The following is a 64,202-nucleotide window of genomic DNA, read 5'->3' as shown; positions in this document are numbered from 1 at the left end:
TGGTGAAGTTATCTCCGAGGTTCACCGTTCAGCCTGGGAGTGGACAGCCGTGTAAAAGCAAATGAGACTAACGAAGTACAGGAGTCCAGTGACAAGGGCCAGAAGGCAGAAGGGGACAAGGAAGCTGATGATAGGGAACCCAAGGTTGAGTAAGGATATTGTTGATGTGTTGTGAGATTGTTAACCATTGTGATAGGGCAACAATTGTAGTAACTTTTAAATGAGAAACTATTTTGTTCTGTAAGCCTTCATCTTAAGTGAGAATAACAGCACAATTGGAAGATGGTAGTAATGTCACTGAACTGTGCATGCAGAAATTTTTGAAATGGTGTATTTGGCTATGTGTATTTTCACCAAAAAAAAAAGGTTGAGAAGGGAGAGGGTTGACATGTTGTGTGGTTATTAACCAATGTCATAAAACAATATGTGTGCTACTTTTTCATAGAAACTATTTGTTCTGTAAGCCTTCACCTGAAGTACAATTAAAAAATAATAATAATAAATTAAGTAATAACTTAAAAAAAACAGTTGTATTCCTATACACCAACAAGGAGAACTTCAAAAAGAAAATGAGGAAAACAATACCATTTATAATAGCCCCTACAAAGATAAAATACTTAGAAATAAATGTAACCAGGGTCGTAAAAGACCTATACAAAGAAAACTACAAAACACTATTGCAGGAAACTAAAAAAGACCTGTGTAAATGGAAAACTATACCATGCTCATGGATAGGAAGACTCAACATTCTGAAAATGTCAATTCTACCCAAAGCGATCTACAGATATAATGCAATCCCAATGTAAATACCAATGGCATTCATAAACAACATGGAAAAACTATTCACCTACTTTATATGAAAAAGAAAGAGACCCCAGATAAGCAAAGCATTATTGAAGAAAGAGAACAAAGTAGGAGACCTCACACTACCTGATCTCAGAACTTAACTATAGAGCCACGGTCATCAAAACATCCTGGTACTGGTAGCAAGACAGGCACATAGACTAATGAAACAGAATTGAGAAACCAGATGTAAATCCACCCACCTATGGTCAGCTGATCTTTGACAAAAGACCAAATTCCAATAAATTGGAAAAAGACAGTCTTTTTAACAAATAGTACCGGCAAAACTGTATGTCCATCTGTAAAAAAAAAAAAAAAAGAAACAGGACCCATACCTTACACCATACGCAAAACCCTAACTCAAAATGATCAAAGACCTGAATATAAAACCTAAAACAATAAAAATCATGGAAGAAAAAGTAGAGACAATGCTAGAGGCCCTAATAGATGGCATGAATGCAAAGGAAACTATAAATAATAGTGTACAAACACCAGAAGATAAACTAGGTAACTGGGAGCTTAGTTCCTAAAAATTAAACACTTATGCTTATCAAAAGACTTCATCAAAACAGTAAAAAGAGAACCTAGAGACTGGGAAATATCCCACAAGAGTGTAATCTCTGGAATCTATAGAATACTTCAGCACTTCAGCAACAGAAAGACAACCCAATTAAAAATCGGGGAAAGGATATGAACAGACACTTCAATAAAGATCATATTCAGGTGGCTAACATGAAGAAATGCTCGCCAATCATTAGCCATTAGAGAAATGCAAATCAGAACTACAATGCATTACCATCTCACCCCAACATTACTGGCACTAATCAAAAAAAACAGAGAATAACAAATGTTGGACAGGTTGCAGAGAGGTTGGAACTCTGATACACTGCTGGTGGTAATGTAAAATTGTACAACCGCTATGGAAAACGATATGGTGCCTCCTTAAAAAGCTAGAAATAGAAATACCATACAATCCAGCAATTCCACTCCTAGGAATATATCCTAGAGAAATAAGAGCTGTCACAAGAATATACATATGCACACCTATGTTCATTGCAGCATTATTCACAATAGCAGCAAGCTGGAAAAAAGTGCCCATCAACAGATAAATGGATAAACTGTTACCTACACACAGTGGAATACTACACAATGACAAAGAACAGTGGTGAATCTGCAAAACATCTCACAACATAGGTGAATCTGGAGAGCATTATGCTGAGTGAAATAAGTCAATCACAAAAGTACAATTATTGTATGAGACCACTATTATAAAAACCCAAGAAAAGATTTACACAAAGTAAAAAATAATCTTAGATGGTTAACAGAGAAGAGATGGGTGGGGAGGGGAAATCACTAACTAGATAGTAGAAAGTTAACTTTGGTGAAGTGAAAGAGAACACACAGCACAATTTGACCAAGGCAAAGTCATAGAAGCTTCCTAGACACATCCAAACACGTTGAAGGACTGAGTTGGGGGGCCAAGAGCTGGGGACCATGGTCTCGGGGGACACCTAGCTCAGTTGGCATAACTTAGTTCATCAAGAAAATGTTTTATGTCCTTATTTTGGTGAGTATCTCATCTGAGGTCTTAAAAGCTTGCGAATGGCCATCTAAGATACATCTACTGGTCCCATCACATTCGGAGCAAAGGAGAATAAAGAAAACCAAAGACACAAGGAAGATATTAGTCCCAAGGACTAATGGACCACATGAACCACAGCCTTCAGCAGCCTAAGCCCAGAAGAACTAGATGGTGTCAGCTACCACCACCAACTGCTATGACATGGGTTCACAATAGTGGGTCCTGGACAAAGCAGGAGAAAAATGTAGAATAAAATTCAAATTAACAAAAAAAGACCAGACTTACTAGTCTGACGGAGACTAGAGGACCTCTCGAGACTATGTTCCCTGAACACCCTGCTAACTCAGACCTGAAGCCACTTCTGAAGTCCACCTTTCAGCCAAAGATTAGACAGACGTATAAAACCAACAATAAATAACACATGTGAGTAACATGCATCTTAGTTCAGTCACGTATACAAGACCAAATGGGCAGCATCTGTCGGAAAACAAAGATGATAAGGCAATAAGGGACAAGAAAACTGTATACAAATGGACACGGAGAACCCAGGGTGGAAAGGGAAATGGGGAGCCTGCTGACACATTGTAGGGATTTCAAACAATGTCACAAAACAATTTATGTATAAATTTTTTGATGACAAACTGATTAACATTGTAAACTTTCACCTAAAACAATATATACATAGAATTCTCAAGGAGATGCAACAAAAGTGTTAAAACAGATTTTTAGAACTGCAAAATCATGTCAGAATTGGAAAACTAAGCAAGAGAGCTAACAAAGAAAAGGAATTAAAGGAACAGATAAAGAAGGGATGATAGAGCAGAACTTGTCATTGTTGGGTGCCCTAGAGTCGGTTCCAACTCATAGCGACCCTGTGTACAACAGAACAAAACACTGCCCTGTCCTGCGCCATCCTCACAATCTTTGCTTTCTTTGAGCCCATTGTTGCAGCCGCTTTGTCAGTCCATCTCTCTGAGGGTCTTCCTCTTGTTTGCTGACCCTCTACTTTACCAAGCATAATGTCCTTCTCTAGGGACCGATCTGATAACATGTCCAAAGTAGGTAAGACCAAGTCTCACTATCCTTGCTTCTAGGGAGCATTCTGGCTGGACTTCTTCCAAGACAGATTTGTTTGTTCTTCTGACAGTCCATGGTACAGTCAATATTATTCACCAACACCATACATAATTCAAAGGGATCAATTTTTCTTCGATCTTCCTTATTCATCATCCAGTTTTCGCATGCATATGAGGCAATTGAAAATACCATGGCTTGGGTCAGGTGCACCTTCATCCTCAAGATCACACCTTCGTATTTTAACACGTTAAAGAAGTCTTTTGCAGCAGATTTACCCAGTGCAATACGTCTTGATTTCTTGACTGCTGCTTCCATGGTGTTGATTGTGGATCCAAGTAAAATGAAATCCTTGACAACTTCAATCTTTTCTCCATTTGTCGTGATGGTGCTTATTGATCCAGTTGTAAGGATTTTTGTTTTCTTTATGTTAAGGTGTAATCCATGCTGAAGGCTGTTTTTGATCTTCATCAGTAAATGGTTTAAGTCCTTCACTTTCAGCAAGCAAGGTTGTATCATCTGCATATCATAGGTTGTTAATGGGTTTTCCTCCAATCCTGATGCTGCTTTCTTCATAAAGTCCAACTTTTCAGATTATTTGCATAACATACAGATTGAATACGTATGGTGAAAGGATACAATCCTGACTCACACCTTTTCTGATTTTGAACCATGCAATATCCCTTTGTTCTGTTCAAACAACTGCCTGCTCATCTATGTACAGGTTCCACATGTGCACAACTAAGTGTTTTGGAATTTCCATCTTCACAATGTTATGATCCACACAGCTGAATGCCTTTGCATAGTCAGTAAAACACAGGTAAAAATCTTTCTGATATTCTCTGCTTTCAGCCAAGAGCCATCTGACATCAGAAATGATAATCGCTCGTTCCACCTCCTCTTCTGGCGTTTTTGAATTACCATGTTTTTATGCAGATAACACATGCCTTCTGTGTTTGTTTGCCAGCTACACTCCCCTCGCCCAGTAAGTACTTTCAGAAGCACGCTATGCTTTTTTTTCCCACAACAACATGTAAAAAAAAAATTCCCACCGCCACTTATGAAAATACACCATGGGGGAGGACACAATTGGCAAACAAACATACAAGTCACAGATTATTAGGGTAAAAATACAGTATCTTTGGCATAATTTTACTTACATGTGACATTAATGATAGTGTTTGATAATTTCTGCATTCTGTTGGATCACCTTTCTTTGGAATGGGCACAAGTATAGATTTCTTCCAGTTGTTTGGCCAGGTAGCTGTCTTGCTAGTTTTTTTGCATAGACGAGTGCTTCCAGCCTTGCATCCATTTGTTGAAACATCTCAATTGGTATTCTGTCAATTCCTGGATCCTTGTTTTTCAGCTTGAGCATGGGCTTCTTCCTTCAGTATCATCCGTTCTTGATCATATGCTACCTCCTGAAATGGTTGAACATCAACCATTTCTTTTTGGTACAGTGACTGTGTATTCCTTCCATCTTCTTTTGATGATTCCTGCATCATTCAGTTTTTTGCCCGTAAAATCCTTCAGTATTGCAACCCAAGCCTTCAAGTTTTTCTTCAGTTCTTTCTGCTTGAGGAAAGCTGACTGTGTTCTTCCTTTTGGTTTTCTAACTCCAGGTCCTTGCACATGTCATTTTAATACTTTGTCTTCTTGAGCTGCCCTTTAAAATCCTCTTTTACTTCATCATTTCTTCCTTTTGCTTTAGCTACTCTACATTCACGCACAAGTTTCAGAGTCTCTTGAGATATCCATTATGGTCTTTTTTTTTTTTTTTTTCTCTGTCTTTTAATGATGTTTTGCTTTCTTCACGAATGATCCTTGATGTCATTCCACAAGTCATCTGGTCTTCGGTCATTAGTGTTCAGTGCATCAAATCTATTCTTGAGATGGTCTCTAAATTCAGGTGGGATATACTCAAGGTTGTACTTTGGCTCTCACGGACTTGTTTTAATTTTCTTCAGCTTCAACTTGTACTTGCATATGAGCATTGATGGTCTGTTCTGCAGTCGGCCCCTGGCCTCGTTCTGACTGATGATGTTGAGCTTCTCCATCGTCTCTTTCCACAGATGTAGTAGATTAGATTTCTGTATATTTCATCTGATGAGGTCCACGTGTGTAGTCTTCCTTTACGTTGTTGAGAAAAGGTATTTGGAATGAAGAAGTCATTGGTCTTGCAAAATTCTATCATGCGATCTCCAGCATTGTTTCTATCACCAAGGCTTTATTTTCCAGCTACCAATCCTTCTTTGTTTCTCACTTTCACATTCCAGGCACCAGTAATTATCAATGTACCTTGATTGCAGTTTGATCAATTTCAGACTGCAGAAATTGGTAAAAATCTTCAGTTTCTTCGTCTTTGACATTAGTGTTTGGTGCATAAATTTGAATAATAGTCATATTAACTGGCTTTCCTTGTAGGAGTGTGGATATTATCCTATCACTGATAGCGTTGTATTTCAGGATAAATCTTGAAATGTTCTTTTTGACAATGAATGTGACACCATTCCTCTTCAATTTGTCGTTCCCACCATGTAGACCATATGATTGTCTGACTCAGAATGGCTAATATCAGTCCATTTTAGCTCACTAATGCCTAGGATATCAATCTTCAGGTGTTCCATTTCATTTTTGACAACTTCCAATTTTCCTTGATTCATACTTTGTATATTCCATATTCCGATTATTAATGGATATTTGCAGCTGTTTCTTCTCATTTTCAGTCATGCCACATCAGCAAATGAAGGTCCCAAAAGCTTTACTTCATCCATGTCATTAACATCAACTCTACTTTGAGGAGGTAGCTCTTCCCCAGTTGTATTTTAAGTGTCTTCTACCCTGAGGGGCTCATTTTCCGGTGCTATATCAGGCAGTGTTGCACTGCTGTCCATAAGGTTTTCACTGGCCACTTTTTTTCAGAAGTAGATCTCCAGATCCTTCTTCCTAGTCTGTCTTAGTCTGGAAGCTCTGCTGAAACCTGCCCATCATGGGTCATTCTGCTAGTATTTGAAATACCAGTGGCATAGCTTCCCGCATCGCAGCAACACACAGGCCACCACAGTACGACAAATTGACAGACAAGTGGTGGACCAGAACTTAACCAGAACTGAATTAAAACCTGAAACTTCAAATTAAAAAGTTGACACTGTGTCCCAGACATGGTTGATGAAAAAGACACACACATATCCTGATAAGTTTTCTTAAGTGTAAAGGGGGGGTGGGGGGGCAAACAAACCCAGGTCTCTGGAACTCCAAAGCCTATTCTGTTTTTGGCTATATATACTAGAAATCTATTTAAGAGGCGTCAGATAAACAAAGATCTTACAAAGTATAATTTTCCTTTGGCTCGTGTTTTAAATACTACTTAACTGTGCACATGAACCTTTACCATTTTTAGGGTTTAAACATTTTTGATTGTTGATAGAACCTACCTAGACTTAGATTTCCTGAACTCTTCAAGTTTATGAATGTGATTAGTTTCATCATAACCCTGCACTAATGTTTGAAACCCTAAAGTATGGAATTTTTGTTTTACAGGCCTGTGGGCTTTCTCCTAGAGATGTTACCACCATTAAGCTACTCAATGAAACTAGAGACATGTTGGAAAGGTACGTATACTGCATACTGCATGTAACAGGAAAAAATGTGTTTCTCCTTTGAATGTGCTTATGTTCATTTTTTAATTTTTTATGAACAACATATTCAGCATAATATTATGTTAAAATTAAATTTTTAATCTATTCCCCTGCTGTTAGGTATGATTTTTATACCTAAACTATTGGTTCCCTTATTATGGTAGTGGAAGAAGTCTTGTTGACCCACTTTTCCAACCTGGAGATTCTGATACGCTGTTTGAGGGGCTGGACGGTAGTTAGCATTTGTATTTTAATAAAAGCTCTCCAGAGGAATTCTGGTATACCCAGTGTATGCTGGTAAATGTTTAACAGCTGGCTGAGAGAGGGGGCAGCCATAAAATTCTTGCCAATTTCTGTGGTGTTAAAACTCCCACACAGCAGAATTCAGGTTACCACCTTGAAGTCACTGAATGCAGAGTGGGGAGGAGATGTGCACAGTCAGCTCTTGAAAGACAGCTCCAGCTAATCCTCACACATACACACACACTCCATCCGGAGAACTACTCCCCTATAATGTTTCTAAAAACTTTGAGTGATAGAAGTTCCACATCTTCTCTAAAAGAAGTATTTCTCTTTTAAATCACCCAAAAGAGAGCTGAGCTGTTGTAATGGAGAAAGCACCAGCTTATGTACCCGAAGACCTAGATTCAATGTTGGCTCTCCTGTTTATAAGCTGTTAAAACTTTGTTGAGCTTTTTAAACTCTTTGAGGTAGTTTTATCATTGTAAAGTATGAGTAGTAATATTTGTCCTACCCACTTTTATCATAAGTGATAAAAATATCAAAGTCCCTTTTAAATTAAAAGTACTGTATATCTCCTTGGGATAATTTAAGTCTATTTTCTCAAGTTCCCATATCTGAGATAATTATATACCCTCAATAATTTTTTCATGATCTTGAATAAAATCAGCAAATATTTAGGTTAATTCAGCTACTGAATCCACTGTCTGAATTCATCAAGTCTTCTTCAACTTCAAAATTCAACTTCAAAATCCTGATTTTCTAGACTAGCGATCTCCACTTTTTTTCTTATTCATTCAGATTTCCACTAGTCCACTCCTTGAAGCTCTAGAAAAGGTCATCAGTGATCTTTTGCCAAGTCCAGTGAACCCGTATGTTCACCTTGCTTGTCCTTTCTCTGATATTTGACACTGTTGACCAAGCCTTTCTTAAATTCAATTCTCCAATGGCTTCCATGACAATGTAATCTCCTATTTTTTCTCCTAACTCTCAGATTATTTCGTTTTAGGTTCTTCAATCTCTATCTTTCTTTAAACATTAGTGCTTCCCAGGTATTTATTCTTTTTTATCCTCATACTGCTCTAAGCAATTTTGTATACTCACATTGCTTTTACTACTGTTGGTATGTTAATAACTTCCAAATTTATAGCCTTAGCCCTGTCCACTCCTATGAGCTGGTCTGGATTGAAATTTCTTCATGTCAAAGATAAAACTAATTTGTTCATTTACTTATTTATCTTACTCAGTTTTTTATCCATCAAATACTTATTGACCATTTATGGTATATTAGTCACTGTTCTAGATGCTAGAAAATGTCAAGTAAGTTTAATTTCATTGATGAAAAATAAAGCAGGTTAAGGAGCTAGAGCGTGAACAGGATGCTGTTTTTGAGAAGGTGGTCAGAAGTGGCCTCTCCAAGATATTATTTGAACAGAGACATGAATGTTCTGTGGGTATGAACCATACAATCAGGGAGAAGATGGTTCTAGGCACGACAGGTGCAGAGATGCTAATGCTTGGCTTGTTCAGTGAACAGCAAGGAATCCAATATGCTGGAGCACAGTTAGCCGTGAAGAGTGATAGGGAAATGAGATTGGAGAGGCAGCAGGGGACTAGATGATGTTGGGTCTTATAGACCATAAGGAATTTGTTTGTTTTTTTTTATTCTGAATTTTATGGGAAGCCGTTGGAAAGTTTTGAGTGGAATAATGACATGGTCTGTGTTTATAAAGGATCTCTCTCTCTCTCTTACTGCTCTATGGTAAATTAGCTATAAAGAGACAAGAATGCCATCAGGGAGCCAATTTTAAGAATTGCAGTAGTCTGAGCAAGAGATAACTGTAGCTTGGACTGGGTGGTAACAGTGGCGGTAATTACAAGTGATCAAATTATGGATTTATTTTGAAAGTTGAACCAAGAGTATTTATTTAATTTGATATGGGTTATAAAAGAGGAGGCATTGGGGCTGGGTATTGGGAGTTGCCATGTTTTGACCATGTTAAGTTTGAGGTGTTTATGATGTATTCAAGTGGATATGTCTATTCACAATTGAATAAGCAAGTCTGGAACACAAGGAAGATTTCAAGGATAAAGATAAATATTTGGGAGTCATCAGCTTATAGATGGTATTAGGAAAAGATAGAGACTAGAAGAGGACTGAGTCAGCATTTAGAGTTTGGGAAGGGGAGAAAGAGCCAGCAAAGGAGACTGAACAGTGGTGGCCAGTGAGATAGAAAAAAACAGCAGAAGAGGGAGGTGTTCTGTAAGATGATTGAAGAAAATGTTTCAAGAAGAAGAGTATAATTAGTTGGGTCAAATGCTAATGAAAGGTCAAGTAAGATAAGGTGTGAGAAATGACCATCAGATGTGTCAAGATGGAGGTCGTTTGGTGATCTTGTTAAGAAGTTTCAGTGGAGCAATGGAGATGAAAACTTGATTGAAAAGAACAAGAGTTGAGAAGTATAGACAATGAGTATGTACAACTGTTTTAAGAAGTTTTGCTTTGAGAGTTACAGAGAATCGGGTAGTATTTGGAATTGAATGTGGGATCCAGAAAGTTTTGTTTTTGTTTTTGTTTTTTAAGCATTTTTAAACAGCATTTTACTAGGCTGTAAACTCTATGAGATCATGAATTTTTGTCTGTTTAGTTCATCGAAGTATTGTCAGTTCCTAGAACAGCATGTAGTGAATGCTCAGTAAGTACGTACTGCATTGAACTGATAGGAGAGGGAGAATTGACATAGGAAAGCAGAATAGTTATGAAACCAAGGACCTTTAGTAGGAGAGAGGCATGGAATTCAATACACAGTAGAAAGGTCAGCTCTAGGAGTCTCAGGAGAGATGGCTGAGGGTAGGTACAGATACGTGTAAGTAGGTAGATGTGGTGGGGCAAGTGTGTGAAAGTTTTCTTCTAATTGCTTATATTTTATTGTATGTATGAAAGAGGAAGCAAGATCACTTAATTCAAAAAACCACCTTTGTTTCTTTCAGTGGTCTAATTGAATCCAATTTAATAAGAAGAATAAAAATTGACATTTTCTGAGAGCTTATTAAAAGAGGCTCTGGTAGCGCAGTAGTTAAAGCACTCAGATGCTAACCAAAAGGTTGGTGGTTCGAACCTACCAGCCGCTTTGCGGGAGAAAGATGTGGCAGTCTACTTCCATAAAGATTTACAGCCTTGGAAACCCTATGGGACAGTTCTATTCTGTCCTGTAGGGTTGCTATGAGTCACAATCAACTTGATGGCACTGAGTTTTTTGTTGTTGTTTTTGAGAGCTTATTTTGCTCCAAGCACTTTCTGTACTGCTTTACATATCTTAACTCATTTAATCCTTACAATAACCCTAAGAGGTAAGTATTATGATGATCTTTTCTTCAGTTTCTATCCCTGTATCATTCCCACCACCCCCTTGGGCCCTACCATATTTCATTTAAAAGAGAACCAAAGGTGTTAAACATAAATTTACCAAATGACCCAGCAGTTTCACTCCTAGGTATATACCCAAGAGAAATGAAGACGTACGTCCACACAAAACTTATTCACAAATGTTCATAGCAACATTATTCACAATAGCCAAAAAGTGAAAATAATTCCACATGTTTGTCAATTGGTGAATGGATAAACAATAGAACCCTCTTCAGCAATAAAAAAGGAATGAGCCATTGATACGTGCTACAGCATAGGTGAACCTCAAAATCGTTATGTTAAGTGAAAGAAGCCACACACAAAAGACCACGTATTACATGATTCTGTTTATATGAAATATCCAGAAAATCTATAGTGACAGAAAGTAGATTAGTGGTTGCCTAGGTGTGGAGGTAGGATGGAAATTGACTGCAAATGGTAACGAGGAATCTTTTGGGGGGTGATGAAGTATTCTAAAATTGAATTGTGGTGATGGTTGCACAAGTATGTAAATTTACTAAAAATTACTGATTTGTACACTTAAAAGAGGTGAATTTTATGACATAAATTCTACCTCAATAAAGCTGTTTAAAAAGAAAACTAAAGAAAAAAGGCAGATTGACAGGGACACATACTAATTGACTAAGGAAGCTGAACATAGCTAGGCATTTTCTATCTTTCATAATACTCTTATATGCTATTCTTTCTATCAAAGAGCTTTTATAAGGTATTAACATGGTGTAATAAAAGCCTGAACTTTAAGATCAAAAAGGTCTGGTTTCAAATTCTAGCCCCTCACTACCTAATTACAGACTTTTGGGCAGTTTCTCTCAAATCTTTAGTTCCCCATCTGTATACGATAATACATGTGAGAGTTGAAACTCAGTGGAACTGCCTTGTTTTTCCAGGTCTCACAAGTTTTCCACCTTTGACAGGGTGCAGTCTTACCATTTTTCTGTCGCTGGTTTTATCGGAAAATATTTTAGTTTTCCCTCTCTAACAGGTCTCTGCCTTACAGTGTCCGGCTTTCGCAGGTTTTACTGTAATGTTTTCTACCTCCTTGGAATATTATGGTAGAGTGTGCAAAGCAAACCAGTAATCTGACAGTGACTATAAGAGGATTCAAGAGTGCCTCAAGAAAAGTAATACTATTAATATTTTTAAAAATACATTGTACAAAGTGCTAATATAAGAAAATCTAGAAAAATGGATGAATATTGTCTTTGTGTTGTGCTTCTTTGTGAATTCTTTTTTGTGTTAATTTTTTAATTGACTACTTGATGTATTTATATAATGTTTTAGAGTTTAAAAACTAGATTTTGACTAGAAATGTTGGTGGCTGTCAAAGGCAGCCACATAGTTATTGAACTTTTTCTCTTCCTTTAAGAATCTAAAAACTAATTTATGCTTCTTATTTTACATAGTCCAGATTTTAGTACAGTTTTGAATACCTGTTTAAACCGAGGTTTTAGTAGACTTCTTGATAACATGGCTGAGTTCTTTCGACCTACTGAGCAAGACCTGCAACATGGTAACTCCATGAATAGGTAAGATAACATATAAAAATGATAATCTGATGAACGCTCTGAAAAAAAGATGCTTTGGATATGTTTCATTTATGTTGCAAGTAATAAAATATCTTAGGGGATAAATTTGTGTGTCTCATTTTTCAACAAATTAAACTCTGTTAAGCCAATAACTTATTTATTAGTAGAAGCTTCTTCTAGATTCAATATTAAAACTTGCATTTTTTCCACTTTGTTATAAAGCTACCTTCCTATAAATCCTGTTATAAACCTACCTTCCTATAAATCAAATTCCAGGTTTTTTTTTTTATTCTTTAGAATACAAAACCGACAATGTACTAACATTTTAATGTATTCTCTAATATTATTCCAATACTGCATGCCATAATGAACACACATAATTCAATACTTTGGTCATTGCAATAATTAGGCCTTCTTGTTATAGATTCTCATTTTATGAATTATCTTTCTTCTATAAATACATAAATTTATTCATTTTCAGCCCTTATTATATAGGGTTGGAGATATTTAGTACAATTGTTAGTAATTTTAATCATAACCATTATTACTAAGTCATGGACTCATGCTGCCAAAATGTATCTTAGTGTTTTATTATATCTTTATCATCTCAATGTGAGCATCCTTGAACTCAAATTAGAATTTACATACTTCAGGAACTCTGTTTTCAGTTTTTATATTAAACTCAGAAAGTAATAGGCATTAAATCAGTGTTGACTGGCTATAAATTATTAAATCTTAAAATTAGGGAAACAATAACTGATATGCAATCTGTATGTGCAGTACCCAGTTTAATTCTTAAATACATAGAGCAAGACATTGTTTGTCCAACTATATGGGGCCCTTCTTTATTGTATAGGAAAGAATAATTTAAAATTAACATTGAGCATTTGGAATGGTTAGAGCCTTAAAAGTTATTTTCTGAAGCAATTTAAATATTACCCTAAAATCTTCTTTAGTGATTTATAGAAAAATTAATTTCAGCCCAAGACCAGTCTTATATACTCTCTACATCAAGGTGCTCCCAATTAGCAAGATTTCACTCTAATCCGTACCTAGCAAGTTATTTGTTATTATTAGTAGTTCCAATCTGTATCTAACAATTTATCACCCAAGAAGTGATAAATAATTGTAATAGTCGTTTTAACATGAAAAAATATTTGGTGTTTTACACTGTGGAATTATAAAAGTTGCCCTACAATTGTATCAGCTGTTAATAGTCTTCCTTTTCTAAACTCCATTTTCTATACCTTCATGTAGAACCTACATGTGCTACATTAAATTGTAGTTTTATTGCTCAGTTACATTTTAGGTCTCCTGTGAAAATTAAAGACTATCTTACGCCCTTTTATATCTCTATACACAAAGTAAGCACTCAGTAAATATTTTCTAAGTTTATTTCATACCTATAACCAACTTCATGCTCGATGATCAAAGAGGCAAAAATATCATTATTTATACATGCTTTGTCAATTCTGAACCCTCAAGAGGATCAACCAAAAAATTATTCAAACTAATAAAAACTCAAATAATGCATATTGTTGTTGTTTGGTACCGTCGAGTCCATTCCAGCTTATAGCGACCCTATGTGCAACAGAACAAAACACTGCCTGGTCCTGTGCCATCCTCACAATCATTGCTGTGTTTGAGCCCATTGTTGCAGCCACTGTGTCAGTCCATCTCACTGAGGGTCTTCCTCTTTTTCGCTGACCCTCTACTTTACCAAGTATGATGTCCTTCTCCAGGGACTGGTCCCGCCTGATAACACGTCCAAATATGCTTCTAATGAGCGTTCTGACTGTACTTCTTCCAAGACAGATTTGTTCATTCTTCTGGCAGTGCCTGGTATGTTCAGTACTCTTCACAACACCGTAATTCAAAGGCATCAGTTCTTTTTCGGTCTTCGTCATTGTCCAGCTTTCACATGCGTATAAGGCAATTGAAAACCCTATGGCTTGGGTCAGGCACACCTTAGTCCTTAAAGTGACATCTTTGCTTTTTAACACTTTAAAGAGATCTTTTGCAGCATATTTGCCCAATGCATATTACATATACGTACAATATAACGTGTGTATATTCATCTATTTTTTTAAAGAAAACCCTTTCAGTTGAGTCAATTCCGACTCATAGCAACGCTATAGGACAGAGTAGAACTGCCCCATAGGATTTCCAAGGAGCGGCTGGTGGATTCGAACTGCTGACCTTTTAGTTAGCAGCTGAGCTCCTTAACCACTGCGCCACCAGAGCTTCTATTAATCTATACATAATGAATATTTAAAAATCAACAGCTCCCAGTAATAACCCAATAGAAAATATAATGGATGAAGATCTCACCTGTAAGGAGAGTGATACAAATCTAAAGTATGAATATAGATATAAAAATCCAAAATAAAATACTAGCAAATGAAATCCAGAAATATACAACAATAAATGCAGTATTTGTTTTTTTATTATACAAGTATGATGATAGATATTTTTCAGAACACTACCGCATTGAATTCTTAAAATAACCCTAGGAAATAAGTACTAGTATTTTCCTCATTTTACATATGAGGAAACAGACACAGAAATTAAGTAACTTCAGGTCAGCTGACTAGCAAGGAGTAAAGCCAGATGTTAAATCATTTCTGTCTGACATTAGAGCCCACAATTTTTAATCATTATACTGTGGCACATGACCAATTAGGGTTTATTTTAAGAAGGTAAGGAGGGTTAAAACATTAAGAAACTATTATGTTAATCCATAACATTAATAAGTTAATAGGAAAAAAAAAATCTTCAATGCTGCTGAAAAGACATTCAATAGAACTGAATTATCTATTATTGATAAAATATTTTACTCAAAAACATACTTTGTATCATAAAGGAAGATTTTAAATTTAAAGTAAATATCATACTTACTGATAAAACACTAGAAAGGTTTCCATTAAATTCAAAAACAATATGAAGATGGTCACTGTTGACATATTTATTCAGCATTGTTCTATAGTTCTTACCAACACAGTAAGGTTAGAAGACCAGTTTTGAGAACCAAAGCAGAAGGCCACTGGTTTTTGTATTTTTATCTTGCAGATAGACAACTTACCAAACATCCGTACTACTTCTGATCTTCTACGTTAAATTCATCTCATATTCAAAAATTGATACCATTTTTGGAAAGAGAAAAAATAATTATTGTTATATGAAGATGTCACGATTGTATACTTAGAAACTGTAGATCAAAACAAGCTTTGTAATCAATATTGATGCAAATGGCATATTGTTTGCAATATATATGTCATACAAAGAGATTAATTATATATACAAAACTTTACACATCAATCAAGGAATGAAATACCCAGAGAAATAAATGGTCCAAGGACACGAACAGATAATCCACAAAAGAGAAGATAAAAATGGCCAGTTTGTTCGCTCATCTAACATCTGTGTATCACACACCTGCTATGTATCAGGCCAAGTACTAGGTCTCTGTCCTCATGGATCTTACAGTTTAGTAGGGGAAATAGACTGTAAACATGAGTCAGAATTGACGGCAACAGGTTGTTTTATAGTGAGTTTTGTAAAGGAACATTAAACATACAATGGAGACCTAGAACAAATGTGGAAAATCAAGCAAAGTTTCTCTGAGGAAATAACATTTGAACTGAGAACTAAAAGATGGTTAGCTATTAGGTGAGGCCTTGAAGTAGAGTGAAGCAATTGACATCCTAGGTAGAAACCACAGCATGGGCAAAGCCTTTGCAGACTGGAAGAAGAATGGTGTGGTGGTGGAATAATAGATGGAACCAAGGAAAAAGTAGTGTCAGCTAAAGCTGGAGAATTTGACAGGTTACAAATTCTGGTTATGCTGAAGACGCTGGGAAACCACAGAAGGGTTTTGAGCAGGAAAGTGACATGATGGAATTAATGTAGAATCACACTGATACTTTATGGGGAAAGAATTGTGAAAATGGGGTTTGGGGTAGAGCATAGGATTAGATGAATGAAGACTCTTATTGACTCGACAAGTATGTATTGAACACTCACTATGCACCTGATACTTTAATGAGTAATACAGTGAGTAAGATAGACATGGTACCTAACTTCATGATCTTCTGTGATAGAGGGCTAGAGAGACAGCAAACAAGTAAACAAAATAATGACATTTTGAAAAGTGCTATAAAGTTACCATTTTTCATGTTTTTTAAAGGAAATTTCTAGTGTAATTCCAAATTTAAATGAAATTTCTAGTGTAACTCCGAGTCTGTCTTGATTTTTTAATGTAATAAGACTGAGTCTGCAACCCACCCACAAAAATTAGTTGTCATTTAACAGTTATATATCATACACAGTCACACATATATTTACTTATTTATTAATCCAACAAATGTTTTTGAACACTTGCAAGTTAGAAGGCCTGCTGTAGTTCAGGGAAGAGATAATGGTTAGCTTGGACTAGGTTTGGTGATCAGGAGAAGTAGGTATGTTTAAGAAATATTTAGCATTTGTGGAGGAATTCATTATAGGCAGGAGAAGGAAGAGGCAAGGATAACTCCCAGGTTTCCAGCTTATCCAGCTTAATAGATAATAGTACGGTTCACTGGGGTAGAAGGGGAAAAAAAAACTTTGCTAGTAGAGAAATACAGACTAAAACTGTGAGATACCATTTTCACCTCTCAGACTTCAAGGATTAAAGGAAAAGAATGCTCAGCATAGAAAGAAGGCACGATGGAGCAGGTATCATCACACACTGCTAAAGCAGCAGAAAACATTTGGTGATACACCTTATAAGTCTTAAAAACATCCATACCTTTTGACGCAGTAGTTCCATGTCTATTTACATAAAGAGTTATTTGTACTGAGGGAAATTAGGCAAAAACTTAAGTGTCCAACTCGGGGGAATTGATGATATATAGTCACAGCTAGAGGGTGAATTACTATATAACCTTGAAAAATAATCAGAAAAAAAACTGAAAGAATTTTTAATAAGATGTAAAAATGTTCATATTAAAGACTCCAAACAGTGTATTTAGGGGGAAAGCAGTAGTTTTTTGGTTAAAAGATACAGCAAAAAGCATATATGTTATGGGTATATAGTATGCATCTTAGGAGCCCTGGTGGCACAGTGGTTAAGCATTCAGCTGCTAACCAAAAGGTTGGCAGTTCAAACCAACCAGCGGCTCCGAGGGAGAAAAGACCTGGTGATGTGCTCCTGTAAAGATTACAGCCTAGGAAACCCTGTAGGGCAGTTCTTCTCTGTCATATAGGGTCCCTATGAGTCTGAGTCGACTAAATGGCATGCAACAATGACCTGTGTGTGTATGTAATTACAGAGAGGATTAACCGTGATGTCAATTATAGGTCTTATTTCTAGGTGATAGGATTATATGTGAGTTTTATTTTTAGTTCATTTCTGTGCATAATGATTCTGTATAACTTTTATAATTAAAATGTTAAATTTCTATAAGGTAATTTCAGAAAATAATTATTACTGTGATGATTTTCCAGTCTTTCCAGTGTCAGCTTGCCTTTAGCTAAGATAATCCCAATAATAAATGGACAGATCCATTCAGTGTGCAGTGAAACACCTAGTCATTTTGTTCAGGTAAGAAGAAAGCCCTGGGGTATTGTATTTTTGGTTGTCTCCATGTTTGTCTAAAATAAAATTACGTTTCTCTCCTGTGTTGTTTCTTCTATTAAAAAAAAAAAAAAACGAGTAATAATGTATCATGGCAAATTTATGAGGTTGGGAGTACCTTCCCCCGTATTATAGCCCAACACCTGTTAGACTGCATTTGAGTCCAGATACATTCTAGTAGTCAGTTGAATTTAGGTAGTGTTAATGTTTTACAGTAAACTGTGCTAATAAGAAGATTGCACTTTGAAGCAGGTCAATGATCCAGTTCCTCAAATTTTGAGGAAAACAAAAACGTGGAGAAATAAAGCATTTAGTAACGAATAAAATATTTACGATTAATAGCACATCAATAATATGCTCACAGACATTTTCATACTGCATGATAGTTGTGGAAGTTATTAGAACTGCCATTCATCTTGTTAATGAATGAATAAAGACGTAATATTGCTATATCATAAATTTGATCTTAAGAATTTTATATACCATTTTCAAATGAAAATGCGATTTCGCTTGGTGGTAAAGTGAAATCCTGCTAATGCTATTGCAGTTACCTACATTAATAATTGAAGAAAATGCTAGATTTCAGTTAGAGGTTAGTGAAAATAAAGGTGTAATATTTTTCCTTATCTTTACATTCACAGCCCTCTTGGGGGATTAAGAACCCTTGCTGGAAAGTGTATTTTATGTGTTGTTTGTATATGTATGTATATATAATATATGCACGTACTACATATACATATAAGATCATTTCGAAAATAATATACCTCGACCATGTCAGCTTCCAGCAAAAGTACTTTCAGTCTTCTACCTTTAGTATTTTACTTGTTTATTCAGCAAATACTTTTGTAGCATTTGACACACATAAAAATTCATTTGTAGACTTTTATTTTCTTCTTAAAGTCACACCTGAATTCTTAAACGATACCCACCATTCCTCGTGTAAGAACCTGGACAATAAATATCTCCTAGAACTTACCCTAAGGAAAAATATTTCTCTCATTAAGTGATGTACTTTTTGCCTTTAATGAACTTCCACAAAACTTGGAGCTAAATTCATTGCTTGATTGCAGACATGAATTCAGTGTATCTACACTTTTTATAAACTATAATATATTCTCTTCTTTGCTAGGATCTGTTGATGATGGAACAAGTGAAAGATTTTGCTGCTAATGTGTATGAAGCTTTTAGTACCCCTCAACAACTGGAGAAATAATTTTTCCTTCAAGAAAAACTACAGTGACATTCATTTACTTTTAAAAAAATACACTGAATAAATCAGCTACAGAGTAACAGTTTGTTACTGAAATGCCTAATAAAACCATCTTCTTAATCAAAGTCTTCATTTCATAATGAAATAGATTTATTTGGCATCTTAATATATATTTTTAAAGTCACCAACGGACCAGTTTTTGTGGGCATATCTGAGTATACATACAATGCAAATATCAGATTGGTAACAGTCTGTTACACCATGGATATTACTTCCAAACTGACTAAAAGCAACTGTATATACTTTTTTATATAATAAGGAGTGTCGTATACTTTGACAGTAATACTGAGGAAAAATCTGTTTGGGAAATGGGCCTAGGATGTATGAAGTTTGGGGAATATGCTATTTAATCGATCATAAACTTTACTAGACTGCAGTAAGTAGGAGTGAGTCAGACTTCTCCAATTACCTTTCAAGGGAATAAATTATTTGTCTCAAATATGTCTTGATGGAGGACTTTTCTTTTTATAAAAATCAGTGAATTTTAACAACCATGATCTGCTTTATTTTTCCTTTGCTGTTTAACAAACCTTAGAAAATTACGTATTGATTTAGAGGCTAAAATTGTGTTGATGCTATTTACTCACCATTGTTATTAACTACATAGTTTCATTCATTTGTATGTAAATAATTTTAGTAGTTTACTTTGTAGTAACTTTCAGCACAGTGAATATCTTATTGCAATAAAATATTTTAGTAAAATATGTTTTTGTTGAGTTAATACTTTTCAACCATTAATTTATTTGTCCCATAGCATTTTTGCTGTTATTTTGGAGAAGAGAATTCAGTAGTTTTCAAGCTTCGTTTTAACTGGTAATATATTTGTTGCTTTCTGTTAACTTGTTTGTTTAGAAAAAAGTAACATTACCTTCCAAAAAAATAGTAATTCCATTTTCTCTAAGAAGTCTATAGCTCTGCTATTTATAACAGTAATTATGATTAGGGCAGAAATAAATGAATCATTATGTATCATCAGATTATTAGATATATTTTCTGTAATAGCAGCCGACATAACCTATAGCTAAATAGGAGAAGGTAGAAAATGAACTGTGAAGTTCTCTTCAAAAGCCAGGCTAGGCCCAAAGCAGACTGCTAGGGAGTCTGTATCTAGAATGTTAAAAACAGGTGTGTGTAAAGGTGCAGAGGAGGGCAAGTGCTTCTTTCAAAATCTGACAGAATATAATGATACCGTTTCTAATAGGGTAAAAGAAAAGTTGCATTTTGGAAAATTAGTGATTGATTGTATGATAGGGAGTAGGAAGTACATCCCTCCCAGCAGCAGGAGCCCAGAATTTAATACAAGGAAAACTTAGACAACTGAAGTGACTGTGGAAGGACAGAAAGATGGTCAGATGAAAGGTATCACCTGGAATCATCTGCTTCTGGACAGTTGTGGCAGTTGAAGAGATGGCAGGGTTAAAAGCTCATGTGTTAGTAGTTAATCGGCCTTCGACATTATAGATTTGCCTTCTAATAGTGCAGTAGGAGCCCTCTTGTTTGGGACCCTTAGCTTTTGGGTTAATCCAAAAAGAAGAGTGTCATAAAAGTATAACACGCCCTTAGACATTTTAACTAAGATGTAAATATTGGTTTATTTGCCAGTTATTTAATGTAGGACCTTTCCTGCTTGTCGAGTATGGGTCACGTGATAAGTGTTTTCTAGTTGTACAAATCACATCCATTACATAGTTGTGAACCAGGGTGCAGAATTCTATAATTTTTTATATATTTTTCCTCAATCTGTTAGAACTGTTTTGCCCACACTTAATCAATAGCTTAAAAAAAAAAAAGACAACACACTTTTATCTAGTTTTTCTAAAGCATTCAACTTTCACAGAAACTCATGTCATCAGTTTACCTAATCATGATAAAAAATCCAACTGGCATAATCAGTTTGGTAACAAACGCAACTAACTCTTGGTAACTGTACAGTGCAGCGGGTGGGAATCCACGTGGAGAGTGTACCAGTCTAACTGAAAGCCTGCAGCTGCCCCAGGCATCAATCAGTAAGCTTTCCCAAGGGCATAGAGAACAGCCCCTAATCTAGTAAATTAGTTAAATGGAGATTAGTTGAAACAGCTGTCTTAATCATCTAGCACTCCTACAACAGAAATACCACAAGTGGATGGTTTTAATGAAGAGAAGTTTATTTCCTCACAGTCAAAGTAAGCTAAAAGTCCAAATTCAGGGCATCAGCTCCAGGGAAGGCTTTTTCTCTCTGTCGGCGTTCTTCTGTTCGGTGTTCCCCTGGACTAGGAGCTTCTCTGCGCAGGGACCCTGGTCCAAAGGATGCGCTCTGCTCCCGGCACTGCTTTCTTGATGGTATGAGGTCCCCCTGTCTCACTGCTCACTTCTGCCCTTTATATCTCAAGAGATAGCCTCAGGACACAAATCCAGTCTTGTAGATCAGGTCCTGCCTTACTAACACAACTGCCACCCTTCCTCGCTCATTAACATCATAGAGGCAGGTTTACGACATACGGGAAAATCACACAGTACCAGGAATCATGGCCTAGCCAAGTTGATACACACATTTTTGGGGAGACATAATTCAGACCATGACAACAGCTTTTACTTTTTCAAACTTTGTGTTTACTACTATGTGTGTATAAAAAGCATGCATTTAAATTTGATACAAGCATTTATTTGTTTGGAAGTTAGCCAGGAAGATTTTGATCTAACCAGATCTTTTACTCATAAAAACAAAATGAACAGAAGGCAAAATACCTGCTATGCTTTCTGTTGTCCGAATTCATATTTATTTGAATAGCCTGACCTTATAGAGCAATTGTGTTGCTTCAGTATGGCACTCATACGAAAATGAGAATTTTATTAAAGTGATGTCCGTATTTAAAATGGTAAAATCAACACCTATTCAGCTAGCCATATAGTTGGTTTATCTTGAATATTTCTCTAAATGCAAATCAAGTTACTGAAATTCAAACACGGCTATTTTGTTCCTATTATTTAATTGGAGAGATTAAAACTGCTAGCTTAAAGTAGGTAATAAGATGCCTGATTTTTAATTACCCTTCTTATCCTCCATTGGATTGACACAGTGGCTGCAACGATGGGCTCAAGCATAGCAAAGATTGTGAGCATGGCGCAGGACTGGGCAGTGTTTCGTTCTGTTGTACATGGGGTCACTATGAGTCAGAACCAACTCGGCAGCACCTAACAACATCCTCCATACCACAAATAATTCTAAGAATTTGATGAAGTGTTTTAAAATCCTTGTTATAAGACATGTGTAGAGCATTTCACACTTAAGCACAGATGTACCTTAAATAAATTTTAGAGTCTCATACTTGAGGTTTTCAGATACAATGTCTAGTTTGGGCTAAGTATTTTATCAGTGTTTCTCTGGATGCTGAGCTGTATTTGTCTGTCATTTAGTTATAGCTACTTATTAACTAAACCCTGTATCTAAATGGACTTTACCTAAATATTTCCATTTTGCCCTTTTATTCTCAATTTTGAAAAGGTAAAGATAGGGTAGGAATTTAGGCAATTGACAGATTTTAGTCTAGAAAATACTTTCTTTAAACAAAAAGATCTTTTGTGTTAAGATTCCTGTAATGTTTTGTTTCCTTTTGTTTGTTTTTGTTTTTTCTTCGTCTAGTTTTTGGGATCATGTAAATATATGCACATTGGATCGCTAATAAAATGTTAATTGGAATTTAGAACTATTAATGTATCCATGTAAATACCTTGGCATGGTTTCAAAAATTTGACAGTTGTAGAAACTTAAAAGAATGAGTAGGGGTTTTTTTAGTTTTTAAATTTTAGCATGATTTTAGGACATAAATATAATGAACTGTTTTATTTTACACTCTATTTGAAGCATTTGGAGAACAAAAATTTTTGTCTGCATTTGATTAATGTGACCAAATGGAAACTGTAGCACTTCAAATAGTAAGGATAAAGCCAAACTGATCACCTTTTGTTGGGGGGAGTGAAGGCTTTAATCTGTTTTTCTTTAAATTTATATCAAAATTAGTACCACTTTTGCTTTGTTCTTAGGGAAGATCTGAATAGACTTCCTAATTTTCCACTAGATTTTCTACTTCAATTTGATTGAAAACAAATACCATAAGCAAATTTATAAATTTCAATTGAACTTCAAATTAGCCCATCTACAAAAATAGACCTACAACTTCAATCCCTTCTCCCTACCAAGAAGAAACTAAGAATATATACTAAAATACTAACGGTAGTGATCTGAGTGGTGCATTTACCAGAAATTTCTCTGTTTTTCTTGGAGCATTTCTGTATGTTCCAAAATTTCTACAGTGAACATAATCAGTTTTATAATCAAAAGGAAAGAATTTTTTTTTTTTAAACAAAAAGACGATTACCGGAACCAATGGAAATATATATTAGGCCAAATTTATTATATACCATTAATTCCTAGCTACTGAAAAACAAAAAATTTCCACCTCTGAATCACACACAGAAACAAATTCATTGTGGAAAGACTTTAATGGCAAAGTGCACTGAAGAATTAAAACAGTTACATGTGCAATTTAGAAAAGAATTTAGGGAGAAAAGGGAAAAGAGAGTTGAATTGCCTAAATAATTACTTGAGTTTTCTTGGCCAATTTTACATTTGTTTTCTCCGTGTGCAACAATCATAGAAACCTACCGTTTTCTAGTCTTAGACATACATGCAGCATGGGGCATTCTGCTGCACATTAGATCACATTGGTCAGTGCTAGAGTCCAGCCCCATTTACAGGGAAACTGACTAATGGTTAGCTGTGGCAGTTTTACCACAATGCCATTTGGTTCCAAGGAAGTCCATTTAAGTGGCTGTCCATATCCCAGTAGTTTTACCTGAAATTAAAAATACACACACAAATGTCACCAAATGCATCACTTCCATTCACCCACTTTTTATTGGGAAGGAGTGGATGGCATTTTTAAAAAAACATTACAGACAGGGAATTCCTTTTACTTTTTTTTACACTTTTAACCCTTGATTCAACTGAGTACATACATATGTCTTGCTCCTATGTTACTCTCGAGTGCACGGTAGTTGAGGAAGAAGAATTCTAGAGGCTGAATGAGGTGTCAGAGTGGGAGGAATGCTGAATAGAGGACCGGGGATAGAAAAGTAACTCTGGAACCCATCTGCCCAACTAGGGCCTGCCCACTTTTTACACAGAATGTTTGGAGAAAGGCTGCCTTCCCATATCCAGCCACTGTTCCTCCCCAGATTCCCCAGTAATCTCCACTAGTCAACAATACATAAACTTTATCAGTTATTACTGTGATTGTTGTATATCCTTAGTCTTAATTTATATTAAGTGAATTCAAATAAGTAGATTTATACATGTTCCGGGGTTATTTTAAGCCAGAAAATTTTGCTTATCAGGTGGAGCAACACAAAAAACAAAACACCCATGAACTTTGAAATGATAGATTTAATTGGTGTCAACAAGAACTTAGATAAAAAAGATAATCAGTGTCATATCCAGGCTACTTAAGCTATAACTAAATACTAGATTTGAGCTCCATCTTCTTTCTGCCTGACCAACCACAAGGGTTAGGCATAAATATGGAAAGGTGTTGCATATAGACAATTCACCTCCAATGGGGTCATCAATTTCTTAATAAGCTATAAAATATATCAAAATGAACCCAGTGCCAGGCATGGTGATTACAACTGTTAGATTAATCTTAAATTTTCCCTAAAGTTTTTTTGTAAATTTAAAAAGTAGGGCCCTCATATCTTTTATGGAGGTATGTTCTGGGGTAGAGTGTCAGGGGAAGCATCTGAATTCCAGTTTTATGAAAAGAATCATTTTGGATGCATGCAGTTCAACTTGAACAACACAGAATTACTGTGAAGACTAATATCTACTTTGCATTGCTATGCATGGAGATAATGTAGCTCTTTTTTTAAGTTTGGTTTTCTGGATATGAAAGAATAAAAATTTCAAAGGTTTTGGCCAAATATTGCTATTGATGAAGCTCATTTTAATGTTACTCTTACAAGGTATAAAAGAAGCGCACATAAGGCTCTTCTTAAAGTTAAAATGAGTTATGTTTTCATAGGCTATCCTAGGCAGCAATTTAAAGGAATAATACAGATGACAAAATTTCCTCTTACCATTGTTGAATTCCAAATAGCTTTGGGCTGGCCAAGAAGCAGCTGTCCTAATGTGGGCCATTTAAGAAAAATGGCATAGACCAAATTTTCTTTAGGTTTGGTTGTGTACCTGGTTAAAATAAACAACAACAAAAACAGTAATAACAAAGATCCATCCCATGTTTCTCATTATTTATGGGTTAAATCGAATTATTTTACAGAGACAAATTTTTTACCAATATCTTCATTAAAAGGAAGGAAAAATAGCCCCGTGGTGGCCTAAAAAACATCTCCCTTCCCCACCTACCTGATATTAAAAGGAAGTTCTTGGAAGAGAAAAGAGATTTTCATCAGACTGTTCTCCTGGAGCTGGAAATAGGGGACTGGGGGTGGGGGAGTGAATCAAGGAACTAGGCTGCAAGAGCTAGATGGCTTTTAACCCACTAATTCAAATTTTTGTAGCCATTCATTGAGTAGGTATGTATCTGTCAACACTGTGCCAGATACTGTGCTCGGTGTGAGGGATATGACAGAAAACAAAACACACAGAGTTCTTGTTCTCCTGGAGCTTAGACTAGAGTGGGGAAGACAGACATTAAATAACCACAAATAAGCCTCTATAAGACCTGGCTCTGAGCTTGGAAGACACTGGAGGACTTTGAGTATGGGAGTGACATAATCTGACTTATTTAAAAGATCGCTGTGGCTGCTTTGGGGAGGAAAGACTAAAGAGGCAAGAGTGGAAATAGAGACCAGTCAGAGGCTACTGAAATAATCCAGGAGAGTTAATGGAAAACAAAAGGATAAGGGTTGACACTGAGAGGTAATATGAGAAGGTCAGAATCTCGATATATTTCAAAGATAAAGATGATGGTATTTGTTGATGGATTGGCTGTGGGAAAGAATGGGAAGTTAGGGACCAAGATTTTATGCCTTTACAATGGACTAAAAGGATGAAACTGCCATTAACTGAGATGAAGACGACTGGGTGGAGCTAGTTAAGGGCAAAAAAAACAAAAAATCAGAATTTCGGTTTGGGATATCACAGGTTATACATTCAAGTGGAGATGTTGAGTAGGAAGTTGAACATATGAGTCTGAAAACATACATGTGGAGGTCATCGATATGGTATTTAAAGCCAAGAAACTGGATGACATCGTGTGCAGAATTAAGAAAAATACAGAAGACTAGAAGTCCAAGGACTAAGCCCTGGGCCCTTCAAGATTTAGAGGCTGGGAATATGAAGTGGAACCAGCAAAGGAGACTAAGAAGGGGCAGTGAACAGGTACTATGAAAACCAGCAGAGAGTAATCACCTGAGACAAATGCTGCTGATAAGATCAGAAAATGAAGACTGAGAACTGACCATGGACTTGGCAAGGTAGAGGTAATTGCTAACTTGGTAACAGCAGTTTTGTGGAATGCGGGGCAGGAGCCTGACCAGAGTGGGTGTGCTGGGTTGAATAATGTCCCCCCAAAATTCATGTCCACCCAGAACCTCAGAATATAAGAAGAAAGACACAAAGACTCAGAGGGAAGACATAGGCAGAGATTGGAGAGATGGTGCCACAAACCAAGGAATGCCAAGGATGGCTGGCAACCACCAGGAGCTGGAAGAGACAAGGGCATTGCCCTGCCAACATCCTGATTTCAGACTTCTAGCCTCCAGAACTGTGAGAGAATAAATGTTGTTTTAAGTCACCTGGTTTGTGGTAATTCGTTACGGCAGCCCTAGGAAACTAATACAGAATTTGATATTGGGTGTAGGGATGCTATAATAAATACTTAAAAATGTGAAAGTGTTTTGGAATTGGGTAACAGGTAGCAGCTGGAAGCATTTTGAGGTGCATTCTAGGAAAAGCCTAGACTGCCTTGAAGAGATTGTTGATAGAAATATATATGGACATTAAAGGAGATTCTGTTGAGCCCAGAAAAAAAGTGAGGAGGGCTGTAAAGAAAGCTTCTGTTGTCTTAGAGAATACATATATAGTCACTAACAGAATGTTGCTAGAAATATGAACATTAAAGGGGCTTCTGGTGAGGTCTCAGATGGAAATGAAGAACATGTTACTGGAAACTGGAGGAAAGGTGGCAGAAAACTGGGCTCAATTGTGTTCTGCTGTTGGACGGGAAGTAGAACTTGTAAGTGATGAACCTGGATATTTAGCTGAGATTGCCAAGCAAAGTGTGGTTTAGATATTATTAGAATAGTATGAACACATAACAAGTTTTTTTAAAAAAAAATCAATTAAAATAACAATATTATTTTGGTTTCTTTTTAATCTAATATTTTTCTCTGCCCTTGGGTACCTCTTGCTTGCTAATTTGATGCCAGGTAGCATCTGTAATGATAGAATTTACTTAACTGACTAAACTGAAGTCTCTGTTTCAGATTAACCATCAACATTTTCATTTATCTTTAGGGTTTACAACTTTTGTAAGAGCTGACTACTTTTAACTAGAATTTGTCCATCACTAGGAGGTGTCTAGGAGCCCTGGTGGTGCAATGGTTAATGGCAAAAGATCGGTGTTCGAACCCCCCAGTGGCTCTTCAGGAGAAAAGACTTGGCTCCATAAAGATTACAGTCTAAGAAACTCTATTGGGCAGTTCTACTTTGTCCTATAGGGTTGCTATGAGTTAGAATCAACTTGACAGCACACAACAACAGGTGTCTAGAGATGATAAACAACAAGAACTCAAAAACATGCTAATTTCTTCCTTTCTTTTATATTAGAGTAAGTAAAGTTTGGAAAGCACTTTGTGTAGGTAGGCACTCATCCAATGTCTCTTTTTATCCTTCTCTTTATATCTCTGAGAAATTTTAAATGTCTTCCTCTATCAAATAGTACTGGTTACAAGAATGACTTACCACACATCTGGGGTGACAGTGTCATTTGCGGATCTCCAAGTGTGGGTTCCATAAATGGCTTCTCCATTGACACTTAGCCAGGCCCCCATTTGCCTTAATCTCTCCTCAAAAATTGGGGAAATTGTGCCATCTTGTGTGGGCCCAATATTCATCAAAAGATTTCCTCCACATGAAACTGTTTCTACAAGTTGCTAAAAATTAAGAGTAAATAAAGCTTTTAGATAAGATACAATGTTGCATTAATCCATTGCAATTACATATTTACACGTGCATGGTAGTCACTATCTAGGACAACAAAGACGATAGAATATTGCCCAGTGTTTATAGGCCATTCAGCTATACAGATTGTAAGAAATAACTCCCACACACCCACACTATTAACTATATTACATTAATAGTCATCAGACATTTCACTGTACCTTCACCAATTCTTCGATTGTAAAATAGTCACAGATTCCAGCATTCCTCCTATAGCCCCAAGAAACCTTGTCTATTGTCATACAGTTTTCCCATTTATGTGGCAAAATATGTCCTGGGTTATAACGATCACTGCAGGTATAGTAGCCACCATGCTTACAGATGCTCCCAGCTCCCCAACGATCATTGGTGACTACTGTGTCCCGAACTGGGCTGAAATGAAAAGTATAATTTTTTAATATAAAAAAGCATAGTTTGTTTAATATTAAAAAAAAAGAAGTCACAGAAAAGATGTCTAACTGCAATTCACTCCTGAAAAATGACCATAGCATAATGTAGTGTGAAGTCCATGGTTTTGAAGTCAAATAGACCTAGATTGTCTGGAGTCATGACTCTGCCACTTTATAGCTCCTTGACTGAAAACAAGTGACTTAATTCATCTGAATAATGGGTTTCCTCATCTTTTATTAGAACAGAAATAATTTCTATAAAACCTAGTCCAGTACCCAGCATATATAGCACTTTTAAGAGTACTATACTTATTTGAAGCTTTTTCCCCCTTATAATGTGAGTGGTAACCAAAATTAAATTTACACTTGCTATTTCTCTCTCCAGTGATTGAATAAACTCATACATTATATTCCAACCTTTCTGTTTCTCTTACAATTGTGCCTAATACTGAAGAATCAATTGCTCCCATTATGTAATTCACTGTAGCATGAAATACCCCAATAATATTATTTATTGTGGCAGGTGGTGATGGAACAGTTTGATTCCCAAATTAAAGTGGAGGGCTCCCAGTCCTTTCCCTTGGAAGGAGTACCCGGAGAAACTGCTGTTGTAAGAATCCAGACCTCACCAGAATATTTGTATATGTTCCTTTTGTGGACCCATGGAGCGTAAGTAGACTATTCCCTGACTTCATAGCACAATACTAAGTACTTCCTAGTTACAAATATAAATTTGGTCCATAAAGTTTAAGCCTAATGAAAGAGCTCAATCAGAACTCCCTGTTCTAATGGGGCAGCCTTGAACATGCTAGAAAGCCATAGGAAGGAACAAGATGAGGTGAGAATGTTGATGATGAAGAAAAAGAGTAGACAAGGGCAACACTGAACTGGGCAGCAAAGATTATCAAAAGGTGAACAGATAACAGAATCAATTAGAGGAACTGAAAAGCACATCATCAGAAGACAGAGATGAATAATGCATTGTCCCAGAATAGGGGCAATAGAAGAGCAGAATAGGAGATGAAAAGAGGAACCCACAAAATTAACATCTTAAAAGTCCCTGATCCTGTGACTGTTAGTCTGATTTCAAAACTAGGTTGTTATATTGTATTGGACTCCTGATTTCTTTACTCTTGATTATTTTGCATAAGCACTGATATGTCTTATAGGCATTACTTACAATGATTTCCTCACCCATACCACAAATGAACGTAGACGGAAATATTTCAAACAAGGGAATGAAAGTGTTACAAATGTAGTAGGAATATTTAAGGTAAGGACAGCAATCTAATAGCATACACACCTTTCATTATACAGCCAGGCTAGGAAGCCAGTGCTGTTCCAGTAGGAATCTGGTGCCCCTCCGTCACCATCAGCCCACAGCACCTCTGGCCAGTAGTTGTTCACTAACTCATAGAGCTCAGGCAACATCTTAGAAACCGGAAACTGCCGCTTGTGGAATGAACTGAATTTGTCCTCAAGAAACAGCGGGTTAAACCATTCAAAAAGGGAGTAGTACAGTCCAAAATGCAAGTCAGTTCTGTTCCTAATGGCTACCTCAAGTTCCTTGACAATGTCCCTCTTTGGCCCTTCATCTACAGCATTCCAGTTCCATGAGTACTTCGAACCCCACATGGTAAAGCCTGGAAAATTGTATTAAAAACTTATATAAGCATATCCATTTTCTTTTAGTAAATTTCCATTTTTATAAACCCAAATCAGGTAGTGCAAAAACCAAACCAAACCAAACCCGTTATTGTCGAGTCAGTTCTGACATAGGGTGACCCCACGTGTTACACAGTAGAAAAACCATAGGGTTTTCTTTACTGTAATCTTTACAGAAGCAGATCACCAGGACTTTCTTCCATGTTGCCACTGGGTGGATTCAAACTGCCAACCTTTAGGTTAGTAGTCAAGCGAAAACCATTTGCGCCACCCAGGGACCTCAGGTAGTGCAAGTGATATATAAATTACTTCTTCTACAAATGACTATTTTATTGCAATTTTTTTCATGGTATATATTCTGCTTTTATAAGAGAAACAAATGAGAAGTTAATCAAGGTGGAACCAAAGTTTTTAAAAGTAACTTTCAGGGTACCCCATAGGATCTGTAGAGTCTTACCTATTGCCTATATTTTCACTCTTACAATATAAGCTTCTTGAGGGATAGCATTATGTCTGCAGTGTTCCCTGCTCTTTCCCCAGCCTACTTCTAGCACAGAGTCTAGCAAAAAATAAACAATCAACAATAGCAGATCACAGCTGGCCCCTGGGAACATCTGCCACATCTACATGCTAAACAATGACTACTACTACTATTTATAATGAGGACCCTACGGTACGCTCCTGCAAGATTCTTATGTGTCTTCTAAACCAAAGATTACAGTATATTCCATAGTCTTAGGATTGTGTATATTATATTGTGATTCTAAAAGCAGTAATGAACCATGTGTAGTAATTCTCCTTTAGTCTGATTATTCATTTAACCATGGGGGAGGGCACACTTCCTCACTAGTTCTGTACTTTAAAATACAGCCACCATTTGTTTTCTCTTCTTACTCTAAAGCCATAAACTTGGATGTCAATCTTTAAATTACCTCAAAGTGAATTATCTATCACCTAAATGGATAAGAAAATAATGTATACTATTACACAATCTCTTTGAAGCAACTCATATTTTAAAAGGAATTTGCAATTAGATTACTGGTTGTTCTATATAAAAATACTAGAAGAGATAATACAAACTAAAATAATTAAGAAATAATACAAAAGCCTCAAAAATTTCAGTACACAGGAGTACAGGCATATCTCGCTTTACTGTGCTGTGCAGATATTGCATTTTTTACAAGTTGAAGGTTTGTGGCAGCCTGCATGGAGAAAGTCTATCTATCGGCACCCTTTTTTCAACAGCATATGCTCACTTCATGTCTTTGTGTCACATTTTGGTAACTCTCACAATATTTCAAGATTTTTTCATTATTATTATATTTGTTATGGTATCTGCAATCAGTGATCTTTGATGTTACCATTGTAATTGTTTTGGGGCACCGTGAATCGCACCCATTTAAGACGGTGAACTTAATAAATGTTGTGTGTGCTCTGACTGCTCCACCGGCTGGTGATTCCTCCATCTCTTGTCCTCTCCTCAGGTGTCCCTATTCCCTGAGACATGACAATATTGAAATTAGGCCAGCTGATAACTCTACAATGGCCCCTAAACGTTCAAGTGAAAGGAAGAGTCACATGTCTCTCACTTTAAATCAAAAGCTAGAAATGATTAAACTTAGTGAGGAAGGCATGTCGAAAGCTGAGATAGGTCAAAAGCTAGGCCTCTTGCGCCAAACAGTTAACCAAGTTGTGAATGCAAAGGAAAAGTTCTTGAAGGAAATTAAAAGTGCTACTCCAGTGAACACACGAATGATAAGAAAGCAAAAGAATCTTATTGCTGATTGGAGAAGTTTTAGTGGTCTGAATAGAAGATCAAACCTGCCACAACATTCCCTTAAGCCGAAGCCTAATCCAGACCAAGGCCCTAACTCTCACCAACTCTATGAAGGCTGAGAAAGGTGAGGAAGCTGCAGAAGAAAAATCTGAAGGTAGCAGAGGTTGGTTCATGAGGTTTAAGGAAAGAAGCCGTCTCCATAACATAAAAATGCAAGGTGAAGCAGCAAGTGCTGATGTAGAAGCTGTAGCAAGTTACCCAGAAGATCTAGCTAAGATAATTGATGAAGGCGGCTACACTAAACAACAGATTTTCAAGGTAGATGAAATAGCTTTATATTGGAAGAAAATGCCATCTAGGACTTTTATAGCTAGAGAGAAGTCAACATCTGGCATCAAAGCTTCAAAGGACAGGCTGACTCTCTTGTTAGGAGCTAATGCAGCTGATGGCTTTAAGTTGAAGCCAATGCTCCTTCCAAAAATCCTAGTGCCCTTAAGAATTATGCTAAATCTACTCTTCCTGTGCTCCATAAATGGAACGACAAGGCCTGGATGACAGCACATCTGTTTATAACATGGTTACTGAATATTTTAAGCCCACTGTTGAGACCTACTGCTCAGAAGAAAAGATTCCTTTCAAAATATTACTGCTCGTTGACAATGCACCTGGTCACCCAAGAGCTCTGATGGAGATGTACAAGGAGATTAATGTTGTTTCATGCCTGCTAACACAACATCCATTCTGCAGCCTGTGGATCAAGGAGTAATTTTGATTTTCAAGTCTTATTATTTAATAAATACATTTTGTCTAAGAAATACATTTTGTAAGGCTATAGCTGCCATAGATAGTAATTCCTCTGATAGACCTGGGCAAAGTAAATTGAAAACCTTCTGAAAAGGATTCACCATTCTAGATGTCATTAAGAACATTCACGATTCATAGGAGGAGGTCAAAATATTAACATGAACAGGAGTTTGGAAGAAGTTGATTCCAACCCTCATGGATGACTTTGAGGGGTTCAAGACTTCAGTGGAGGAAGTAAATGCAGACGTGGTAGAAATAGCAAGAGAACTGAAATTAGAAGTAGAGTCTGAAGATACGACTGAATTGCTGCAATCTCATGATAAAACTTTAATGGATGAGGAGTTGCTTCTTATGGATGAGCAAAGAAAGTGGTTTCTTGAGAAGAAATCTACTCCTAGGGAAGATGCTGTGAACATTGTTGAAACGACAACAAAGGATTTAGAATATTACATAAACTTAGTTGATAAAGCAGCAGCAGAGTTTGAGAGGATTGACTCCAATTTTGAAAAAAGTTCTACTGTGGGTAAAATGCTATCAATCAGCATGACATCCTCAAGAGAAATCTTTCATGAAAGGAAGAATCACTGGGGCAAACTTCACCGCGGTCTTATTTTAAGAAACTGTCACAGCTACCCTAAACTTCAGCAACCACCACCTTGATCAGTCAGCAGCCGTCAACATTGAGGCAAGACCCTCCATCAGCAAAAAGATTATGACTCTCTGAAGGCTCAGATGATGGTTAGCATTTTTCAGCAATAAAGTATTTTTTAATTCAGGTATGTACATTTTTTTAGACATAATCCTATTGCACACTTAACAGACTACAGTATAGTGTAAACATAATTTTTATATACACTGGGAAATCAAAAAATCATGTGACTCGGTTTATTGCCATATTTGTTTTATTGCTGTGGTCTGGAACCAAACACACAATATCTCTGAGGTATGCCTGTACATTTTTACTGTATTTATAAGGTGCTTTTGATGAAACACTTTACTCCTGGAAATTAAGACAAGTCTGAGATTGACTCACTCTGTAGATTCATTTTAAGAGGTTTTTCAAACAGCTCCAAAGATGTTTGTGGTAAGCTTCAAAGCGTATCTAAAGTCTTATTCAAAACATTTCAAGTTGACAGGCCCTAATGTCAGGCAGTACTAAAACCTTATGAGTCTTCAGTTTGATATCACCATCTTTCAATGTTCATGAGCACATGAACAGCTCACACAGTAGTCTTCCCTCTTTACAGTACAGTGGGTGCATTTTTTTTTTTCCTATAAGCAATAAAAACATCTGACAACATTGGGTCCTGGAAAATTTATAAATGTAAGCTAATCTTCTGTCCTCACAGTATGATAAAGAGTTTTTTGTTTTTTTTTTTAATAAGCTCACTGTGTAAGACTTTGTGCCACACAGCTTGGGGAAGTTCCTAGACATCAGGAAACCAAGATGTTTACAAGCAAATATATTTTATAAATATCTGTCTCAGCAGGAAAAATACCTACAGGAGAAAAGTCATGGAGCTACCAGCATGCAACCAAAGAGAAACATATTCTCAGAAGATAATTACAGTTTTATTTTTGGTTTTGGTCCCCTAGTCCCTGCTCCTGGAGAAACAATGAGGCAGAACTTCTTATACCAAGGCAAATATGGTCATGCAAAAGAAGCTATCTAATGATTTAACATGTGATTGGAACAATAATAGTTTGTGGATGCTTCTCTGATCTTATAGATACAGGAATGGTAATGGGTAGAATCTGTTCTATTACTCTAGCACTACTGTCTTCCTTTTAGATATTCTTCCACCACCTCTGATATTTCTGGGCACCATTATAGACCATAACCCTTTTCCAACAGGTGATCTGTGTCACTTCCATCACTAGCAACTCCTTCACCAGTTGGTCGTCTAAGAATTGGCCAAAAGCACAGCCAGGTGTGGTGATAATAATGCAAGACTGTCGCATCATAACCCCATGCTGCCTCCTCAGAATGCATTACAGAAGTGGAGTGAAAGGGAGGCAAAGGGTGCAATGTCAATGAGAAACTTCGACTTGCAATCCATATTCCACTTTAAATAGCTTTAATCCAATCATGGAAATACTGTCAAATATACACATATACACATGTGGAGGGTATGATCTTCCTCTATACCTAATGCCTCTCAATTTGGGTGGAACGTATGGTCCTCTAAATTATAAGCAAATGTCAGTGGTCGTGTATGGGTGCTCCTAAGCAGAAAATCTGATTTCACAGAAATGATCTTGCTTTAGTTTTTTCTTCCAAAAGAACTAGTGCACATTTCATAACCATGGTTAATGTCTGTATATGTTGCACTTACTTACCTTCATGATGTTTGGTAGTTAAGACCATGTATTTTGCACCAGAAGCCTGAAGAAGATCTGCCCACTGGCTGGCATTGAAAAACTGTGCTGTAAATTGTGGTCCAAAATCTTCGTATTTGAAGTCAGGAGGGTAATTATGTTTCATAAATTTCACATACTCTGGTATCTGTTTCTCTTGCCAGTACCACCTAAGGGGAGGAAAGGGAATAGCACATGAACAGCACAAATTACACCAGCTCCCTTTGCTATTCCCTCCCTCTACTCAATTATTACCCAGATTCTCCTCCTCACTTCCCCGTTAGTTTGACTTGCCCCTAAAGAGAGCTTAACCAAAACCAAACCTGTTGCCATCAATTCTAACTCCTAGCAACCCTGTAGGATAGAGTAGAACTGCCCCACAGGGTTTCCAAGGAGCGGCTGGTGGGTTCAAACTGCCGACTTTTTGGTTAGCAGCCGTAGGTAAACCAAAACTCCCTCTCTTTTTCCATCCAGCCCCTTGTGAAATCCACTCAGCTCATAAATTAGACTATTCTAGACAACCCCTGCCACCTACTCTCTCTTAAGTCTCACTTTCAAATTGCAGTAGGTAGTATGTGTCTTTAGCAGTTCCTTAGTGGTGCAAACAGTTAAGTGCTCAACTACTAACCAAAAGGTTTATGGTTTGAATCCACCCAGAGGCGCCTCACAAGAAAGGCCTGGCAATCTGCTTCTGAAAGGTCACAGCCTTGAAAATCCTATGGAGCAGTGCTACTCTGCACACATGAGGTCGCCATGAGTTAGAATTGACTCAACAGCGGCAACAACAACAAAGTATGTATCTTTACACAGTTGTTGCAGTTAGGTGCCATTGAGTCAGTTCTGACTCATAGCAACCCTATGTACAACAGAATGAAATACTGCCCAGTCCTGCGCCATCCTCACAATCATTGTTATGCTAAGTCCTTTGCAAAATAAGTGACTAAGGCTCCAAAAGAAAGACTGCATGCCTAAAACATAGCATGCACCAATTACACTCACTAGCAGAGAACAGGAGCCCCGGTGGCATAGTGGTCAAGAGCTCGGTGGCTAACCAAAAGGTCGGCGGTTCAAATCCACCAGCTGCTCCTTGGAAACCCTATAGGGCAGTTCTACTCTGTCCTCTAGGGTTGCTATGAGTCGAAAGAAACCAACAGCACGTAACAACAGCAGATAACAATAATTAATCAGGAAAGATATGTAAAACAGTTCAAAGTTGTAAGAAATTACACAAACATTTTTACATAGTTTTCAGGGCAAAATCTAAAAAGCAATTCTTTTTTTTTTTTTTGTGCAGCACCATTCATTTGGCAGTCTATTAATAATTAGGGATTTTTAAGGTACCACTCTGAAACTTTTTTTTTTTTAAAGTTCCTAGAGCCACCCATGGAGTTCCCGGGTGGTGCGAACTCTTAATGTACTGCCTACTAACCTAAAGGTTCGTTGTTAAAGTCCACCCAGAGGTGCCTCAAAAGAAAGGCCTGGCAATCTATTTCTGAAAAATCAGCCATTGAAAACCCTGTTGAGAACATACTACTCTGACACATATGAGGTCACCATGAGTCAGAAGGGATTCCACAGCAACTGGCTTGGAGTCCACACATGGTAACTTTTTAACAGTAAAGAGCCAATAAAACAAACAGTTGCTGTGGAGTGGACAGGTCCAAATTAACAAGCATTTCACATATCCATGAATTTATTTCTAACCGTCCTTAGTAACAGAACAACTAAAAATTGGTAGGCAGCAGTAGTACAGCATAGGACTTTCAGCCTGAGTCCCCATGACAGATAGTTTAGACCCAGGCTTCACCACTCATTGTATGACTCTGGCAGTCTGAATCCCCCCAGGTACCTTAGAAGAAAGGCCTCCTGATCTGCTTCCAAAAAGTCAGAGCCTTTAAAACCCTATGAAGCAGTTCTACTCGACGGCAACTACCACCAGCACAAATCGCTTAATTTCTTCGGGTTTAGTCTCCAGATGTTATGGTGTGATAACCACAACGTGACACGTGCGACCACCAACAGGCTGAGAAGCCAGATCCACAGAAAAAGTGCTTGAAAATGCTTTCAGTCACACCGAAGAAAAAAGGTCATTGTTACTCCAGCACCAACCCAATTAAGCAATAAATTATACCTTTAACCCGGAAATGCGAAACAGCGTTACGAACAGTGAGAAGTGAAACCGACAAGAAGGCAAACCCAGTGAGCCGGTCGTGGCTGGAGCCAGGGAAGCAAAAACAGGGTCAGGGGACAGAGGAAAGAGCGCTCACCAGAACCACTCGCTACCGAAACCGGGCACGGAATACACGCCCCAGTGGATGAAGATGCCGAACTTGGCTTGGTCGAACCAGGCCGGGAGCGGGCGGGCGTCCAGGGACTCCCAGGTGGGCTCGTAGCGCTGGGCGCCGGCGGCAGGGCGCGCGGGTGGCGGCAGCAGCAGCGGCAGCAGCAGCAGCTGGAGTGCGAGACGGGCGGTCCCCGGGCACCGCGTGTCCGCCGGGCCGGCCATCCGAACGCACGCTCTGCACTCTCCCGCGGGCTCCTTCCGCGTCTCCGGCTAAATCGGCCCCACAGCGTCACCTGACCAAGCTGTCCTTGTGACGGCCCCTCTCCACCAAGGGGTTGGGAGTGGCGCTCCGGCCCAATTGCCCCCAAGGGGCTGCATCGCTCACTTGCATAATAAAGGAGGCCGGCATACCCGCATGGCCACCCCGGGGCTTCTAAGCGAAGGTTCCTAATCAGTTTGCTCTGGGGGAAAAAAACTGCGACTGGTTCAGGGAACTGTGGCCAGCACCCTTCCCCCAAGATCTCGCACGGCCCTTAAAGAAACTGCCCGAGAGGGCGACGCGACCGATCTGCCTGGGGGGCTGCATGGCGAGTCCCTTCCATGGGCCCAGCCTCACTCCCGGACATGGCGAGTCCCTTCCATGGGACCAGCCTCACTCCCAAAAACTCGCTGCCGTCGAGTCGATTCTGACTTATACCGACCCTGTAGGCCATTCCCAAAGCACGGAGGAGTCGTCCAAACCCTCCCGGACAGCACTGAATGCAATTCAGATTGTTATAAACCTCTGCTTTTGCCCTCAAAGCTTCTGAGCCTGTTAGAAGCGGCTGCTGACCTGGAATATGCATCCCGTGAAATTATCAGTTTCTGATTCAGAAGGTCTGTTTTGGGGCTGAGAACCTGCGTTTCTAACAAGGCTCATGTGAGGCTCAACCACTGTATCAGAAGACAAGGTGACCGGACACAGGTGAAACCAGTAGCGTGATGTTTAAGGAAGCTGCAGCCTGGGGAAAAGAAGCTAGAAACTGGAAATGTTTAATCAAGGGAAATCATCAGAACCTCACTATTTCCCCTTCTTAAATGATTTGAGTAAAGCCAGACTTCCCACCCCTCCTCCTGCAAAATCCTTTTCATCCTTCAATGGCCAGTTTAAATGTCACCTCATCTGGGAAGCTTTCTGCCACCACCCTCCGCTCCCAGAATATTTTACTCTGTCTTCTGTATTCCCATAGCATCCTATTCCACTATGAACATAAGGATTCCTGCTTCATTTTGTTATTACGTAGATACAGACTTTGATGCCCCATTAGACTGAGAGCTTCTTGAGGGCAGGGATAAACCCATTGCCATGAGTCAATTCCTACTCATAGTGACTCTATAGAACAGAATAGAACTGTCACCGTAGGGTTTCCTAGGCTATAATCTTTACAGAAAACAAAAATCCTCACAACTGGACCAATAAGCAACATCATGATAAACAAAGAAAAGATTGAAGTCATCAAGGATTTCATTTTACTTGGATCCACAATCAACAACACACATGGAAGCAGAAGTCAAGAAATCAAAAGACGCATTGCATTGGGCAAATCTGCTGCAAAAGATCTCCTTAATGTGTTAAAAAGCAAAGGTGTCACCTTGAAGACTAAGGTGCACCTGACCCAAGCTATGGTATTTTCAATCGTGTCATATGCAATGAAAGTTGCATAATGAATAAGGAAAACTGAAGAAGGATTGATGTATTTGAATTATGGTGTTGGTGAAGAATATTGAATATACCATGGACTGCCAGAAGAATGAACAAGTCTGTCTTGGAGGAAGTACAGCCAGAATGCTCCTTAGAAGCGAGGTTGGTGAGACTTTGTCTCACACACTTTGGACATGTTATCAGGAAGGACCACTCCCTGGAGAAGGAAAGCATGCTTGGCAAAGGAGAGGGTCAGCAAAAAAATCAGCAAAAAAGAGGAAGACTCTCGATGAAATGGATTGACACACTGGCTGCAACCATGGGCTCAAGCATAACAACAATTGTGAGGATGCTGCAGGACCAGGCAATGTTTCGTTCTGTTGTACATAGGATCACTATGAGTTGAAACCGACTTGACAGCATCTAACAACAACAACAATCTTTATGAAAGCAGATTGTCACATCTTTCTCCTGTGGAGACACTGGTGGGTTCAAACTGCCAAACATTTGGTTAACAGCCAAGTGCTTAATCACTGAGCCACCAGGGCTCCTTGAGGGCAGGTATAGAGACCTTCATTTCTGTCTCCCCTGCATTTGAAGTAGAGCCTGGCATGGAGTAGCACTCAAAACATGTTCCTTGAAGTTCTTTAGTAAACTAGGGTTCTAATTATTTAGTGTTATGAACAAAGAGGAGTTCCTGGGTGGCGCAAATGGTCAGTGTGCTTGGCTGCTAACTGAAACATAGGAAATTGGAGTCTTTCTAGAGGTGCCTTGGAAGAAAGGCCTGGCGAGTTATTAGTTTAGAAAAATCAGCCATTGAAAACACTATAGAGCACAGTTCTACTCTGACACATGCGAGGTGGCCATGAGTTGGAAATGACTCCACGGCAACTGGTATGAACAAAGAAGGAAGTGGCACTAAGTAACTGTTGCCGTCATTCTCCCATCTGTGCCCCGGCTGTCACCACAGGTGAGCAGTGTTGATAGCTCCCCAGGACCACCGCTCCATCATGAGGGTCCCCAGTTTTCCCTCAGTGAAGGTGTCCTGGAAGAAAGGGCTCAGGGACTCCACCAAGCCTGTGCTATGAATTGCAATAGCCCTGAAAAAAAAAAAAAAAAAAAAAACCCTGTTGCCATCAAGTCGATTCCAACCCATAGCAACCCTATAGCCCTAGTTTGCAATAAAGTGAGGTGTTACAGATTGAATTCTGTCTCCCAAAGATCTGTGTTGGAATCCTAATCCCTATACCTGTTATGTTAGTGAGGCCATACCAGCGTAGGGCATGCACTAACCCTAATCACTTCTGAGTTATAAAAAGAGCAGATTAGACACAGAAGCAAGCACAAAGGGAGAGTGGGAGGGTAGAGGTGGAGGTTGTTGGGAGGTGGGTTGGGGAGGCAGGTAATACGTGAAAATCGCCAAGGAACCTAAGACATCCCGGGGCAGCAGAAGCTGAAATAGACAAGGAAGGATCTCTGCACCAGATTCACATCCTGAATTCAGACTTCTAGCTTCCTGAACTGTGAGAAAATAAATTTGTTTTTTTTAAAGCCATCTACTTGTGGTGTTTCTGTTATAGCAGCACTAGATAACTAAGAATTATGACAGTGAGTATTATCCACTCTCTGAAACCAGAATTATCTACAACCCCAGTGGCCACTGAATCCCCAGGGCACACTTCTACATAAAGATGGCCCCCTTAGCCACTATGCCTTGAAACCCCTCTAAACAGATGTTTGCACAATAAATGCAAAAGATATTTTTCACAGTGTCAATGGTGTAGTGAACTGTTAAAGGGACAGTAGACAAGGCAGTGGTGACCATGCAGCAATGGAGACTTGTCCTCTCATCAAGCATCATTTCTCCATTGAACCACATGTTCTGGAAGATTCTGTCTTCCAAACAAATTTCATTTATCACGTAACTTATATTCCCACGTACTTCAGTTCAAGAACACCAATCAGAGCTTCTGATCAACATGAACGCCACCACCCTAAGCATATTACTTGTCACTTCACTTGAAGGCAAAGAAACTTGTTTAGTTAATATGTAAACTTTATGATAAAAGATTAATTTCTGTAGGAAATACTGAAAATACATGAAAGACTTCCCTTAGTGTCCCCAAGGACATGTAAGAGTCCTAGAATACCTGGAACCACTGCTATAGGATTTGGAATAAATAAGAAATAGAATTATTTGGAATTGGAATGGAAGAAGAGATCCTACTCAAAATATTTGTTAAATGAGTGAAATCTATGAAATATTTCATAGAACATGGAGCTATACGGAAAGACCTGCATGCAATTTCTCTTACATTTCACATTTTATAGGATAACACTTTACAAAGCTATAGTCGTTGCACTTGGAAAGCTACTGCAGATTGAGCAATAGAACCACACCACACTAAGGCTTGAACTGTGTACTGGATTTTTTTAATAAAGGATCCTGAAAGCTGAGAGGAACAACAGGGTCTCCGTGTTCGCATGGCTCCTTTATAAGAGCAACTTGGGGTCATGGGCCTCAATGATAAACACTGTCCAGGAGCCCTGATTCCATCCAGATTCTCTGAGGCCACCTTGAGGTATCAGATGAAGAAAGTAGAAGGACGAGATCTTTGCCCCAAAGCAACAGGCATGCCTCCTATGAAACCACCACATCTGGCAGCCATGCACCCCTGTGTCTGGCAGCTGCAGTTACATGGGGTGACAGCAACTTCCCGCCTCCTACGTGGTAAAGGGTGGGAGGCTGGCACATGCCAATTTCTCGTTGCTGCCAGAGGAAGCAGTCCTACTGCTGATGTCCTCAAGGATATATTTAGCTGCTGAGGGTGGAGTAATTATCTGAGTGAGGCTCTGGAGGACACAATTTGGATCTCCATTTGGGAGTTAAATGACTGTCTCTAACCAATGGTGGTGCAGTGGTGAAGAGCTCAGCTGCTAACCAAACAGTCGGCAGATCAAACCCTCCAGCCTCTCCTTGGAAATCTTATGGGGCAGTTCTACTCTGTCCTATAGGGTCCCTATGAGTCGGAATTGACTCATCTGCAACAGGTTTGGTTTTTTGGTTTTTTAACCAGCCTGGGGAGTCCCAAGAATTACTTTGAAGTGGACAGTGGAAGAAGTGAAACATTTGCATCATAGCTGATGTCAACACACAGTCTCTGGAAATACAGAAAATAAGAGTTCCAAGCAAATTGAATCCAATCAATTCTTTATATGGTAACTAAACCAGCTTTTTGGAGGCCAGCACTCAAGGGACCTGCAGAGCCTGAACTTAAACCCAAGCATGTTAATCATTTGCACCACCCGGGGACTCCATAGAGATATAGTCATTAATCCTCACAGCAGCCCTCTGAGGTGGGTACTTTTTGAAACCCCATTCCATAGGTGAAGGCAAGAGAGGTAAAAACTTGCCCAAACAGTCCAAGGCCCATGATTTTAACCATTACGCTAAAATGAGTACAGCCGCCTGGACCCTGGTGATTCTGTGAATGATAACACTATGTTCGTTCATTCATTCATTTAGTTGCTACTTCTTCATATCATACATTCAAAATATAGTTTAGCCCCTATTCTGAGCCAGGCAGTTTCAATGACAAGAAAACAGACCCAGCCCTATCTCTCACATGGCTTACTCTCTTGGGGGAAATACGACCGTTAAACAAAGAACCACCCAAATATAATATTGCAAACTGAGGTACATGCTATGAAATACAGGATGCTATGATATCATATGGCACAGGCCCACAACCTAGTCCGGAGGCCAGAGAAGGCTTCCCTGAGGAATTAAAAATTTGAAATGAAGTCTCAAGGACAAGTAAATTAATTAGAAAACAGTGGGAGCAAGGGTGTTCCAGGCAGAAACAGCAGCATGGGTCAGGTGCCCAAAACACAAAATAAGCCCTCAAGAAGCTTCAGGTGTGGAGAGAGAAGCGCCCCCATAGAGGCAAGCACTGATGAAGTGCTGCTGAGAGGGAGAAGTGTGGAGCGTTTGAACAATTAGGGAGAGAGGGGGTAGGTTGTACCCTAAACAAAGTATAATAAGACTGTAAGGAAGACTAGATAAGTATCAAGCAATTTTCACAAGAGGTAGTCAAAGGATCTTATCTATTTTAGAGCCTTGAGGACTGTGTACTGCAGTAGCTGCAGATAGCACTAGAATTAAGGATATCAAGAGTCAGTACTGAGGGAGCAGGAGAAAGGTGGCGTGCAGAACTCAAATTAATGTAAAAAGACCAGACTTACTGGTCTGACTGAGACTGAAGGAATCCTGGAAAGCATGGCCCCCGGATTCTCTGTCAGCCCAGAACTAAAACAATTTCCGAGGCCAGCTCTTCAGACGAAGATTGGATTGGGCTGTGGACATAAAATGGTACTTGTGAAGAGTGTGCTTCTTAGCTCAAGTAGATACATGAGACTAAATGGGCAGCTTCTGTCCAGAGGTGAGATGAGAAGGCAGAGAGGGTTAGGAACTGGTTGAATGAACATGGAAAATCAGGGTGGAAAGGAGGAGTGTGCTGTCACAGTATAGGGAGAGCAATTAGAATCATGTAACAATGTATGTATAAATTTTTGTATAAGAGACTAACTTGAAATGTAAACTTTTACTTAAACTACAACAATAAACAAACAAACAAACAAAAAAAGTCAATCTGTGGACTGAGTCTGACAAAGAAGAGGTTACTGTGACTAGAGTCCCATGTAAGGCTATTATACATGACAGCTATAGAGCTGCCAAAGATTATATCATGACACAGTACTCAAAACAGAGAAGAAAGCGTGCACAGAGGTGAGGAGATGGTTCATTGAAGAGATGCCTTGCCCAAGAGACTGGCACCAAGCTAGTGACCCCTCCTTTTCCAAGCTGAAGAATCTCTTGTTTCGGGATAAAGATGGCTGTGTGTGATACATATGCTTGTAATCACTTGAAGCTTCTAGATGGTGGCCATGAATCATTTCCCTTCCTAACACATCCTCTTCATCCACAGATATTGATACCTTGAGAACTTATCAGAAAGAACTTCATTCATTCTGTGAAGATCAGTAAACCTATATTATTAACTGACGCTAAAACAGATAAAATATTCACGTCAAAAAGTAAAATACTCCCTTAAACATCTGTGTAGAGTCCCTGGGTAGTGCAATCGGTTAACACACTCAGCTGCTAACTGAAAGTTTGGTAGTCTGAGTCCAGCCAGAGGTCAGTGAAAAAGAGGAAGACTCTCAATGAGATGGATTGACACAGTGGCTGCGACAATGGTTTCAAGCATAACGATTGTGAGGATGGCACAGGACTGGGCAGTGTTTTGTTCTGTTGTGCATAGGGTTGCTATGAGTTGGAACCAACTCGATGGCACCTAATGACAACAGAGCTGTCTTAGAAGAAGGACCTGGTGATCTACTTCAGAAAAAGCAGCAATTGAAAAACCTGTGGAGCAGTTCTACTCTGACACACATGGGGTTGTCATGAGTTGGAATCGACTTGACGGCCACTGGTTGACTGGTGGCAACCAAATAGAAAACAATAAGCACTGTTAAAGATAAAACTTGAGAAAACAATACATTGGAGTTATGATTTTCTTGCATCATATTGCTCACTAGATTACAGTAGTCGAAAAGATCTCCTTCCGTTTTATTTTTATTGCTCCAAATATTCAGTTAAAGAGTAAATATTTAAGATGACTTGGCAAGAAGTTACATACTTACCATAACAACATTCAGGGATAGAAAAGAGGAAATTGAAAGAGAAGGAAAGGAAAATGAGAACATGAGTCACAAATGAGAAAAAAATATTTTAGTTATTGTACACACCTAATTGACCTTGCCCTTTTGCAAAAACAATGCAAGCTTACACCACTCTGCAGGACTTGTAGTGCCTGTCCCTGACTCAATGGCTACTAGATGAACATTGTATAAGGTTTATTCTTTACATTTTCCTAATTTTCTGCAAAGAATATGTATTACTCTTATTAATAGAAAAATAAAGATTGTAACCCATGTAGATTGTTCATCAACATATGAAGTAAAATGAGATTATAAAAACGAAACTTTCAATAAAACAATTTTTTAAGTGAAATATCACAATTATTAGGAAAATACTATGAAATCCTCTCACTTCTTTTTTCGATTACTATTTTATTTTATTTTGGCTGAAAATATACACAGCAAAACTCACTCCCATCCCACAGTTTCTAGACACAATAATCAATGACATTAGTTACATTCTTCACATTGTGTCAATATTCTCTTTATTTCTGTTCAAGTTGTTTTACTCACATTAATTTAAACTTCCTGCTCCCCAACTTTCCCATATATGCTTTAAAATAGATGTTCAGCTTTTGGTCTTATACAGATTTTTTTTTAAAGAATGCAATACTCAGGGTGACAACTTTTACTTTTTGAGTGAACTGTTACTTAGCTTAAAGGTGACTTCAGGGAATAGTTTCAATTCAAGATTTGAAGAATAATTCAGGGCCGTAGTCTCAGGGATTCCTCCAACCTCAACAGGTCCAGTAAGCCTGGATTCCTTAAGAATTTGAAGTTCTGTTCCACATTTCTCTCCCTTTCTACTAGGATGAATCTATTATTTTCCCTGATCAGAACGTTCAGTAGTGGGAGCCGGGCACCATCTAGTTCTTCTTTTCTCAAGATAGAGGACGCAATGGTTCATGGAGAAAATTAGTCCAGCAGTCCGGTTCCTCTCTGATTTTTGAGTTTCTTCTTTCTCTTTTGTTCCAGATGAATAGAGACCAATGGTTGTATCTTAGATGACTGCTTATAAGATTCTTCTTATTTTTGAAAGCAAGATCAATCCGTATCTGAATCCTTCTTTATCAACTACTGAACAACAAACATATGAGAAACTCCCAGGATTGCCTTGCTTTTATCCCAAATGCTAAAAAAGTGTCTTAGAGTTATGGATACATGGAGAACAGCACTAAGATTTCTAAACTTAATTTTTCTACTTCATAATAGCTTTTGACATTCTCAAAACAACAGGATTCTTCTTATTTTTCTTTCTACTCTTTTCTTTTATCCTGCTGTATTCAATTCATTCATTCACCTAATACTTGTTAAATAAAAAGCGGAACCAGAAGGCATCCTTGACTTCAAGGAGCTTGAAGCCTGGTAGAGAAGGGCCGACATGAAAATAAAAAATTGCAATAAGGGGTAGCATGGACAATTATAGAAATTTGTGCAGGACAGCACAGAAAAAACTAATACAAACTGCTTCTATATGCTAAGTACTGTCTTAAGACACTTACATGTATTACATTAGCTTATAAAATCCTCACAACCATGCTGTGATGGTCTCAATTATCATATTATTAACACACATTTACAGGTAAGGGGACGGAGGCATAGAGAGGTAGGGTAGCTCACCAAAAATCACCCAGCCACTGAGTGACAGGATTTGAATAAATGCAGGTCACTCAGTTTCCAAGTCAGCGCTTTTTTTTATTATTTTTAATTGCACTTTAGATGAAGGTTTACAGAACACTAGTTTCTCATTAAACAATTAGTACACATATTGTTTTGTGACATTGGTTAGCAACCCCATGACATGTCAACACTTTCCCTTCTCGATCTTGGGTTTCCTATTACCAGCCTTCCTGTCCCCTCTTGCCTTCTAGTCTTTGCCCCTGGGCTAGTGTGCCCCTTTAGTCTTGTTTTGTTTTATGGGCCTGTCTAATCTTTGGCTGAAGGGGAACCTCAGGAGTGACTTTAGTACTGAGCTAAAAAGGTGTCTGGGGGCCATACTCTCAGGGTTTCCTCAGTCTCTGTCAGGCCAGTAAGTCTGGCCTTTTTTTGTGGTTAGGATTTTGTTCTGCACTTTTCTCCAGCTCTGTCCAAGACCCTCTATCGTGATCCCTGTCAGAGCAGTCAGTGGTGGTAGCCGAGCACCATCTAATTGTGCTGGCCTTAGTCTGGTGGAAGCTGTGGTAGTCGTGGTCCATTAGTCCTCTGGACTAATCTTTCCCTTGTATCTTTGGTTTTCTTCATTCTCCCTTGTTCCTGAAGGGGTGAGACCAGTGGAGTATCTTAGATGGCCACTTACAAGCTTTTACGACCCCAGATGCTACTCACCAATGTAGAATGTAGAACATTTTCTTTATAAACTGTGTTATGCCAGTTGAGCTAGACATTTCTGGAAACCATGGTCCCCACAGCCCTCAGCTCAGCAATTTGGTCCTTCAGGGAGTTTGGATGTGTCTATGGAACTTCCATGACCTTGCCTTGTACAAGTAGTGCTGGCTACCCCAGTATTGTGTGCTGCCTTACCCTTTACCAAAGTTACCACTTATCTATTGTCTATTTAGTATTTTTCCATCCCCACCCCCCCATAACCATCAAAGATTGTTTCTTTTCATGTGTAAACCTTTCATGAGTTTTTACAGTGGAGGTCTCATACAATATTTGTCCTTCTGTGATTGACTTATTTCACTCAGCATAATGCCCTCCAGATTCATCCATGCTGTGAGATGCTTCACAGATTCATCATTGTTCTTTATCATTTCGTAGTACTCCATTATATGTGTGTACCATACTTTGTTTATCCATTCATCTGTTGATGAGCATCTAGGTTGCTTTCATCTTTCTGCTATTGTGAACAATGCTGCAATGGACTTGGGTGTGCATTGAAGGCTATGGTCTTTGATCTTCATCAGTAAGTGCTTCAAGTCCTCTTCACTTTCAGCAAGCAAGGTTGTGTCATCTGCATAATGCAGGTTGTTAATGAGTCTTCCTCCAATCCTGATTCCCCGTTCTTCTTCATATAGTCCAGCTTCTCAGATTATTTGCTCAGCATACAGACTGAATATACATGATGAAAGGATACAACCTCACACATACCTTTCCTGATTTTAAACCATGCAGTATCCCCTTGCTCTGTTCCACCTCGAATCTGTCAGTTTGCCATACAGCAGTAGTTTTTGCATTGTTGTGATTCTGGGAGCAATGCCACCAGTATTTCAAATACTAGCAGGGTCACCCATGATGGACAGGTTTCAGTGGAGCTTCAGACAGGCTTAGAAAAAGATCTGGTGATCTAGTTTCGAAAAAATTGGCCAGTGAAAAACTTACAGATAGCAGTAGAACATTGTCTGATATAGTGCCGGAAGATAAGCCCCTTAGGGTACAAATGCTACTCAAAATACGACTGGAGAAGAGCTGCCTCCTCAAAGTAGAGTTGACTTTAATGACTTGGATGGAGGAAAAATGGAGTAAAGCTTTCAGAACTTTCATTTGCTTATATGGCATGACTCAAAATGAAAAGAAACAGCTGAAAACAACCATTAATAATAGGAACATGGAATGTATGAAGTATGGATCAAGGAAAGTTGGAAGCTGTCAAAAATTATATGAAATACTTGAAGTTCAATATCTTAGGCATTAGTGAGCTGAAATGGACTGTATTGGCCATTTTGAGTCAGACAATCACATGGTCGACTATGCCAGGAATGACAAATTGAAGAGGAATGACATCACATTCATCATCAAAAAGAACATTTCAAGAAATATCCTGAAGTACAACAGTGTCGGTGATAGCATAATATCTATAAGTCAATAATGATGACCAGTTAATACGACTATTATACAAATTTACACACCAACCACTAAGGCCAAAGATGAAGACATTGAAGATTTTTATGAACTTCTGCAGTCTGAAATTGATCAAACATGCAATCAAGATACATTGATAATTATTAGTGATTGGAATTCAGAAGTTGGAAACAAAGAAAGATCAGTAGTTGGAAAATACGGCTTTGGTGATAGAAATGATGTGGAATATTGAATGATAGAATTTTGCAAGATCAACGACTTCTTCATTGCAAATACCTTTTCAACAACATAGACAGTGACTATACTCTTGGACCTTGCCGAATGGAATACACATGAATCAAATCGACTACATCTGTGGAAAGAGATGATGGAAAAGCTCAATATCATCAGTCAGAACAAGGTCAGGGGCCGACTGTAAAAGAGACCATTGATTGCTCCTGTGCAAGTTCAAGTTGAAGCTGAAGAAAATTAAAACAAGTCCATAAGAGCCAAAGTACTATCTTGAGTATATCCCACCTGAATTTAGAGACCATCTCAAGAACAGATTTGACATATGAACACTAATGACAGAAGACCAGATGAGTTGTGGAATGACATCAAGGACATCATACAGGAAGAAAGCAAGAGGTCATTAAAAAGACAGGAAAGAAAGAAAAGACCACTCCCTGGAGAAGGACACCATGTTTGGTAAAGTAGACAGTCAGCAAAAAAGAGGAAGACCATCCACAAGATGAATTGACACAGTGGCTGCAACTATGAGCTCAAGCATAGCAACAATTGTAAGAATGGTGCAGACTGAGCAGTGTTTCGTCTGTTGCACAGAGGGTCACTATGAGTCGGAATCAACTAGACAGCACCTAACAACAACAACAGAGTAAACCTAGTGATAAGGAAAGGATCAGTATATCATTGTTGCTGTTAATTGCCATTGAGTTGATTCTGACTTATGGTGACCCCATGTGTGCAGAGTAGAACTTCTCCATAGGATTTTCAAGGCTGTGACCTTTCGGAAACAGATTACCAAGCCTGTCTTCTGGTAGTTTCAAACTGCCAACCTTTCAACTAGTAGTAGAGTGTTTAACTGTTTACTCCACCCAGGGACTCCTCTATATACTTAGTGAGCCCCCAATAAATGTGTTGAATACATGAGCAATCCCTTCTTTTCCTTCAACGATCCCTGCTATCCCAAGGCAGATTCATTTTCTATAAGGTCATCTTTGATCATGATACACTCTTGCTCAAAGAAAATGACTGAAGCACTTCCAGGTGAGATGGAGCCTTCACCTCAGGCCCCTTGCCCTTCTCTTCCAATTTCCCCTGGCCATGGTCAGTAGATCACACAAATAGAGAAATATCTGCATAAGTGCTGAATCAGGCAAGTGTCCTGTCCTCATGTAAAAACCATAGAAGAATTTCTTCCAGATCCAGAACTAGTACCCCTGGGTTGGAAGAAAGCATTGAGAGTTGGGGTTCAACCCTCATTCCTGAGAATGAGAGAAGCATATCAAAGAGACTGGAGCTGTAGGGGGAATGAAGGGCTCTAGCTTTGCCCCAAACTTGAGCTTCCTCTCTTCTCTCTAAACCAGTAGCTCTAGAATCTCAGGATGAGAGTGGAGCTGTCCAAGGGATTTGTTAAGAACATAACGTCCACCCCATCCTTAGGATTAGGCAGAGAGAGGAGTTTTCCCAGGAATATCATATAAACCAACAGCCACATACCTCCAGTTGTGGTTACCACCTGGCCCCAGCTCCCTCTCCACTTCCCCCGAGCTGCAGGATCTCCAAATGGATAATACACTGCATTCTGTTATTGTTGTTGTTCAAATAGTTAATGTTGCTTGTTGTTACTTTTTAAAACATGAAACCTTCATTGTGCGTATGAGTTTGGCAGAGGCGCACTTCTGACATTCAAGAAATTGAGATCAACTCCCCCTTGACAAGAAGCCAAGAGCACAGAGAGGTCCCTCTTTACAGATAATTAAGCAGAGATAATTCATGAAGGTATGTGGAAAAGAAAATTTTGATCAATTAGCATTAATAGAGTTTACTGAGGCAAGACGCTGTTCTCGAACAGGAAGCATCCAAACAGAAAGTTGAAAGGTGCTTGCATAAACAGCTCAAATACAGGATTTTTAAAGGGAGTTGGGGGTTTTCAGTAGGGAAGCTATGAAGATTGGATCTTAGATATGATTTTAATTGAAAGGAGGATCTTACAAAGAGGAGGGCCTTTCTGTCATTGCTTTCGTAAGTACATTTGTTGGAATTGGTGGAATCTGGTATGGTAAGTCAGAAGTGTTTTTAAGTTTCAGTTCGTTCTTTTCAAAAAATTTCTACAGTTAAAATTCTTTGAAAATTCTCTTTTGTTCTGTCAAGGTTTGTACTTGGCACGAATGGCCATTTTGATGTATTTGTTTTTAAAAAGGTTTTTGCACCTGGAACAAATGACCATTTTTTAGTTCATACTAACATCTGTAAAATAATAATAATAGCCACCATTTATTAAGATTTGGAAACCCTGGTGGCGTAGTGATTAAGTGCTATGGCTGCCAACCAAAAGGTCGGCAGTTCGAATCTACCAGGTGCTCCTTGGAAATTCTATGGGACAGTGCTACTCTGTCCTATAGGGTCACTACGAGTCGGAATCGACTCATTGGCAACAGGTTCGATTTATATAAGATACTACCCAGAAGGGATTAGGTTTAGGACTTACCCTACTCCGGTATGCACACATAACAAAAGCAAAACCTTATTTCCAAACAGGATCATATGCATACAAGGGTTAAGACTTCAACATATATTTTGGGGGAACACAATTCAGTTCATAACAGAGTGCATACAGTATGCTTCCATTTACTTAAAGTTCTGAAAAATGCAAATGAGAATATAATGATAAAAAGCACAGCCTGAGGTTATGGGCAAAAGGAGGGGTGAACTACAAAAAGGCAGGGGGAATCTTTGGGGGGTAATGGAAATAGTGTCTTGATTGTGGCAGTGCTTTCTTGGGTGTGTTCATCTGCCAACATTCATCAAATTGTACATTTAAACAGATATAATTTATTATGCACAAATTAAACTTCAATGGAGATGATTTTTAAAAAGAGAGGAGTCATTACTCAAAGGAAAATCAAGATACTCTCAACTGAGTATATGGTGTTGCTAGTGTGCTTTCTTAAAGTTTAAATTTTTGCTTTTATTCCTATCACCATCTTTAACAGGTAGCAATAATTCCTGTCATAACAATCCATATATAAGGTCACAATTAATATTTCCTTTAAAAATAAGAAACAGGCTTAGTATAGAAGAATAGTTCCTAACTTAATCATTCATACTGTATCTGTATCAAATCAAGAGCCAGCTTTAAACTTAATAGTGAAATTCTAGACATTCTCATTAGAATAAGGGAAAAACTATGGTATTTGTTATCACCAAATTTTCTGTAAATTTTGGCTCAAAAAGTAAATAAAAAGTATCGCTATGATGAAAAATGTTTTCCTCTCTCTCTCCCTCTTCTCTTTGTAAATTATATTATTACTAACCTGACAAAGCCAAAAGAGAATCAACTGAAAATTTTTAGAGCTAAAAAGAGTTCAATAAGGTACTAGGTTACAAAGCTATAAAAATCAATAGCTTTCCTGTATATACAACAACTGGCTTAAAAAAAAATTCCATTAACTATAACTACAAAAAACGTAAAATAGAAACTAAAAGGCAAACAACAAACTGGGCAAATGTACTTTCTACAAATATGAAAAAAAGTTGTACTCTTCTTGATCTATAAAGTGCTCATGCAAATCAATAAAGCTAAGATCCCTACAGATAAATAGGCAAAGGGCATGAGCAACCATTTCACAAACAGGAAATATAAGCAGCCAATAAAGATATGAAATAAAGATTCAAAGTTGCCAGACTTTTTTAAAACGCTAATTATAACAAAAGAAGCATACCATTTTTTCTTGTCAATTTAGAAATGTTTTTAAAATTTTATGGCCAATGCAGGCAAAGTATGATGGGTACTCTCAAGTACTGAAAGCAAGAGTATAAATTGATGCAATTTTGTGAGCCGTACTGTGAACTGGCATAATCTTTCTCGAAAGCAATTTATTTTTGAATTTTGTTTCTAGATTATTTTACATTATGGTCTTTAATTTTTATGAAATCAAACCTGTTTATTTTTTATGTGATTTCTTCCATTTTATTATTAAAAAGTATTTTTCTGTTCTATGTTTTCTTCTTTTTCTCCCTACATTTAACATTTTAATCTATTTTTATTTATTATCTCTTTATTAGTGGATTGTGTCAAAGAACGATTTATAACCAGTTGCCATCAAGTTGAATCTGACTCATGAAGACCCCATGTGTTACAGAGTGGAAGTGCTCCATAGGGTTTTCGTGGCTGTAATCTTTATGGAAGCAGATCGCCAGACCTTTTCTTCCACAGTGCTGGTAGGTGACTTCAAACTGGCAACCTTTCAGTTACCAGCCCTGTGCAAACTGTTAGCACCACCTAGAACTTAGGACTGTGCTCCATAAGGTTTTCAATGGCTGATTTTTTGGAAGTAGATCATCAGGTCTTTCTTCCAAGGCAACCTGGGTGGGCTCAAATTGCCAACCTTCCTGTTAGCACTCAAGCAGTTAACTGTTGCACCATCCGGAGACATCAACAAAGATTTAAATATTTTTCCAAATAGTTTAGAAAATTTTCTAACGCCATTTACTGACTTATTTCCATTCATCTGTGAGGGGGCCTTTATGATAGACCGAGACTTTGGTATGGAGGGCATAGGTGGTTCAGCGGTAAAATTTTTGCGTCCCAGGGGGGAAACCTGGGTTTGAATCTAGGCCAACGCACCTCAGGTGTGACCACCACCTGTCCGTCAGTGGAAGCGTGTGTGTTGCTATGATGCTGAACAGGTTTCAGTGGAGCTTCCAGACAATGATGGACTAGAAGGAAAGGCATGGTGATCTACTTCTGAAAACCATATGGATCACAATGGAACATTGTCCAATCTGCAACCCATCATGAAGACGGCGTAGGACCAAACAGCATTTCCATTTGTTGTGCATAGGATTGCCGTAAGCTGGGGGCCAACTCGATGGCGGCCAAGAACAACAACACGAGTTTGATACATTTGAGACTTTTTAGGACCCCCGTATTCTGTTCTGTTTGTGCTGATGGCTAACACGATGTGGTCTTAGTGCAGGCACTCTGGAACTAAAGTATCTAGGGCCATACCCCAACCACCTATGAGCTTTGTGACTTGGGGCATTTTACTTATCTCTTCTGTGTCTTTGTTTCTGTGTCTTTGCTAATAGGTCCCTGTCCTGCAGGGTTTTTGTGAGGATTAAATGAGTTGTATATGTAAAGCACTTAGAGTGGTGTCTGGCATATTGAACATGTTAAGTAAGTATAAACAATTACTGCTATATCAGCACCACATTATTTTAATTATTATAGCTTTGGTCCCCCCCCCCTTTTTTTACAGTAAAGCAAAAAGAAAGGTTTTTTTGGCATATGTTCAAAGCGGCAAAAGTGGGAAACAGACAATCATGCTGCCAGAGTCATGTCTGCCCGAGTCCAAGGAATATTAGAGAATAAGCAGAAGTGTGAAAATGGACAGGCATGCTGCCAGCGCCATACCTGTCTGAATCAGAGAAATGTTACAGAATCATCAGTATATATTAACATTACAGAATGGGTAAAATCCTTGAAGCCTTCACTCTTTCACAGATTGGCTAAAAGCTGCCAAATCACCATGATTCTACATTTTGAATTGTCTTTCTTAATAATCATTGGTACAAGTTTCAGTAATGACAGTCAGGAGGTTCTTCACTGGTCCAACAAATCTTACTTTTTGTGCTCTGTTTACTTAGTTTATGTGAAAGGTTCCCGAAAAGATGTTTTCCAAGATCATCCTAGCTATTGTCTTTATATCTCATGGCCCAGTTGATGTATCCTTGTGAGTCCTTGTGAGTCCAGCTCCAGCTGGATCACATTCTTTATATTCAAGGACAGGGAATAATGGCTCCAATATTATCTCCTAAATCATTCCCTCCTTTTGATCACAGATTAGAGATAACACATAGATGATCAATACCTGGACTTAGTCAGGCTCCTAGATGGTGGCCGTGGCAGGGCAGGCTCTTTAAACTCACGCTGCTGGTTTTTCACTGGATACCATCTGGTTCTTCACCAGGATCTTAAGTAAGAGTGATGTTCTCTTTTTTTTTTTTTTTAAACCCATACTAATGCCTCTGATTTTAACCATTATTGTAAAAATGGTTTTCATAAGAAATAAGATATTTTTCACTAATGAATAATTCAAATGACATTATTTTAGCATTACTGCACTCACGTTTAAAGATGTAAGAAAAAAATAAAATTGAAAGAAACAACAATGCAGTATTTATTTTATACAGTTGAGCTGGGAACACAGTGAAGTAAGCTATAAAAATTCCAAATATCTCTAAAGGAAATCCTTTGTTTCATGGTTTTACATATTAATTACTCTGGAAAGTTTTTGAACTCTGTTTAGTAGCAGATCTCCTTTCTTGATAGTTTTTTGGTACTGCCAGTTCTTGCTATCAGGTCTGTTGGTTTCTACAATTTCACTCACTTTATCTATTTTGCAGTGTAGTCTCCCAGCAGCGATAAATCTAGAGAGTTCCCGATCAATGAATTCCACACCAACAGCAAAGGCTTCTTGCCATATAGCCAAGGGTTTGTGACCCATATGATTCCAGCAGCTGGCTATAGGCATGAATTCTCATTTCTCTTACATAGTATCGATAATGAGGAGGAAATAGCCAATCCTTTTTCATTTCTTGTTCCGCAACAGCTAATGACTGAAAGAAAACTGAGTAATGACATTCATAGCGTGAAAACAGGTACTGCCGAACTGCTAGAAGACTATGTAACACTTCAAGATTCTCCGCTCCTTTAATAACCTTTTCCCTGAGATCTGGTCTTTCTAAGGCAATCATGCTGACATAGACAGTGTAAGTCACAAAGTTCTTGTTGTTGTTGTTAGGTGCCGTTGAGTTGGTTCTGACTCATAGTGACCCTATGTAGACAGAATGAAACACTGCCCGGTCTTGCGCCATGCTCACAATCATTGTTATGCTTGAGCCCATTGTGGCAGGCACTGTGTCAATCCATCTCATTGAGGGTCTTCCTCTTTTTCGCCGACTCTCTACTTTACCAAGTATGATGTCCTTCTCCAGGAACTGATCCCTTCTGACAATATGTCCTAAGTATGTAAGACGTAGTCTCGCTATCCTTGCTTCTAAGGAGCATTCTGGCTGTACTTCTTCCAAGGCAGATTTGTTCATTCTTTTGGCAGCCCATGATATATTCAATATTCTTCGCCAACACCACAAGTCAAAGGTGTCAATTCTTCTTCAGTCTTCCTTATTCATTGTTCACCTTTCGCGTGCATATGATGTGATTGAAAATACCATGGCTTGGGTCAGACGCACCTTAGTCTTCAAGGTGATATCTTTGCTTTTCAACCTTTAAAGAAGTCTTTTGCAGCAGATTTGCCCAATGCAATGCGTCTTTTGATTTCTTGACTGCTGCTTGCATGGGTGTTGATTGTGGATCCAAGCAAGAGGAAATCCTTGACACCTTCAATCTTTTCTCTGTTTATCATGATGTTGCTTATTGGTGCAGTTGTGAAGATTCTTGTTTTCTTTATGATGAAGTGTAACGCATATTGAAGGCTGTGGTCTTTGATCTTCATCAGTGAGTGCTTGTCCTCTTCACTTTCAGCAACCAAGATTGTGTCATCTGCATAACGCAGGTTGTTAATGGGTCTTCTTCCAGTCCTGATGCCCCGTTCTTCTTCATATAGTCCAGCTTCTCAGATTATTTGCTCAGCATACAGACTGAATAGGTATGGTGAAAGAATGCAACCCTGACATACACCTTTCCTGACTTTAAACCACGCAGTATCACCTTGTTCTGTCTGAACAACTCCCTCTTGATCTATGTACAGGTTCCTCATGAGCAAAATTAAGTGTTCTGGAATTCCCATTCAGAGGTCTTATAATCCATAAATTCTCATCAATCGCATTGCCAAAATGAGCAGAATCGATGTATCCTCTTTTTTTTCTTTATTGTGGTGAAACATACACACCAAAACACCCACCAATGCAACAACTTCCACATTTACAACTCAGTGATATTGATTACATTTTTCATGTTGTGTCACCATTATTGCTATCATTCTAAATATTCCACCACCATTAACATGAACTCAATGCCCACCAAACAAAAATTCACCCCACCTCACTCTCCAACCCCTGATAACCATTAATAATCTTTGATTTCCATATATTTGCTTATTTCATATCAGTGAGATCATACATAATTTGTCCTTTTGTGACTGACTTATTTCTTTTGTATGTATGTGTGTGTGTAAATAAATATGTTTTGGAAAATTTGTTTTTCATGTGTTGAGTTTTTATTTTTATTTTTTTATTGTGCTTTAGGTGAAAGTTTACAGAGCAAATTAATTTCTCATTAATACATATATTGTTTTGTGACATCGGTTGTCAACACTGTGATGTGTCAATACTCTTCCCTTCTGACCCTGGGTTTCCCGTTTCCATTTGTCCAGCTTTCCTGTCCCCTCCTGCCTTCTCATCCTTGCCCCTGGGCTGGTGTGCCTATCTATTCTCATATACATGGTTGAACTATTGTGTTATTATTTGTTTTATAGGCTTGTCTGATCTTTGGCTGAAGGGTGATCCTCAGGAGTGACTTCAGTACTGAGTTAAAAGAGTATCTGGGGGCCATATTCTTGGCTTTTCTCCAGTCTCTGTCAGACCAGTAAGTCTGGTTTTTTTTGTTTGTTTGTTTTGTTTTGTTTGTGAGTTTGAATTTTGTTCTACAGTTTTTTTCCAGCTCTGTCCCTGACCCTGTATTATGATCCCTGTTAGAGCAGTCAATGGCAGTAGCCGGGCACAATGCTGGACTTTATTGGTGGAGGTTGTGGTAGTTGTGGTCCATTAGGCGACTGACTTATTTCATTCAGCATAATGTTTTAAAGGTTCATCCATGATGTGGCACGCATCAGAACTTCATTTCTCTTTAAGGCTGCAGAACATGCCAGTTTATATATATATATAAAGTGATGGTTAAGGTTGTGTGTCAACTTGGCTGGGCCATGATTCTCAGTGTTTTAATGTGATCATTCCCATGACTGAATAAACTGTGAGTAGCCAATCAGATGAAAGGGAGTCTCCTTGGGGGTGTGGCCCACATCTGAATATAAGCAGACATTCTGACTTTTTGCTCACTCTGGATCCTGCAACTTCCTCCTGTCGTCTCATCTCCAGTTCTTGGGACTTGAGCTGTAAGCTTATCTGCTGAACGTGGGATTCATTGATCTGCACAGCCTGTGAGCAGAGCCCTGCTCTCTGACCTGCTGATCTTGGGCTTGCCAGTTTCTGTGGCTGTGTGACTTGAGAGAGGCCTCTACCCTGATCCATGGACTTGGAGCGTTCTAGCCTCTACAATCGCATGAGTTGTTTCCTTGATATAAATCTCTCTATATACGTATATTTATACACTTTACCGGTTTTACTTCTCTAGAGAACCCAGCCTAAGACATATGTATATTAGGTACGTATATAAGATATATATATATATATCACATTTTGTTGACCAATTTATCTGTTGTTGGACATTTCAGTTGTTTCCACCTTTTAGCTATTATGAATAGTGCTGCAGTGAGCATTGGTGTATGTGTCTGGTCATGTCGTTGCTTTCAAGTCTCTTGGGTATATAACTAAGAGTGGAATTGCTGGGTCATATGGTAGTTCTACTGTCTTAGTCATCTAGTGCTGCTGTAACAGAAATACCACAAGTAGATGGCTTCAACAAACAGAAGTTTATTCTCTCACAGTCTAGTAGGCTAGAAGTCCAAATTCAGGGCATCAGCTCCAGGGGAAGGCTTTCTCTCTCTGTTGGCTCTGGAGGAAAGTCCTTGTTATCAGTCTTCCCCTGGACTAGGAGTTTCTCCGGGCAGGAACCCTGGGTCCAAGGGATGTGTTCTGCTCCTGGTGCTGCTTTCTTGGTAGTATGAGGTCCCTATGTCTCTCTACTCACTTCTCTCTTTTATATCTCAAAAGAGATTGGTTTAAGGCACTGTCTAACCTTGTAGATCTCATCAGTGTAACTGCGGCTAATCCGTCTCATTAACATCATAGCGATAGGATTTACAGCACACAGGAAAATCACATCAGATGACAAAATGGTGGACAATCACACAATACTGGAAATCATGGCATAGCCAAATTGATACACATTTTCTTGGGGGACACAATTCAATCCATGACATCTACGTTCAACATTTTGAGAAACCTCCAAACTGTTTTCCACAGTGGCTATACCATTTTACATTCCCACTGCAATGAGTGAGGGTTCCATTTTCTCCACAACCTCACCAACATTTTTTGTTTATGTTCTATTTTTAAAATATTGAATAAAACTATTCTTCCTCATTTCTAGTCCTTTTTTTAAAAAGCCAATTTTACTACGTATTTTCAAGCTAAAAATCTTACAGTGATACCTAGTTTGTTCTTTCCCTCATCCCCCACCTCCAATTTGTCAGTACCCGTAAACTCATTGCTGTCGAGTCAATTCTGACTTATAGCGACCCTGTAGGACAGAGTAGAATTGCCCCATAGGGTTTCCAAGACTGTAATCTTTATGGAAGCAGACTGCCACATCTTTCTGCAGCAGAGAGGCTGCTAGGTTCGAACCGCTATCTTTTAGTTAGTAGCCAAGCACTTAACCACTGTAACACCAGGGTTCCTTAACTCATCAGTACTTCCAATTAAAAGAAAAAAAAAGAATGATTTTTTAAAAAAGATTTAATTCAGATTATGACACTCTCCTGCTTAAAACCCTTCCTTGACCTCATTCCACTGGGACGATAGTCCACAGTCTAAAGAGCCCAGGAGGATCTGAGTCCCGATTACCTCTCTGTATTGTCTATACCTCTGGTCCCTTTGCTCATTATGTCCCAGCTCATTGGCTTTCTTTCTGTGGTTCATTCTCACAACAAAAGTTTTACATCTGCTGGTCCCTCAGCCTGCAATAGTCTTCTCTGGGCTCTTGGTACATATGATATTACATATTCAGAAAGGCCTTACCTGATTACCCAAACTAAAGTAACCCCTCTTCCAGGCATTTGCTATTAGATCACTGCATTTATTCCTTGAAAGTAGTCATACCTAGGAGAAATTACCTCACTTGTCTATTTACTTTTTGCATTTTGATTCCAGATATACCAAATGAGAATCTACATTTTAACAAGATATCCAGGTGATTCTTATGTATAAGTTCCTGGGAACTTATTAGAAATGCACATTCTCAGCAGGGGTTCAAACCAGAAAGAACCTGTTCAAAGCCCTACGACAACAGATACAATCCTATGTGAAAAGTGATATAACAGAGGCACACATAGGGTGTCATGGTACTGTTCAGAAAGGCACTTACCCTGGCTTGCAGGCTGGGGAGGTGTCAGGAAATTTTCCTGGGTAGAGAGACACTTGACCTGAAGCTGGAAGAAAGAGTGGTGGGCCGGCAGTTCGGTAAAGGGAGAGTGAAGGAGGGGAATGATGCTGCAAGCAGAGGAAATGGGGGTGCATGGCCAGGAGCAGAGTATATATAACAACAGTGAGGAAATGGTTTGGGGCACACTCTAGAACCCCAAAATACCAGGCTGAGGAATATACACTTTATCCTATGTGCAATGGACACTTGTTTCGAAAAAGTTTACATAGAGGAGCAACAAAGTCTTGTGAGTATTTTGAAAGATCATTCTAGCAATGAAATAGGGAACAGAGTGGAAGAAAGTAAGTCTAGAGGCAGAGAGTTCCTTTAAGGGAAAAAGAAGATGAAGCTTCAAACTAAACACATGGCAGCAGGGATAGCAGGGAGGAAACCAATTCTGGAGTTGCTTATTTAAAATACAGAATAGACAGAACAGGTTAATGGAGGAGGAGGAGAAGACATTCAGCTCTGGGCTTATTGACTGCCAAGTGCCAAGGAAACATCTAGAAAAGCAGCCCAATAGGCAGCTGGATATTATGCTCTGCAGCCTGGGGGAGGAGTCTGGGCTGGTGGTAGAGATTGAGGAGTCACCCATGCAGAGTTAAAAGTAGAAGACATGGCTAAAGGTGAGATTTCCCAGGAAAAATATGTCAAGGGTGAAGAGGAGAGGGCTGACGCTGGAATCTTTGGAACACTATGTAAGGGCCAGATGGAGAAAAAAAGTCCGGAGAAAAAGGGTAACAAGAAATCATCAGAGTAGCAGGAGAAATACCCAGAGAGACGGGGATCCCAGAAACCAGGGAAGCGGAATCCAGAAAAGGAGCAAGTAATCAAGAGTAATAAATGCTGCAGAGATTAAGTAAGATCGGAGAGGTTGCAAGTACGTCTGACAACTAGGAGCTCAAAAATGTTCTTGGCAAAAGCAGTCCCACTCAGTAGTGGGGGCAAAAGTCATGCTGCAGTTAGTAAAGGAATGAATGGAAAGTGGACACTATACCAGCATGGAAATAGCAAGTGTATGCTACTCTCTCGAGCAGCTTGACTGTGAAGGAAAAACAAATGAAGGAATATAAGGTAGTGGGGCTTCTTGAAAGCATGGAGCATCTTGTTATAGTGTCTTCTGTGACTTGCACAGTGGCTGGTCCATAAAATGCACTTGAATATGTATTTATTGAATAAAAGTTGAAATACTGAATTGCTGAATAGCTGAATAATGAGTTAGGGAAGGCTTCTAAAGTATTTAATTATTCATTTGCTTAATCTTTAGAAGAGATGGCATAGAGGATAAACCACAGGAGGGAGGGGCACGAGCCCAGGAGGAGTGGCGTGAACAGAGGTGGGCATCGTGTTGTTAGCAATGGGAGAGTAAGGTGGGGTGAAGCCCATGTGCAGGGAATAAAGAAGGGAGCAGGGTGCTTGCCCCAGAGAGAAAGCGGCTTGCAATGGTGGAAGCTAACTGGAGAGGAAGTGGACGTAGGAGTACAGACAGCACAGAGTAACACAATACACTGGATAGCAAATGATGACGAGAAATGCCATTGTAACCTAATGCTGATTATTCAGGGTTAGTGGGAAGTCCATCTGAGAAGTGTTCTTTCCATCTTATCTAAGGGCAGAAACGCTCTTATGACCTGTCCACTGAAAAACTGCACTGTCAATCCTCAGAAGGCACAAAGTATCATAAATGACACTAGATATCCAGACAGTAAAGTAACCTTTGGAGTAGCGTGAACTTGAAGAGGTTGTTACCTGGTGCTGTCGAGCCAGTTCTGACTTATAGCAGGCCCATGGCTGGTTTTGTGGAAATGCAATTGTATTTGACCTCGGATATAGGCCCAACTCTGAGCAGTTTTTGCAGGAAAACTGGAATAATTCTATGCTCCCCACAGGGTCACTACGAGAAGTATCAATGAAAATCCCTTTAAATTACCAAGGGTAAGTTGTTATGAGGATTATTACAACCTAGTGGTTTCTAAAGCCTTCGTGGGTATTAAGGTGCCTCTCCAGCTTGTACCCCTTGTTTTTTCCCTCCTTTTTCTTAGCTTCTGTTTGCGTTAGTCTTCCTAATTAAATGGTATAATATGTGAAAAATATCTGACATATTTCCTGGAATATAGGTCTATGTGTCAACAAATGTTATTTCCTAACAGTGTTCCCTCTTTTGGCTTCACTTCCCGCTGCTTATCTATGGCCTGTGGGTGAGCCCAGGGGCATTCCTTCCTGAGTCTGAGCTGAGCCTGATTTGCTGCCTTTCAATTCTCGGCAAGTCACAGCTTGGGGGCCTAACTGTGAAACTGATAGAGCTTAGATTGTGAGATCACCAGCTGAATCAAAAGAATCTCCAATGCCCATTCTGCAAAGTTCTACAAGGTACTTTGCTTGCGAAAGCTGGTCAATTAATGAGGAAGGCTGAAGAACTGACATCTTTGAATGGTGGTGTTGGCAAAGAATATTGAATATATCATGGACTGCCAAAAGAACAAACAGGTCTGTCTTGGAAAAAGTACAACCAGAATGCTCCTTAGAAGCAAGGACGGCGAGACTGCGTCTCATATACTTTGGACATATTATCAGAAGGGATCAGTCTCTGGAGGACATCATGCTTGGTAAAGTAGAGGGTCGGTGAAAAAGAGGAAGATCCTCAATGAGATGGACTGACACAGCGGCTGCGACAATGGGCTCAAGCATAATAACGATTCTGAGGATGGCACAGGACCGGGTGGTGTTTCCTTCTGTTGTTCATTGGGTCGCTGTGAGTCGGAACCGACTCGACGGCACCTAGCAACAACAAGGTACTTGGGTGGTAATAACTAATGATATTTCCAGTCAAAGGAGCTGGGAGCCCTGTCTTTCCATTGGAAAGTATTGATTCAGACATCAAATTTGTAATATTTTATTTTTAAACATGACCTCTAGGGTTCTATGAGTCGGAATCAACTCGACCGCAATGGGTTTGGTTTGGGTTTTATGAGTATTTACCCAGCAGATAGAAATGGGCAACTGTGAGAGGCAGAGATGGGCTTTGAGGGCAAGGGAGGGGGTGGCCTTGATATCACAAAAGAGTCAGGATCTGCCACTAACCCACCTGTAATACCCGTTGACGACGGAGTTTCGTATCTGTAAACTGGGTATGATCATTTCTGTTCCATCACAGGGCCGCTGTGTGACTCAAGGATGTGACTGTCCCGTGCACATGGCAGCCCTCCCTCAGCTCAACAAATGGAGAATGGTCTTGTTAACCCTGACCTTGCATCCCAGATCCTGAAGCCCAAGCTACTGCTCTGAGCATCGCTGGCTGGGTGCACAGCGCTCCGCCACGGGGACCCTCCTGCCGCCGTTCTGCAAGGGGCAGTGCCTGGCCTGGGGGAGGAGCCGCAGGCAGGTTCGCAGGCACCGCGGGCGGCCCTGCGTCGAGCCCTGCGGCTTGCGCCCGCGGGAGCAAGAGCGGCTGTAGGCGGCTCCTTCCTGTGCAAACTTTTCTCTCCTCTTCCTCCTCCCGCCCTCTCCGCTAGCCTCTCCGCGCCCGGCGTCCAGCCTCCCCGCCCTGCTTGTCCGCCTTGGGGTGGCCGCTTGCCGGTAGCGCAGCCCTCAACGCCGGCCCCACCCTGCTCCTGCCCTGTGCCGCGGCCGCCCGGGAGCGCATGGCCGAGGCGGGCTGGCGTCCCGCGAGGCCCTCGGGC

The 64,202-nt window shown here is 38.9% G+C and overlaps 2 protein-coding genes across 2 annotated transcripts in view; one reads left to right on the top strand and one right to left on the bottom strand.

Moving 5' to 3' along the window:
- The window catches only part of PEX3 (peroxisomal biogenesis factor 3), a 64,263-nt gene extending 44,961 nt beyond the window's left edge, over positions 1 to 19,302 (top strand). Inside the window, exons 9-12 of the mRNA XM_004368862.3 lie at positions 7,043 to 7,113; positions 12,211 to 12,333; positions 17,818 to 17,914; positions 19,077 to 19,302. Of these exons, the coding sequence (XP_004368919.1) occupies positions 7,043 to 7,113; positions 12,211 to 12,333; positions 17,818 to 17,914; positions 19,077 to 19,160 (375 nt within the window). The 3' untranslated portion in view covers positions 19,161 to 19,302. The remainder of the gene's footprint in view (positions 1 to 7,042; positions 7,114 to 12,210; positions 12,334 to 17,817; positions 17,915 to 19,076) is intronic.
- A 4,378-nt stretch (positions 19,303 to 23,680) lies between these two features.
- On the bottom strand, positions 23,681 to 39,107 carry FUCA2 (alpha-L-fucosidase 2). Its single transcript, XM_004368969.2, has 7 exons — positions 37,698 to 39,107; positions 35,413 to 35,600; positions 30,130 to 30,469; positions 28,599 to 28,809; positions 28,180 to 28,370; positions 25,332 to 25,440; positions 23,681 to 24,052 (listed from the first exon to the last, which is right to left on the bottom strand). Exons 1-7 carry the CDS (start codon positions 37,934 to 37,936, stop codon positions 23,912 to 23,914), a joined length of 1,419 nt encoding a protein of 472 aa, XP_004369026.1. The 5' UTR covers positions 37,937 to 39,107; the 3' UTR covers positions 23,681 to 23,911.
- Positions 39,108 to 64,202: the final 25,095 nt, after the last annotated feature.

Source organism: Trichechus manatus, unplaced genomic scaffold (assembly GCF_000243295.1).
Source record: "Trichechus manatus latirostris isolate Lorelei unplaced genomic scaffold, TriManLat1.0 scaffold00002, whole genome shotgun sequence".
NCBI lineage: Eukaryota > Metazoa > Chordata > Mammalia > Sirenia > Trichechidae > Trichechus > Trichechus manatus.
This window is presented reverse-complemented; position numbering and strand designations above follow the sequence as displayed.

Coding starts and splice junctions, on each gene's coding strand:
- FUCA2 (XM_004368969.2), bottom strand. CDS start 37,936: ATGGCCGGCCCGGCGGACACGCGGTGCCCGGGGACCGCCCGTCTCGCA. Junction 28,810..30,129: donor GCCTGGCTGTATAATGAAAG/GTGTGTATGCTA, acceptor TTTTCATTTCAG/CCCAGTTCGGGACACAGTAG. Junction 24,053..25,331: donor CTATTTGGAATTCAACAATG/GTAAGAGGAAAT, acceptor TTTTAATTTCAG/GTAAAACTACTGGGATATGG.